General features: G+C 44.1%; 39 non-coding genes and 1 pseudogene across 39 annotated transcripts; all 40 read left to right on the forward strand.

Annotated features, from left to right (window-relative positions):
• The first annotated feature begins 25239 nt into the window (after positions 1 to 25239).
• Positions 25240 to 25403, forward strand: LOC135041041 (U1 spliceosomal RNA). Its single transcript, XR_010234770.1, has one exon. It is a non-coding gene; the product is annotated as a U1 spliceosomal RNA (small nuclear RNA).
• A 152-nt stretch (positions 25404 to 25555) lies between these two features.
• On the forward strand, positions 25556 to 25718 carry LOC135041007 (U1 spliceosomal RNA). The gene has a single exon (XR_010234741.1). It is a non-coding gene; the product is annotated as a U1 spliceosomal RNA (small nuclear RNA).
• Positions 25719 to 26364: 646 nt separating this feature from the next.
• On the forward strand, positions 26365 to 26528 carry LOC135041048 (U1 spliceosomal RNA). Its single transcript, XR_010234776.1, has one exon. It is a non-coding gene; the product is annotated as a U1 spliceosomal RNA (small nuclear RNA).
• A 152-nt stretch (positions 26529 to 26680) lies between these two features.
• On the forward strand, positions 26681 to 26843 carry LOC135041001 (U1 spliceosomal RNA). Its single transcript, XR_010234735.1, has one exon. It is a non-coding gene; the product is annotated as a U1 spliceosomal RNA (small nuclear RNA).
• A 671-nt stretch (positions 26844 to 27514) lies between these two features.
• Positions 27515 to 27678, forward strand: LOC135041049 (U1 spliceosomal RNA). The gene has a single exon (XR_010234777.1). It is a non-coding gene; the product is annotated as a U1 spliceosomal RNA (small nuclear RNA).
• Positions 27679 to 27830: 152 nt separating this feature from the next.
• LOC135041061 (U1 spliceosomal RNA) lies at positions 27831 to 27993 on the forward strand. The gene has a single exon (XR_010234789.1). It is a non-coding gene; the product is annotated as a U1 spliceosomal RNA (small nuclear RNA).
• A 671-nt stretch (positions 27994 to 28664) lies between these two features.
• On the forward strand, positions 28665 to 28828 carry LOC135041059 (U1 spliceosomal RNA). The gene has a single exon (XR_010234787.1). It is a non-coding gene; the product is annotated as a U1 spliceosomal RNA (small nuclear RNA).
• A 152-nt stretch (positions 28829 to 28980) lies between these two features.
• LOC135040995 (U1 spliceosomal RNA) lies at positions 28981 to 29143 on the forward strand. Its single transcript, XR_010234729.1, has one exon. It is a non-coding gene; the product is annotated as a U1 spliceosomal RNA (small nuclear RNA).
• A 671-nt stretch (positions 29144 to 29814) lies between these two features.
• LOC135041057 (U1 spliceosomal RNA) lies at positions 29815 to 29978 on the forward strand. Its single transcript, XR_010234785.1, has one exon. It is a non-coding gene; the product is annotated as a U1 spliceosomal RNA (small nuclear RNA).
• Positions 29979 to 30130: 152 nt separating this feature from the next.
• On the forward strand, positions 30131 to 30272 carry LOC135041018 (U1 spliceosomal RNA; annotated as a pseudogene).
• Positions 30273 to 30964: 692 nt separating this feature from the next.
• Positions 30965 to 31128, forward strand: LOC135041046 (U1 spliceosomal RNA). Its single transcript, XR_010234774.1, has one exon. It is a non-coding gene; the product is annotated as a U1 spliceosomal RNA (small nuclear RNA).
• Positions 31129 to 31280: 152 nt separating this feature from the next.
• LOC135041016 (U1 spliceosomal RNA) lies at positions 31281 to 31443 on the forward strand. Its single transcript, XR_010234748.1, has one exon. It is a non-coding gene; the product is annotated as a U1 spliceosomal RNA (small nuclear RNA).
• Positions 31444 to 32116: 673 nt separating this feature from the next.
• On the forward strand, positions 32117 to 32280 carry LOC135041054 (U1 spliceosomal RNA). The gene has a single exon (XR_010234782.1). It is a non-coding gene; the product is annotated as a U1 spliceosomal RNA (small nuclear RNA).
• A 152-nt stretch (positions 32281 to 32432) lies between these two features.
• Positions 32433 to 32595, forward strand: LOC135041020 (U1 spliceosomal RNA). Its single transcript, XR_010234750.1, has one exon. It is a non-coding gene; the product is annotated as a U1 spliceosomal RNA (small nuclear RNA).
• A 671-nt stretch (positions 32596 to 33266) lies between these two features.
• LOC135041037 (U1 spliceosomal RNA) lies at positions 33267 to 33430 on the forward strand. Its single transcript, XR_010234766.1, has one exon. It is a non-coding gene; the product is annotated as a U1 spliceosomal RNA (small nuclear RNA).
• A 152-nt stretch (positions 33431 to 33582) lies between these two features.
• Positions 33583 to 33745, forward strand: LOC135041008 (U1 spliceosomal RNA). The gene has a single exon (XR_010234742.1). It is a non-coding gene; the product is annotated as a U1 spliceosomal RNA (small nuclear RNA).
• Positions 33746 to 34416: 671 nt separating this feature from the next.
• LOC135041056 (U1 spliceosomal RNA) lies at positions 34417 to 34580 on the forward strand. Its single transcript, XR_010234784.1, has one exon. It is a non-coding gene; the product is annotated as a U1 spliceosomal RNA (small nuclear RNA).
• A 152-nt stretch (positions 34581 to 34732) lies between these two features.
• On the forward strand, positions 34733 to 34895 carry LOC135041062 (U1 spliceosomal RNA). Its single transcript, XR_010234790.1, has one exon. It is a non-coding gene; the product is annotated as a U1 spliceosomal RNA (small nuclear RNA).
• A 671-nt stretch (positions 34896 to 35566) lies between these two features.
• On the forward strand, positions 35567 to 35730 carry LOC135041047 (U1 spliceosomal RNA). Its single transcript, XR_010234775.1, has one exon. It is a non-coding gene; the product is annotated as a U1 spliceosomal RNA (small nuclear RNA).
• Positions 35731 to 35882: 152 nt separating this feature from the next.
• LOC135041017 (U1 spliceosomal RNA) lies at positions 35883 to 36045 on the forward strand. Its single transcript, XR_010234749.1, has one exon. It is a non-coding gene; the product is annotated as a U1 spliceosomal RNA (small nuclear RNA).
• Positions 36046 to 36718: 673 nt separating this feature from the next.
• On the forward strand, positions 36719 to 36882 carry LOC135041055 (U1 spliceosomal RNA). The gene has a single exon (XR_010234783.1). It is a non-coding gene; the product is annotated as a U1 spliceosomal RNA (small nuclear RNA).
• Positions 36883 to 37034: 152 nt separating this feature from the next.
• On the forward strand, positions 37035 to 37197 carry LOC135041021 (U1 spliceosomal RNA). The gene has a single exon (XR_010234751.1). It is a non-coding gene; the product is annotated as a U1 spliceosomal RNA (small nuclear RNA).
• A 671-nt stretch (positions 37198 to 37868) lies between these two features.
• On the forward strand, positions 37869 to 38032 carry LOC135041038 (U1 spliceosomal RNA). Its single transcript, XR_010234767.1, has one exon. It is a non-coding gene; the product is annotated as a U1 spliceosomal RNA (small nuclear RNA).
• A 152-nt stretch (positions 38033 to 38184) lies between these two features.
• LOC135041009 (U1 spliceosomal RNA) lies at positions 38185 to 38347 on the forward strand. Its single transcript, XR_010234743.1, has one exon. It is a non-coding gene; the product is annotated as a U1 spliceosomal RNA (small nuclear RNA).
• Positions 38348 to 39018: 671 nt separating this feature from the next.
• On the forward strand, positions 39019 to 39182 carry LOC135041031 (U1 spliceosomal RNA). The gene has a single exon (XR_010234760.1). It is a non-coding gene; the product is annotated as a U1 spliceosomal RNA (small nuclear RNA).
• Positions 39183 to 39334: 152 nt separating this feature from the next.
• Positions 39335 to 39497, forward strand: LOC135041063 (U1 spliceosomal RNA). The gene has a single exon (XR_010234792.1). It is a non-coding gene; the product is annotated as a U1 spliceosomal RNA (small nuclear RNA).
• Positions 39498 to 40168: 671 nt separating this feature from the next.
• Positions 40169 to 40332, forward strand: LOC135041050 (U1 spliceosomal RNA). The gene has a single exon (XR_010234778.1). It is a non-coding gene; the product is annotated as a U1 spliceosomal RNA (small nuclear RNA).
• Positions 40333 to 40484: 152 nt separating this feature from the next.
• Positions 40485 to 40647, forward strand: LOC135041003 (U1 spliceosomal RNA). Its single transcript, XR_010234737.1, has one exon. It is a non-coding gene; the product is annotated as a U1 spliceosomal RNA (small nuclear RNA).
• A 671-nt stretch (positions 40648 to 41318) lies between these two features.
• LOC135041032 (U1 spliceosomal RNA) lies at positions 41319 to 41482 on the forward strand. The gene has a single exon (XR_010234761.1). It is a non-coding gene; the product is annotated as a U1 spliceosomal RNA (small nuclear RNA).
• Positions 41483 to 41634: 152 nt separating this feature from the next.
• Positions 41635 to 41797, forward strand: LOC135040998 (U1 spliceosomal RNA). The gene has a single exon (XR_010234732.1). It is a non-coding gene; the product is annotated as a U1 spliceosomal RNA (small nuclear RNA).
• A 673-nt stretch (positions 41798 to 42470) lies between these two features.
• On the forward strand, positions 42471 to 42634 carry LOC135041025 (U1 spliceosomal RNA). The gene has a single exon (XR_010234755.1). It is a non-coding gene; the product is annotated as a U1 spliceosomal RNA (small nuclear RNA).
• Positions 42635 to 42786: 152 nt separating this feature from the next.
• LOC135041022 (U1 spliceosomal RNA) lies at positions 42787 to 42949 on the forward strand. The gene has a single exon (XR_010234752.1). It is a non-coding gene; the product is annotated as a U1 spliceosomal RNA (small nuclear RNA).
• A 671-nt stretch (positions 42950 to 43620) lies between these two features.
• On the forward strand, positions 43621 to 43784 carry LOC135041039 (U1 spliceosomal RNA). The gene has a single exon (XR_010234768.1). It is a non-coding gene; the product is annotated as a U1 spliceosomal RNA (small nuclear RNA).
• A 152-nt stretch (positions 43785 to 43936) lies between these two features.
• Positions 43937 to 44099, forward strand: LOC135041010 (U1 spliceosomal RNA). Its single transcript, XR_010234744.1, has one exon. It is a non-coding gene; the product is annotated as a U1 spliceosomal RNA (small nuclear RNA).
• Positions 44100 to 44770: 671 nt separating this feature from the next.
• LOC135041033 (U1 spliceosomal RNA) lies at positions 44771 to 44934 on the forward strand. The gene has a single exon (XR_010234762.1). It is a non-coding gene; the product is annotated as a U1 spliceosomal RNA (small nuclear RNA).
• Positions 44935 to 45086: 152 nt separating this feature from the next.
• LOC135040996 (U1 spliceosomal RNA) lies at positions 45087 to 45249 on the forward strand. Its single transcript, XR_010234730.1, has one exon. It is a non-coding gene; the product is annotated as a U1 spliceosomal RNA (small nuclear RNA).
• A 671-nt stretch (positions 45250 to 45920) lies between these two features.
• Positions 45921 to 46084, forward strand: LOC135041051 (U1 spliceosomal RNA). The gene has a single exon (XR_010234779.1). It is a non-coding gene; the product is annotated as a U1 spliceosomal RNA (small nuclear RNA).
• Positions 46085 to 46236: 152 nt separating this feature from the next.
• LOC135041004 (U1 spliceosomal RNA) lies at positions 46237 to 46399 on the forward strand. The gene has a single exon (XR_010234738.1). It is a non-coding gene; the product is annotated as a U1 spliceosomal RNA (small nuclear RNA).
• Positions 46400 to 47070: 671 nt separating this feature from the next.
• LOC135041034 (U1 spliceosomal RNA) lies at positions 47071 to 47234 on the forward strand. Its single transcript, XR_010234763.1, has one exon. It is a non-coding gene; the product is annotated as a U1 spliceosomal RNA (small nuclear RNA).
• A 152-nt stretch (positions 47235 to 47386) lies between these two features.
• On the forward strand, positions 47387 to 47549 carry LOC135041002 (U1 spliceosomal RNA). Its single transcript, XR_010234736.1, has one exon. It is a non-coding gene; the product is annotated as a U1 spliceosomal RNA (small nuclear RNA).
• Positions 47550 to 67037: the final 19488 nt, after the last annotated feature.

The raw sequence follows: 67037 nt of genomic DNA on the forward strand, positions 1-67037 counted from the left end.
AACAAGCTTTATTTAAAAGTCTAAAAACATTGCTTTTATGACTGCAATGGTTAAAAAGGGAGAGCTATAAATCAATTTATCAGTGAATGATCGCAGTTTGAGCTGTTACATTTTACTGAACCACCTATCCCTCCACACTCACTACCTGTCCTCAGGATACATTTACCATCCCGGCAGACGGTATACCGGCGGTCATTTGACCGATGTTGGAATTCTGACACCACTTGGGAGACTGGTGCCGGCACACAGACAGCCAACATCCCGAAGGCGAGTATTGGAGGGAGGGTTAGGACCGGGGGAGGGGGTGTTAGGGAAGGCACTAGGAGGGGGGGGGGGTTAGTCCTAGCTGCCACCCCCTGAGGGTTAGCCCTATCCGCCACCCCCCCAGAGGGTTAGGATTAGGTATCATGTGACTGCTGGAATCCCGAGCGCCGGATGCCATACCCAACCCCCTTTATTTTTCAGGCATTTCTATCTCTCCTCTCCCTATGGTGTTCCGATTGCCCACTTTCCCTTGTGCTTTTCTCTCTCTCTCTCTCTCCTTTGTTTAGAGCATCAGTTTCTGTAGTCCACTTTATCCTTATTTTTTCCAGTGTTTCACTATCTCTCTGATGTAATGAGGATGTATGGTCTAGAGGGATCAGTAATGCATTGTACTGTATAGAGGCGTCAGGGATGTAGCGTAGGGTATAGAGGCGTCAGGGATGTAGCGTAGGTTATAGAGGCATCAGGAATGTAGCGTAGGGAATAGAGGCATCAGGGATGTAGCGTAGGGTATAGAGGCGTCAGGGATGTAGCATAGGGAATAGAGGCGTCAGGGATGTAGCGTAGGGAATAGAGGCGTCAGGGATGTAGCGTAGGGAATAGAGGCGTCAGGGATGTAGCGTAGGGAATAGAGGCGTCAGGGATTTAGCTTAGGGAATATAGGCATCAGGGATGTACTAGCAGGTATATAGAGGTCAGTGTACTGTATAGAGGGGTCAGTAATGCAGTGATGGTTATAGAAAGGTCAGTGATGTAGTGTAGGGTATAGAGGGGTCAGTTATGTAGTGTGGGGTAAAGAGGGGTCAGTAAAGATACTAAGCTGAAGTACTTAGAACACTTCTTGAATTAAGACACAACCTGCAAGAAAAAGTATGCAATATGGGTGAAAAGGCAAATGTCAGAGGTCTGATACAAGTGACCAGCTCCACACCTTGCACCACATAGCGTTATGTTAAACTGGGATATGTACTTTTTTGGTGTGTGTGTGTGTGTGTGTGTGTGTGTATGTGTGTGTGTGTGTGGGGGGGGGGGGGTGCCAAAGGAAATTTTTGCCATTGGCTCCTTTGGTCTAGAACCAGCCCTGATCACAAAATATTTTTGTCTGAGCAGACTGGACACTGATCAGCGTTGGCTCATTCTCAGCCCCCCGCCCAGCCTCTGTTGCCAACAGACTGCTATTAGCTAGTTAACCTTCTGCCTTCCCTATCTATGACACAGACTGCTGCTAATGCTACCAGAATGTTCCCAGTGGCTTCACACCAACAGTGAATCCCAGCCGATGATGTAGGGCAGCGTGTGGGGGAGGGGGTCAGTTGCTGTGGCTCCAACATGGTAACCGCCAATGGACTGCAATGCTTTATCAAAAGGGGGGGCGCCAGTCCCTTACTTTGCCAGGGGCGCTTGGACCCCTAGCTACACCTCTGTTGACCCTAACCGATACCCCTAAACTAACCATAATTCCTGCAGTAAAAATCCATGTTTCTATGTATATAGGGGGTCATTCCGAGTTGATCGCTTGCTGCCGTTGTTCGCTGCGTAGCAATCAGTTGAAAAAAAATGGTTAATCTGTGCATGCGCATGCTCCGTAATGTGCATGCGCATCGTACGGGTACAAAGTCCATTGTGGTTTTGCCGCCATTTTCACACGTGCATTGAGATTGATAGGGAGAGGACGTGGCTGGCGTCCTCTCCTTTTAGACTAGAGTACTAGAGAGAGACACAAATTTTGGGGAGCATATTATTAGGAGGAGTACTACTTGCTGCTGATAGTGTGACCAGTGACCACCAGTTTAATTAATCCGTTCTCTGCCTGAAGAAAAACGATACACAGTGTGACACAGTCACATACCATATCTGTGCTCAGCCCAGTGTGCTGCATTATATGTAATACTGTATATCATTATCTGACTGTGCTGAGTACTCACTGCTCACACAGCTTAATTGTGGGGGAGACTGGGGAGCAGTTATAGCAGGAGTACATATTTTAAGTACAGTGCACACTTTTGCTGCCAGAGTGCCACTGCCAGTGTGACTGACCAGTGACCACTGACCACCAGTATTGTGATTGTCTGCTGACCACCAGTATATTGTGATTGTCTGCCTGAAAAAGTTAAACACTCGTCGTGTGGTGTTTTTATAAACGCATTCTGCAGACAGTGTCCAGCAGGTCCGTCATTACATAATATATACCTGTCCGGCTGCAGTACTAGTGTGATATATATATATATATATATATTTTAATTTTATCTCATTATCATCCAGTCTATATTAGTGGCAGACACAGTACGGTAGTCCACGGCTGTAGCTACTAGTGTGATATATAATATATATATATTTTAATTTTATCTCATTATCATCCAGTCTATATTAGCAGCAGACACAGTACGGTAGTCCACGGCTGTAGCTACCTCTGTGTCGGCAGTCGCTCGTCCATCCATAATTGTATACCACCTACCCGTGGGTTTTTTTTTTCTATCTTCTTGATACTAGTAGCTTACTTTAGGAGTCTGCAGTGCTGACAGACAGTGTCCAGCAGGTCCGTCATTACATAATATATACCTGTCCGGCTGCAGTACTAGTGTGATATATATATATATATTTTAATTTTATCTCATTATCATCCAGTCTATATTAGCAGCAGACACAGTACGGTAGTCCACGGCTGTAGTTACCTCTGTGTCGGCAGTCGCTCGTCCATCCATAATTGTATACCACCTACCCGTGGTTTTTTTTTTTTCTATCTTCTTGATACTAGTAGCTTACTTTAGGAGTCTGCAGTGCTGAGTCTGACAGACAGTGTCCAGCAGGTCCGTCATTACATAATATATACCTGTCCGGCTGCAGTACTAGTGTGATATATAATATATATATATTTTAATTTTATCTCATTATCATCCAGTCTATATTAGCAGCAGACACAGTACGGTAGTCCACGGGTGTAGCTACCTCTGTGTCGGCAGTCGCTCGTCCATCCATAATTGTATACCACCTACCCGTGGTTTTTTTTTTCTATCTTCTTGATACTAGTAGCTTACTTTAGGAGTCTGCAGTGCTGACAGACAGTGTCCAGCAGGTCCGTCATTACATAATATATACCTGTCCGGCTGCAGTACTAGTGTGATATATATATATATATATATTTTAATTTTATCTCATTATCATCCAGTCTATATTAGCAGCAGACACAGTACGGTAGTCCACGGCTGTAGCTACCTCTGTGTCGGCAGTCGCTCGTCCATCCATAATTGTATACCACCTACCCGTGGTTTTTTTTTTTCTATCTTCTTGATACTAGTAGCTTACTTTAGGAGTCTGCAGTGCTGACAGACAGTGTCCAGCAGGTCCGTCATTACATAATATATACCTGTCCGGCTGCAGTACTAGTGTGATATATATATATATATATATTTTAATTTTATCTCATTATCATCCAGTCTATATTAGCAGCAGACACAGTACGGTAGTCCACGGCTGTAGCTACCTCTGTGTCGGCAGTCGCTCGTCCATCCATAATTGTATACCACCTACCCGTGGTTTTTTTTTTCTATCTTCTTGATACTAGTAGCTTACTTTAGGAGTCTGCAGTGCTGACAGACAGTGTCCAGCAGGTCCGTCATTACATAATATATACCTGTCCGGCTGCAGTACTAGTGTGATATATATATATATTTTAATTTTATCTCATTATCATCCAGTCTATATTAGCAGCAGACACAGTACGGTAGTCCACGGCTGTAGTTACCTCTGTGTCGGCAGTCGCTCGTCCATCCATAATTGTATATCACCTACCCGTGTTTTTTTTTTTTTTCTATCTTCTTGATACTAGTAGCTTACTTTAGGAGTCTGCAGTGCTGACAGACAGTGTCCAGCAGGTCCGTCATTACATAATATATACCTGTCCGGCTGCAGTACTAGTGTGATATATATATATATATATATATTTTAATTTTATCTCATTATCATCCAGTCTATATTAGCAGCAGACACAGTACGGTAGTCCACGGCTGTAGCTACCTCTGTGTCGGCAGTCGCTCGTCATCCATAAGTATACTAGTATCCATCCATCTCCATTGTTTACCTGAGGTGCCTTTTAGTTGTGCCTATTAAAATATGGAGAACAAAAATGTTGAGGTTCCAAAAATAGGGAAAGATCAAGATCGACTTCCACCTCGTGCTGAAGCTGCTGCCACTAGTCATGGCTGAGACGATGAAATGCCAGCAACGTTGTCTGCCAAGGCCGATGCCCAATGTCATAGTACAGAGCATGTAAAATCCAAAACACCAAATATCAGTAAAAAAAGGACTCAAAAATCTAAAATAAAATTGTCGGAGGAGAAGCGTAAACTTGCCAATATGCCATTTACCACACGGAGTGGCAAGGAACGGCTGAGGCCCTGGCCTATGTTCATGGCTAGTGGTTCAGCTTCACATGAGGATGGAAGCACTCAGCCTCTCGCTAGAAAAATGAAAAGACTCAAGCTGGCAAAAGCACAGCAAAGAACTGTGCGTTCTTCGAAATCCCAAATCCACAAGGAGAGTCCAATTGTGTCGGTTGCGATACCTGACCTTCCCAACACTGGACGTGAAGAGCATGCGCCTTCCACCATTTGCACGCCCCCTGCAAGTGCTGGAAGGAGCACCCGCAGTCCATTTCCTGATAGTCAGATTGAAGATGTCAGTGTTGAAGTACACCAGGATGAGGAGGATATGGGTGTTGCTGGCGCTGGGGAGGAAATTGACCAGGAGGATTCTGATGGTGAGGTGGTTTGTTTAAGTCAGGCACCCGGGGAGACACCTGTTGTCCGTGGGAGGAATATGGCCATTGACATGCCTGGTGAAAATACCAAAAAAATGAGCTCTTCGGTGTGGAAGTATTTCAACAGAAATGCGGACAACAGGTGTCAAGCCGTGTGTTGCCTTTGTCAAGCTGTAATAAGTAGGGGTAAGGACGTTAACCACCTCGGAACATCCTCCCTTATACGTCACCTGCAGCACATTCATAATAAGTCAGTGACAAGTTCAAAAACTTTGGGCGACAGCGGAAGCAGTCCACTGACCAGTAAATCCCTTCCTCTTGTAACCAAGCTCACGCAAACCACCCCACCAACTCCGTCAGTGTCAATTTCCTCCTTCCCCAGGAATGCCAATAGTCCTGCAGGCCATGTCACTGGCAATTCTGACGAGTCCTCTCCTGCCTGGGATTCCTCCGATGCATCCTTGCGTGTAACGCCTACTGCTGCTGGCGCTGCTGTTGTTGCTGCTGGGAGTCGATGGTCATCCCAGAGGGGAAGTCGTAAGCCCACTTTTACTACTTCCACCAAGCAATTGACTGTCCAACAGTCCTTTGCGAGGAAGATGAAATATCACAGTAGTCATCCTGTTGCAAAGCGGATAACTGAGGCCTTGACAACTATGTTGGTGTTAGACGTGCGTCCGGTATCCGCCGTTAGTTCACAGGGAACTAGACAATTTCTTGAGGTAGTGTGCCCCCGTTACCAAATACCATCTAGGTTCCACTTCTCTAGGCAGGCGATACCGAGAATGTACACGGACGTCAGAAAAAGACTCACCAGTGTCCTAAAAAATGCAGTTGTACCCAATGTCCACTTAACCACGGACATGTGGACAAGTGGAGCAGGGCAGGGTCAGGACTATATGACTGTGACAGCCCACTGGGTAGATGTATGGACTCCCGCCGCAAGAACAGCAGCGGCGGCACCAGTAGCAGCATCTCGCAAACGCCAACTCCTAGGCAGGCTACGCTTTGTATCACCGGTTTCCAGAATACGCACACAGCTGAAAACCTCTTACGGCAACTGAGGAAGATCATCGCGGAATGGCTTACCCCAATTGGACTCTCCTGTGGATTTGTGGCATCGGACAACGCCAGCAATATTGTGTGTGCATTAAATATGGGCAAATTCCAGCACGTCCCATGTTTTGCACATACCTTGAATTTGGTGGTGCAGAATTATTTAAAAAAACGAGAGGGGCGTGCAAGAGATGCTGTCGGTGGCCAGAAGAATTGCGGGACACTTTCGGCGTACAGGCACCACGTACAGAAGACTGGAGCAACACCAAAAACGCCTGAACCTGCCCTGCCATCATCTGAAGCAAGAAGTGGTAACGAGGTGGAATTCAACCCTATATATGCTTCAGAGGTTGGAGGAGCAGCAAAAGGCCATTCAAGCCTATACAATTGAGCACGATATAGGAGGTGGAATGCACCTGTCTCAAGCGCAGTGGAGAATGATTTCAACGTTGTGCAAGGTTCTGCTGCCCTTTGAACTTGCCACACGTGAAGTCAGTTCAGACACTGCCAGCCTGAGTCAGGTCATTCCCCTCATCAGGCTTTTGCAGAAGAAGCTGGAGACATTGAAGGAGGAGCTAACACAGAGCGATTCCGCTAGGCATGTGGGACTTGTGGATGGAGCCCTTAATTCGCTTAACAAGGATTCACGGGTGGTCAATCCGTTGAAATCAGAGCACTACATTTTGGCCACCGTGCTCGATCCTAGATTTAAAACCTACCTTGGATCTCTCTTTCCGGCACACACAAGTCTGCTGGGGTTCAAAGACCTGCTGGTGAGAAAATTGTCAAGTCAAGCGGAACGCGACCTGTCAACATCTCCTCCTTCACATTCTCCCGCAACTGGGGGTGCGAGGAAAAGGCTCAGAATTCCGAGCCCACCCGCTGGCGGTGATGCAGGGCAGTCTGGAGCGACTGCTGATGCTGACATCTGGTCCGTACTGAAGGACCTGACAACGATTACGGAGTCGGACATGTCGTCTACTGGCACTGCATATGATTCTCTCCCCATTGAAAGAATGGTGGAGGATTATATGAGTGACCGCATCCAAGTAGGCACGTCAGACAGTCCGTACTTATACTGGCAGGAAAAAGAGGCAATTTGGAGGCCCTTGCACAAACTGGCTTTATTCTACCTAAGTTGCCCTCCCACAAGTGTGTACTCCGAAAGAGTGTTTAGTGCCGCCGCTCACCTTGTCAGCAATCGGCGTACGAGGTTACTTCCAGAAAATGTGGAGAAGATGATGTTCATTAAAATGAATTATAATCAATTCCTCCGTGGAGACATTGACCAGCAGCAATTGCCTCCACAAAGTACACAGGGAGCTGAGATGGTGGATTCCAGTGGGGACGAATTGATAATCTGTGAGGAGGGGGATGTACACGGTGATATATCGGAGGATGATGATGAGGTGGACATCTTGCCTCTGTAGAGCCAGTTTGTGCAAGGAGAGATTAATTGCTTCTTTTTTGGTGGGGGTCCAAACCAACCCGTCATTTCAGTCACAGTCGTGTGGCAGACCCTGTCACTGAAATGATTGGTTGGTTAAAGTGTGCATGTCCTGTTTATACAACATAAGGGTGGGTGGGAGGGCCCAAGGACAATTCCATCTTGCACCTCTTTTTTCTTTCATTTTTCTTTGCGTCATGTGCTGTTTGGGGAGTATTTTTTTGAAGGGCCATCCTGCGTGACACTGCAGTGCCACTCCTAGATGGGCCAGGTGTTTGTGTCGGCCACTAGGGTCGCTTATCTTACTCACACAGCTACCTCATTGCGCCTCTTTTTTTCTTTGCGTCATGTGCTGTTTGGGTAATGTTTTTTGGAAGGGCCATCCTGCGTGACACTGCAGTGCCACTCCTAGATGGGCCAGGTGTTTGTGTCGGCCACTAGGGTCGCTTATCTTACTCACACAGCTACCTCATTGCGCCTCTTTTTTTCTTTGCGTCATGTGCTGTTTGGGGAGTGTTTTTTGGAAGGGCCATCCTGCGTGACACTGCAGTGACACTCCTAGATGGGCCAGGTGTTTGTGTCGGCCGCTAGGGTCGCTTAGCTTACTCACACAGCTACCTCATTGCGCCTCTTTTTTTCTTTGCGTCATGTGCTGTTTGGGGAGTGTTTTTTGGAAGGGCCATCCTGCGTGACACTGCAGTGCCACTCCTAGATGGGCCAGGTGTTTGTGTCGGCCACTAGGGTCGCTTAGCTTAGTCATCCAGCGACCTCGGTGCAAATTTTAGGACTAAAAATAATATTGTGAGGTGTGAGGCGTTCAGAATAGACTGAAAATGAGTGGAAATTATGGTTTTTGAGGTTAATAATACTTTGGGATCAAAATGACCCCCAAATTCTATGATTTAAGCTGTTTTTTAGTGTTTTTTGAAAAAAACACCCGAATCCAAAACACACCCGAATCCGACAAAAAAAATTCGGTGAGGTTTTGCCAAAACGCGGTCGAACCCAAAACACGGCCGCGGAACCGAACCCAAAACCAAAACACAAAACCCGAAAAATTTCAAGTGCACATCTCTAATAGAGGGGTCAGTAATGCAGTGATGGTTATAGAAAGGTCAGTGATGTAGTGTAGGGTATAGAGGGGTCAGTTATGTAGTGTGGGGTAAAGAGGGGTCAGTAAAGATACTAAGCTGAAGTACTTAGAACACTTCTTGAATTAAGACACAACCTGCAAGACAAAAGTATGCAATATGGGTGAAAAGGCAAATGTCAGAGGTCTGATACAAGTGACCAGCTCCACACCTTGCACCACATAGCGTTATGTTAAACTGGGATATGTTCTTTTTTGGTGTGTGTGTGTGTGTGTGTGTGTGTGTGTGTGTGTATGTGTGTGTGTGTGTGTGTGTGTGGGGGGGGGGGGTGCCAAAGGAAATTTTTGCCATTGGCTCCTTTGGTCTAGAACCAGCCCTGATCACAAAATATTTTTGTCTGAGCAGACTGGACACTGATCAGCGTTGGCTCATTCTCAGCCCCCCGCCCAGCCTCTGCTGCCAACAGACTGCTATTAGCTAGTTAACCTTCTGCCTTCCCTATCTATGACACAGACTGCTGCTAATGCTACCAGAATGTTCCCAGTGGCTTCACACCAACAGTGAATCCCAGCCGATGATGTAGGGCAGCGTGTGGGGGAGGGGGTCAGTTGCTGTGGCTCCAACATGGTAACCGCCAATGGACTGCAATGCTTTATCGAAAGGGGGGGCGCCAGTCCCTTACTTTGCCAGGGGCGCTTGGACCCCTAGCTACACCTCTGTTGACCCTAACCGATACCCCTAAACTAACCATAATTCCTGCAGTAAAAATCCATGTTTCTATGTATATAGGGGGTCATTCCGAGTTGATCGCTTGCTGCCGTTGTTCGCTGCGTAGCAATCAGTTGAAAAAAAATGGCTAATCTGTGCATGCGCATGCTCCGTAATGTGCATGCGCATCGTACGGGTACAAAGTCCATTGTGGTTTTGCACTAGTTCTAGCGATTATTCCAATCACAGAACAGGCCACAAGGAGATTGACAGAAAGAGGGCGTTTCTGGGTGTCAACTGACCGTTTTCAGGGAGTGCTTGGAAAAATGCAGGCGTGGCAGAAGAAATGCAGACGTGGCTGGGCATTCGCTGGATGGGTGTGTGACATCAAAAGCCGTCCCTCGGTTGTTAGAATCAACGCACACGAAGTGTAACTACAGTGCTGGTCTTATTTTGAAACGATTTTGCAGGCGCTCTGCTACTCAAGTATTCGCACTTCTCCAAAGTGAATATACACTCTCCAGTGGGCAGCGACAATGCATTTGCATGGCTGCTAAAAACTGCTAGCGAGCAATCAACTCAGAATGACCCCCATAGTGTATTGCAAGAAAATATCTGTAAATCCAATGGTACCGTAAGTGCGGTATATACTCGCACTTCTTTGCGGGGTGAGAACATCTCCCCTAAGTGAAGTCAGCCCTATGAATAGAGTTTGTGTGATCCCTGTGCAGCAGTCACAGAAAGGGTTCATCTCTGCAGTTTGTCACTCAAATTACATTGCTGCATTTTTTCTAGAAGTGGATCTGAGAGCTGTTACCCGCAGACCAGCTACAATAATTATCCTGGGTACTCACTAGACCAGTGGTTCTCAAACTGCACCCTGGGGTGCCTCAGGACACTTGCAGGGGTGCCTTGGATTGGTGGTCCAGGACCAATTCAAAATATTTATAGTTAGTGTTATAGGCAAAACCAGTGCTGTTGGCTGGCAATCATAACATATGTGCACAAGCAGAAGCAAATCCTGTCCCCTACCAAAGGGCCAGTGCTAGGGTGTTTGGCGCCTCCCTGCAAACTATTAATTTGGGCCCTCTCTCCAATACTTAATAAAGGGACAGTGCGCTCCTTAAAAAAAGAAGGTGTGGTATCACAAGGAAGGGGCATGGCCACACAATAGCACCCCAAATCAAAATACGCCACACAGTAGCACTATCTTATTGTCATTACACCGCATGTAATAATAATAATAATAATACCCACAGTCGCAGTGCCCTTTATACACATAACCACCATATCAGTGCAGCTTACACACATAATGCCAACAGTAGCAGTGCCCCTTCTACACATGCCCACGGTGGCAATCCTTTACATGGCAAATATCAACCTGGTTTTGCCATGTAAAGGATTGCCACTTTAAAAACAAACAATCAAAAAAAAAAAAAAAAAAACCAACAGGAAAAAACACAAAATCTCTCACTTTCTGATTCTCACACCCTATTACATTCCTCCCTATATATTTAAATGTTTCTATTACTGTATGTTCCCTCTTCCCTTCTCCAAACTATACACATCAACATTTTTTAGTATTTCCAGGTAAGTTTTGTGATGTAGGCCATGCACAATTTTAGTTGCCCTAATGTATTTACAGCCTTCTGGAGATATGGCTTCTGGAACTGAACACAGGATTCTAAATGTGGCTGTACCAAGGACCTATACAGTGGCATTACAGGTTGAGTATCCCTTATCCAAAATGCTTGGGACCAGAGGAATTTTGGATATCAGATTTTTCTGTATTTTGGAATAATTGCATACCATAACGAGATATTATGGTGATGGGACCTAAATCTAAGCACAGAAGGCATTTATGTTTCATATACACCTTATACACACAGCCTGAAGGTCATTTTAGCCAATATTTTTTATAACTTTGTGCATTAAACAAAGTGTGTGTACATTCACAGAATTCATTTATGTTTCATATACACCTTATACACACAGTCTGAAGTTCATTTAATACAATATTTTTAATAACTTTGAGTATTAAACAAAGTTTGTGTACACTGAGCCATCAAAACACAAAGGTTTCACTATCTCAGTCTCACTCAAAAAAGTCCGTATTTCGGAATATTCCGTATTTCTGAATATTTGGATATGGGATACTCAACCTGTATTACTTTTTTCTGCTACTGGTTCTTTAACCTATGCAAACAAGCATCTGACTTGCCTTTCCTATTGCTTTGTTACATTGCTCACCTGAAATAGTAATACTTAGATAGCTTTCCTCTTGCCATTATAATGCCCTTAATATTATAGTTAGCCTTTGCATTTTTGAGACGTGTATGATTTTGCATTTTTTGGCATTAAATGTTGCCATGTTCTTGACCATTCCTCTAGTCCAGGGGCGGAACTGCCAGAGACAACGGAGTCAGTTGCCGCCGGGCTCCAGCCCTAAAGGGGCTTCCTCCATTGCCCCCCGGCTGTTACGTGCCCTTCCTACTAAATAGACAAAGGCGCTACCAGCAGGGTCTCGCAGTTTGTACATTCCATGCCGTAACACCCTTCTTTCCACCTTCACAATGAAGCTATTGGTACTTTGCAAAAAAAAAAATTATTAGCATTGCAACTCAGCATATCAATGCAGTGTGCAGCCACACACTCCATATATCTGCTCAGCCACAAAGCTGATTATTTCTTCACAAAGTACAAGGTGAGCTCCAAATAGAATTCTCTAGCTTAGATTATACCTTTCTATGCAAGGGTAAGTAGCTCAATTGTTTGACTGCAATGCCACAGGAAATGGTTTGGATCCAAGACAGTGTGACTGAATAATAAAGAAACCTTAAGATGAGTTCATGAATGTTGTATAAGTATTAGTGAGAGAATGGGTCAGGAGCATGCTAGGCTGCAAAAAATAAGGTAGGCTGCAAGTGAAAGTAATGATCTCCTATATATTTTCCCAGATCTGTCACTCTGTGTGGCTAACTCTGGGGGAAGTCACAGCAATGGGCGGAGACGGCATCTGCAGGACGATACACCAGTGCCAGCAGCAGACCGTAACAAAGTGACAGATCAGGGAGAATATATAGGAGGTAGGGAGGTGGCCATGGTACATGGCTGGCCAAGGGACACTAGCTCATGTACCCCTTTACCACTGAGGCTGGCCACCAAGGATGGACCTGTCACCAGTGCACATGCAATAACCTCTTCTGCTGCCCTCTTTGCAACTCAGATTGCCCAGTGCTCCCCTTCGCTAACAGTCCACAAAGTTTCCCCATCTCACGATCTGCCTCCTCACCCCCACTTTCATCTCTACAGCACACGCGCATATCATACAAGATCCCATCATGCGTACGTAGGTCTGAAATGCAAGAGGGAGGTTGGGGGGAGATTGGCATGCGCCAGAAACACCACACAGCTCACTGTGACCACAGTGGAGAGGCGCTGCAACAGAACAATACACCAACCTCGGAGCAAGGAACTGCGTCGGTCAGGAGGAGAACTATTTCAATAGCATAAAAAGGTTAATGCGTCCCACCCTATGGACACCAGACTCATCAAGTCACTGTTGCCAGAGTCTCATACAATGACTCTGAACCTCTAAGCACACTATTTGACTGTCCACACCCTGCTGTGCCTAATACCCATCTCCTCCACCACCCTCAACACTGACCCACACATCATTCACCCACAAAGATACAATAAAGGTAGTTTGGATAAATTAGCTAAATGAAATGGATTTAACCAATTTATCTAAATGACCATTTTTGGATGTTTTCCAGTGTTTGTGAGCAAATGGTCAATTGTCATTTGCTGCCACATATTAGCATAATTTTGTTTCAACTAGAAAAAAAAATTGGACAGATAATCTAAGTGTGGATCCAGTTTAAAGGTCCGTATTCACGGCCCGATTTTGGGGAGAGATGTGTGCTGAGCGAACTGCTCAGCACACATCTCTGCCCCCGCTCAGCACAGCGTGATGTGTGCTGAGCGTACGGGGGGTGGGGGGGGGGGCGCTCATTTCACCCCCTGTGTAGGGCATTCTGTGTGTATCCAGTTTTCCAGGTGTGAGCATGATACAACTACTGACTTGCGAGTAACTATACAGCAGCTCCATACCTTGTGACTTGAAGAAACACCAGTTAACCCCGGGAATGCTGCAGTCAAAGCAACAATTCCTCTTCTTACATTCCGCTGCACTTATTGTGGGGTAGCCGCAATCCCTTCTGCTGTACGGTTCCACATTACATTGTTTCTTGTCACTTCCTGTTGATGCAGTAAGGAAACATCCAGGAATTACAGCAGCTTAGTTTTTTTTTTTTTAACTGGGGCAATTTAGCTAGATCACAGGGCAATTTAGCTCCTTTGGTCCTTTTTTAGGACAAGTTAATCAGACAGTTGAGCAAACTGAAAAACAGCTAACAGGAAATTTCCACTTAAATGGTATTTTCTAATCTTATCTGACCATGACTAAAAATAAAGGATACACAAGATAAACTCTTAGAGCCATGGACCTTATCCATGTTTAAGCTCCATCAAATCTGTAATCAATAGCACTACATGCTCCCACTTTACCACTGTACTATATACTCTACCTGTGTTTTTAAGGTAAAAACACCATTTAACCCCAGTGACACTTGAATTAAAGCAGCAGCCTCTGGAATAGCATTCCTTAGCATTAATCCCAGGAAATCTGCAATCTTCACGCTCTTTGATAGCCATGCTACATTGCTGTTTACTTGGATGGAGCAGAGAGCACAACATCAGGACATAGGAAATATTACAATGCATGATAAGAAAGGTGTGAGCTCTACAGCAAGGCCTCTAACCCTTTGCCAGTGCCAAATACATAGGGCTTAACTCAGATCTGATCACAGCAGCAAATTTATTAGCTAAAACCATGTACACTGCAGGGGGGGGGGGGGTGTATAATATGTGCAGAGAGAGTTAGATTTTGGTGCGGTGTGTTCAAACTGAAATCTAAATTGCAGTGTAAAAACAAAACAGCCAGTATTTACCCTGCACACAAACAATATAACCCACCTAAATCTCTCTGCAAATGTTATATCTGCCCCCCCCCCAACCCTGCAGTGCACATGGTTTTGCCCACTAGCTAACAAATTTGCTGCATCTGGGAATTACAGCAGCTTAATATTTCTTTTTACAGAAGGTTCAGCAAATTAAATTATTTAGTGAAATACTGTAATCATAACAGTTACAGGGATATTGTAGGTAGATTTATTGTCAGTGGATAAATGTAAAAATTAAACCCTTAGGCATAGTTCCAAAATGCTGTCATTGCAATCCAGATTTTAAGGATATCATGCTTGAGCACAGGTGACTTAATTAGAACTTCGGTCAATGTGAATTAACCATTGGACTCAACCATGGTTATCCTTAAAACCCAGGGGTCTATTTAAGATCGATCTTAATCGATGTTGGGCTTCCAGGTTGAAAAAAAAACACACATTTACTAACATTTTAAAATTTATATAAAAAATCATCTGTTCGTAAATGCAGTGCACATGGTTTTGCCCAACTGCTAACAAAAATCCTGCTGCGATCAACTCAGAATTACCCCCCATGGCCCTCATTCCGAGTTGTTCGCTCGCAAGCTGCTTTTAGCAGCATTGCACACGCTAAGCTGCCGCCTACTGGGAGTGAATCTTAGCATCTTAAAATTGCGAACGAAAGATTTGCAATATTGCGATAAGACATCTCTGTGCAGTTTCTGAGTAGCTCGAGACTTACTCTGCCAGTGCGATCAGTTCAGTGCTTGTCGTTCCTGGTTTGACGTCACAAACACACCCAGCGTTCGCCCAGACACTCCTCCGTTTCTCCAGCCACTCCCGCGTTTTTCCCAGAAACGGTAGCATTTTTTCCCACACGCCCCTAAAACGGCCTGTTTCCGCCCAGAAACACCCACTTCCTGTCAATCACATTACGATCACCAGAACGATGAAAAAACCGTGAGTAATATTCCTAACTGCACAGCAAATTTACTTGGCGCAGTCGCAGTGTGAACATTGCGCATGCGCATTAAGCGGAAAATCGCTGCGATGCGAAGAAAATTACCGAGCGAACAACTCGGAATGACCACCTATGTGCACTGCAGGGAAGGCAGATTTAACATGTTCAGAGAGAGTTAGATTTGGGTGTGGTGTGTTCAATCTGCAATCTAATTTGCAGTGTAAAAATAAAGCAGTTAGTATTTACCCTGCACAGAAACAAAATAACTCACCCAAATCTAACTCTTTCTGCACATGTTATATCTGCCTCCCCTGCAGTACACATGGTTTTGCCCAACTGCTAACAAAATTCCTGCTGCGATCAACTTGGAATTACCCCCATCGATTGATGTTTTCACACTGCTCGTGTATATAAGACATAGGGCCTAATTCAGTTTGGATCGTAATACGCGTTCCAACCGCAAAAACTATGAAGAGGATGGGGGCATATACGCAGGGTCCATCCTGTGCGTGTGCCTACATTTTCTCCGGGTGCCCCGCAGAAAATGCGAATGCCTCTGCCTGTCAATCAGTAGAGGGCGTACCTTTGCAGGTATATCGCGATCATGAGCCATGTCTCCCATTTTTGTAATTATAGGTGCTCTGTGAGCTGCTGGCCATGCCCCAGCCCCTCTGTCTCCCGTGAATAGAGATTGAGGCTTATTCAGACCAGATCGCTTCAATTTATTTTCACCCAGCGGGCAATCTGGTTTGCACTGCACATGCGTATGCGCCACAATGCGTAAGTGCGACGGTCCGGAGATCACAAGAAGATTGACAAGAAGAGGGTGTTTGTGTGGGTGGCAACTGAATGTTTCTAGGGAGTGTCCGGAAAAACACTGGAGGGACCCGGCGTTTTGTGGGAGGATTTGTGACGTCACCTCAATGGCTGAGTAAGTGCTGAGCTGTGCAGCTCTTGTGCACATGTGATCACACACCTGCACAGCAAATTTTCCCTTCCGCTGTAGGCGACAACTACCTGATTACAGGGATGCAAAAAACACACCCTAGCGATCAGGTCTGAATTACCCACAATGTGCATATTTGCAGAGCAACAAGCTACAGGGAGCCTTCCACCCCCCCCCCCCTTTCCCATGGGAAGGGGGGGGGGGTTGTTTGGGTTAGCTGGACATTCCCCAAAAAAGTGACTGTCCTGCAAAAATTGGGATAGTTGGGAGGTATGTTCAAATACATTTATTGTTTTGCATGCAGGGTAAATACTGGCTTCTTTGACATTTAGCCACAAATGCTGCACAGCTGAATTACAGTATTACACTGCAATTAACAGTTATGCTAGGACATTCCCCCTCCCAAATCTACCTCTCTCTGCATGTTACATCTGTCCCACAGTGGCGTGCGGTGAGGTCAGTGGCTAGTGAGGCACTACAGCCATAATGTCCGCCGAATCCTGCCGATGACCCTTAGCCAATGCCCGCTACTGCCTCTGAGCCGATACCCGCTGCCACCGCCAATAGCTTACAAACTCGCCCACAATCAACTGACCCAGCCCTCCACCACTAATTTCTATCTCAGTCCGATGCCGCCAATGCCCGCTGCCTGCCTGCTCATTGTTCTCGTTATATATTATACATTTTTAAAGAAAAAAAAAATGAGTGTTTGGGACTGGGAAGGGTGAGGGAGGAGGACATGAATGCAATTTTGTTGTCCAGGGCTTCCATTAACTTAAAGGAGAAGGGTCTGAATGGGTTAAAAAAAATGCGTGAGGCCCCCCCTCCTTAGTATAACCAGCCTCGGGCTCTTTGAGCCGGTCCTGGTTATTTAAATACTGGGGGAAAAATTGGACAGGGGTTCCCCGTATTTAGACAACCAGCACCGGGCTCTTAGACCGGTCCAGGTTCCAAAAATACGTGGGACAATAGATGTAGGGGTCCCCCATATTTTTAAAACCAGCACCGGGCTCCACTAGCCAGAGAGATAATGCCACAGCCGGGGGACACTTTTATGTAGGTCCCTGCGGCCCTGGCATTACCCCTCCAACTAGTCACCCCTGGCCGGGGTTCCCTGGAGGAGTGGGGACCCCTTAAATCAAGAGGTTCCTCCCCTCGAGGCACCCAAGGGCCAGGGGTGAAGCCCGAGGCTGTCCCCAGCACCCCTGGGTGGTGGGTGCCGGGCTGATAGCCATGTGTGTAAAAAAAGAATATTGTTTTTTCGTTGTGGAACTACAAGGCCCAGCAAGCCTCCCCCGCTTGCTGGTACTTGGAGAACCTCAAGTACCAGCAGGCGGGGAAATAACGGGCTTGCTGGTACCTGTAGTTCTACAACAACAAAAAATACCCAAATAAAAACACAAACACACACAGCGTGACAGTAAAATTATTGAGACAGGCTGTAGCATGTGGGTGCATGTAACCCTATAAAAGTGATGGATTGGGTGACTATTACAATACCCACTGTTGCTGTCTGAAAAATGATGGATTTATAGATTGCTCTGCCGAGACATGTTTTTTTCTAAAATGCACCACAGGTATGGATGGATAGTATACTTGACGACACAGAGGTAGGTAGAGCAGTGGCCTACTGTACCGTACTGCTATGTATTATATTATTTATTATTATTATTATCCTTTATTTATATGGCGCCACAAGGGTTCCGCAGTGCCCAATTACAGAGTACATAAACAAATAATCAAACAGGAAAACAGCAACTTACAGTTGACGACAATATAGGACAAGTACAGGGTAAATAAACATAGCTACATCAGCAGATGACACTGGAATAAGTATCAGGTGGCAGAAGACTGCTGGATTTGGTGCAGCTGAAGATTATTAAAGTAAGAAAAGAGTAAGCACATGAGGGAAGAGGGCCCTGCTCGTGAGAGCTTACATTCTAAAAGGGAGGGGTAGACAGACAGGGTGAGACAGATGGGGTACATAGAGAGCATGGAACAGAGGTTTAGGATGAGATTTGGCTGGGTTTGGTGAAGAAGTGGGTCTTGAGAGCCCGTTTGAAGTTTTGTAGAGAGGTGGAGAGTCTGAGGGGGAGAGGTAGGGAATTCCAGAAAAGTGGTGCAGCACGTGAAAAATCTTGGAGGTAGGAGTGGGAGGAAGTAATCCGTAGGCAGGAGAGTCGGTGTGCATTAGCAGAGCGAAGAGGACGGGTGGGAGTGTAAAGCGAGATAAGATCAGAGATGTAGATGGGAGAGGAGTGGGTGAGGGCTTTGTAAGCAAGTGTGAGAAGCTTGAAATGGATTCTGAAAGGGAAGGGGAGCCAGTGAAGGACTAGTAAGAGAGGAGAGGTGGACGTAGTGCGTTTGGTGAGGAAAATGAGCCGGGCAGCAGCATTGAGGATAGATTGGAGTGGAGAGAGGTATTTGTCAGGAATGCCAGTCAGGAAGAGATTACAGCAGTCCAGTCTGGAGATGACCAGTGAGTGGATAAGAGTCTTAGTAGCATCCTGGGTCAGAAAGGGTCTGATCCTGGAAATATTTTTTAGATGAAAACGGCAGGTTTGTGAGAGGTGCTGAATGTGTGGTTTGAAGGAGAGGGAGGAGTCAAGGATTACTCCAAGACAGCGCGCTTGGGGGGTAGAGGAGATAGTAGTGCCATCAATAGATAATGAGATTGTAGGAGGTGAGATTATGCGGGAGGGAGGGAAGATGATCAGCTCGGTCTTAGACATGTTAAGTTTAAGAAAGCGCTGGGACATCCAGGAAGAGATAGCAGAGAGACAGTTGGAGATACGAGTGAGGAGAGTAGGGGAGAGGTCTGGAGAGGAAAGATAGATTTGAGTGTCATCAGCATAGAGATGATATTGGAAACCAAAAGAACTAATGAGCTTACCTAGTGAGGACGTATAGAGAGAGAAGAGAAGAGGACCAAGGACAGAACCTTGGGGTACCCCTACAGTTAGTGGAAGTGAGGGGGAGGTGGAGTCATGAGAGGAGACAGAGAATGAACGGTCAGAAAGGTAGGACGACAACCAAGAGAGGGCAGTGTTACGCAAACCAATGGAGTGAAGGATTTGCAGTAGGAGAGGATGGTCCACAGTGTCAAAAGCAGCAGAGAGATCAAGTAGAATAAGTAGAGAGTAGTGTCCCTTAGATTTAGCAGCATGGAGGTCATTGCATACTTTTGTAAGGGCAGTTTCAGTGGAGTGGAGAGGACGGAAGCCAGACTGGAATGGGTCAAGCAGTGAGTGTGAGGAAAGAAAGGAAGTAAGGCGGTTGTAGACAATACGCTCAAGGAGTTTGGAGGCAAAAGGGAGGAGAGAGATGGGTCGGTAGTTGGAGATAGTGTTTGGATCAAGGGTAGGTTTTTTAAGAATAGGAGAGATGAGAGCGTGCTTGAAGGCAGAGGGGACAGTGCCTGATGAGAGGGAGAGATTGAGAAGGTGGGAAAGATGGGAACAAGCAGAAGAAGAGAGGTGGCAAAGGAGGCGGGAGGGGATAGGGTCAAGTGGGGAGGTGGTGAGGGGACAGGAACGAATGAGGGCCATGACTTCCTCTCCAGATGCATGGGAGAAAGATGACAGAGTTGGTGCGAGGGATGGGGAGGGTTGGTAAGGGATGGGAGAAGGCTGGTTACTGATAGTCTGGTGTGATGTGATGTCCTGACGTATGGAGTCAATTTTGGATGTGAAGTAAGTGGCAAAGTCAAGAGCAGAGAGTGAGGAAGGGAGACGAGGTGGAGGTGGGCAGAGGAGTGAGTTGAGAGTGGCAAAGAGGCGCCGGGGGTTGGAAGACTGGGAGGAGATGAGGTTCTTGAAGTATGACTGTTTAGCAAGAGAAAGGGCAGCACTGAAGGATGAGAGCATAAGTTTGAAATGGAGGAAGTCTGCCTTAGAGCGTGATTTCCTCCAGTGTCGCTCAGCAGTACATGAGCATTTTTGCAGATATCTGGTGCATTTGGTGTGCCAGGGTTGAGGTGTTAATTTGCAAGGGTGAATAGTGGTTGGTGGAGCAACAGAGTCAAGAGCAGAAGTAAGGGAAGCATTGTATGTGGAAGTGGCTTGTTCAGGGCATGAGAGAGAGAGAATAGGAGAGAGAAGTGAGTCAAACAGGGAGGAAAGGAATGTGGTGTCAATAGCTTCAATGTTACGCTTAGTGATGGTAGCCTTAGGAGGTAGAGATGGGGAAGTCGAGAGAGATAGGTTGAAGGAGAGCAGGTGGTGGTCAGAGAGGGGAAATGGGGAGTTGGAAAAATCAGAAATATCACAGCGGTGAGTGAAGACCAGATCCAGTGAGCTCCCATTCACATGGGAGGGTGAGGAGGTCCACTGGGAGAGACCAAGTGAAGAGGTGAGGTTAAGGAGTTTAGAGGCAGGGGATTGTGTGGGGATGTCAATAGGGATGTTGAAATCGCCTAGGATAATGGTGGGAATGTCAGAAGAGAGGAAGTGAGGAAGCCAGGAAGCAAAGTTGTCGATGAATTTGGAAGCAGTGCCAGGGGGCCGGTAAATGACAGCTACTCTAAGATGGACTGGTTGGAAGAGGCATATGGTGTGGACCTCAAATGTAGAGAATATAAGGGATGGTTCTGGTGGTATGAGTTGGTAGGAGTAACTAGAAGGTAAAAGGACCCCAACACCACCCCCATGGCGACCCCCAGGTCGGGGTGTGTGTGTGAATGTAAGGCCCCCAGCAGAGAGAGCAGCAGCAGAAGTAGTGTCAGAGGGCATAATCCAAGTTTCAGTAATGGCTAGTAGGTGTAGGGAGTTGGAAATGAAAAGGTCATGAGTGGGGACCAGTTTGTTACAAACAGATCTGGCATTCCAGAGGGCACAGGATAGGGGGTATGAGTTTGTGGGAGAGATGTGAATTAGATTTTCAGGGTTGCTGTAGCGATGAGGTGGGATTAACTTTGAGGGCAGGGATGATGAGAGAGTAGTGATGGTACGGGTGCCTGAGCTAGGAGGGGAAACTGCAGGAGGTGGGCAGGGAGGGAGGTCAGTGTGATGTGGATGGGGGTGTGGGGAGGTGACAGGGAAGGGAGAGAGGGAGCAGGGCTGAGTTGTGGGGTAGCAGGACCATGGGGCAGAGGTGAATGAAAGTGGGGTAACAGGAAAGGTGGGGGAAGGAAACAGAGGGATGGAGGGGAGACAGAGGAGGGGAGAGAGGAGGAGGTGGAGGAGACTAGTGGGGAAGGATAAAGATACATTATTAGGTAGACACTGAGTGATGTGGGGAGTATAAGAAAACCTTGACATAGTGTTAAGTAGGTAAATAGGTTGAAGTAGTGGAAGTAGGAGAGGAGACTGTAAGGCAATCCGAGCAGAAGAATTGCAGAAATGCAGGTGAGAAAAGCAGTGTAGGCTCAAGGGGTGTAGATTTAGTATGAAATGAGTCAAAAGCGTAGATAAAGTGGGTGCAGAAATGTATTTGGAGTGTAAGAAATGAAAGGATTGTGAGAGGTTTAAGAAGCAATGGTAATTATGTTAGATGTTTTAAGTGTTTGCAGGTAAAATTGCATTGGTGCAGCTGTGCTTAAAAAACAAAATTACAATAATACAGATACAGGCATTTGTAGGTGAAATGGATGGTTTATGAAATGTCCAAGTAAGGTAGTTCTGTGCTATGTAATCAGATGCAACAATCAGGAGGTGAGTGATCTGAGGAGTAAGTGACTCACATTTGTTATTAGTTCTTCAGTTTTCTTTGTTTTGTTAGATTGGTGTGCTTCTGTTTTCCTTCTTTTTCACTTCGATTGAACGCTGATTGAACACTGCTGTTATGTGTCAATTTTATCACGCTTTGATAAAAATGCACGCTTAGATCAATAAATGCACAGCCAAATGGCTTTGCACAGCCTACACCATTGGACTTAAGTAGAAGACTATTACAAGTGAAACCAATAATTGAAATCTGTAACCACACCCCACCCCCTCAAATGCCAGGCAATAAATTACCTTAAAAACAACAACCAGGCATTCCACAAAGATTAAACTGGGTCTATATCATTCAAAACTTTAAAAAAGTACTTAAAAATCACATACTATGCGATAATGTTTCAATTTGCATTACCCAGCAGAATTAGCTTTGCATATATAGATATAGTGCAGCAGAATATATTGGTGGTTGTAGTCAATTGTAATTACCTGTAGGTGACAAGAAGAGAAGAAACGTCAATTCACAATCGATATCAGCTGAAGATAAATTAACGCTGATTGAACGCTGCTGTTATGTGTCAATTTTATCACGCTTTGATAAAAATGCACGCTTGGATCAATAAATGCACAGCCAAACGGCTTTGCACAGCCTACACCATTGGACTTAAGTAGAAGACTATTACAAGTGAAACCAATAATTGAAATCTGTAACCACACCCCACCCCCTCAAATGCCAGGCAATAAATTACCTTAAAAACAACAACCAGGCATTCCACAAAGATTAAACTGGGTCTATATCATTCAAAACTTTAAAAAAGTACTTAAAAATCACATACTATGCAATAATGTTTCAATTTGCATTACCCAGCAGAATTAGCTTTGCATATATAGATATAGTGCAGCAGAATATATTGGTGGTTGTAGTCAATTGTAATTACTCAGCAGAATTAGCTTTTCATATATAGATATAGTGCAGCAGAATATATTGGTGGTTGTAGTCAATTGTAATTACCCAGCAGAATTAGCTTTGCAAATATAGATATAGTGCAGCAGAATATATTGGTGGTTGTAGTCAATTGTAATTACCCAGCAGAATTAGCTTTGCATATATATAGTGCAGCAGAATATATTGGTGGTTGTAGTAAATTGTAATTACCCAGCAGCAGCTCTACTGCACTCAACATCACCAGTGCTCACAATATATATAATGCTATATACTATGCCATAGTGGTGCTTACTATATAACACCCCCTACTGCGTTCCCCCTGGCAATGAGCATGACACCCAGAGAGTGAAACCCCTGGCAATGAGCATGACACCCAGCACGTGAAACTCTTGGCATTGAGCAGTTTTTGTAAAAGTAATTAGAAGCTTTACTGTAGGGCATAGTGTATCACAGATATTGTGGTGAGTGACATAATATGTTCCAAAGGGCATTAATGTGTGGGGCTTACCCTGCACAGAAACAAAATAACTCACCCAAATCTAACTCTTTCTGCACATGTTATATCTGCCTCCCCTGCAGTACACATGGTTTTGCCCAACTGCTAACAAAATTCCTGCTGCGATCAACTTGGAATTACCCCCATCGATTGATGTTTTCACACTGCTCGTGTATATAAGACATAGGGCCTAATTCAGTTTGGATCGTAATACGCGTTCCAACCGCAAAAACTATGAAGAGGATGGGGGCATATACGCAGGGTCCATCCTGTGCATGTGCCTACATTTTCTCCGGGTGCCCCGCAGAAAATACGAATGCCTCTGCCTGTCAATCAGTAGAGGGCGTACCTTCGCAGGTATATCGCGATCATGAGCCATGTCTCCCATTTTTGTCATTATAGGTGCTCTGTGAGCTGCTGGCCATGCCCCAGCCCCTCTGTCTCCCGTGAATAGAGATTGAGGCTTATTCAGACCAGATCGCTTCAATTTATTTTCACCCAGCGGGCAATCTGGTTTGCATTGCACATGTGTATGCGCCACAATGCGTAAGTGCGACGGCCCGGAGATCACAAGAAGATTGACAAGAAGAGGGTGTTTGTGTGGGTGGCAACTGAATGTGTCTAGGGAGTGTCCGGAAAAACACTGGAGGGACCCGGCGTTTTGTGGGAGGATTTGTGACGTCACCTCAATGGCTGAGTAAGTGCTGAGCTGTGCAGCTCTTGTGCACATGTGATCACACACCTGCACAGCAAATTTTCCCTTCCGCTGTAGGCGACAACTACCTGATTACAGGGATGCAAAAAACACACCCTAGCGATCGGGTCTGAATTACCCACAATGTGCATATTTGCAGAGCAACAAGCTACAGGGAGCCTTCCACCCCCCATCCACCCCCTTCCCCATGGGAAGGGGGGGGGGGGGTGTTTGGGTTAGCTGGACATTCCCCAAAAAAGTGACTGTCCTGCAAAAATTGGGATAGTTGGGAGGTATGTTCAAATACATTTATTGTTTTGCATGCAGGGTAAATACTGGCTTCTTTGACATTTAGCCACAAATGCTGCACAGCTGAATTACAGTATTACACTGCAATTAACAGTTATGCTAGGACATTCCCCCTCCCAAATCTACCTCTCTCTGCATGTTACATCTGTCCCACAGTGGCGTGCGGTGAGGTCAGTGGCTAGTGAGGCACTACAGCCATAATGTCCGCCGAATCCTGCCCATGACCCTTAGCCAATGCCCGCTACTGCCTCTGAGCCGATACCCGCTGCCACCGCCAATGGCTTACAAACTCGCCCACAATCAACTGACCCAGCCCTCCGCACTATCCTGACTTCTCCCGTCTGCTTACTTTGTGCTTTCCAATGCACAATGCAAACTACAGGTAGTACTGCAGGGCCCACACCCTTTTACTTGCCTTACAGAGCAGCTCTGGGTCTGTTACAGTGCCCAGCTGCTGCAAGAAATCAGCTTGAATGCTTCAGGGGCTGGGGCATAGCCAACATGAGCCCCACACCGAAGGAGGGTGGAGGTGTTTAATGCGAACTAGGGGTCATCCAAGCGCCGCAAAAGGCCGCCATGCCCTGCACGCCCCTTTTCTCTTTTCATATGCAGACGAGAGTTGAAGCCAACTTTGACCCACTGCTTGGATGGCATTACCATATGCAAATCAATCTGCTGCAGGCCTTCCCCCAGGAATGCTTGCACTAGTTGTTGCATTTGGTTTGTTGTTTGGGGGTGCTTCAGTATTAGGCAGCCTTCTGCCCTCCCATGTTCATCTGAAAATATGTGTTCTCCCTGCAGTTGTTGTCCCCAGATGAGAGTTCCCTTGTGCTGCCTCAGTTGAATCTCCTTTACTTGACAGAGATGTGCCTGAGCAGCGGCCCTCCCCAGCCCTATCTCAAATCATACTTATTTTGCATAGGAGATACCATGGTCATGAAGATTGTTTTCCCAGGGTGAGGTTCATTCATTGCATTCTGGGTATGCTGACCCCTGTGATTTCCCCAAATGTGGGAAACTCGACTGCATTATTTGTGGTAGTGGGGGACTGTGTTTGTGCTTTCCTCTGGTCAGCTCTGGTAAAAGTCAGATTTCTTTGTCTCAGATCTTCCTCTAGCCTTGTTCTTCTTTCGAGAGTTCCCTTGTGCTGCCTCAGTTGGATCTCCTTCACTTGACAGGGGGGTGCACGAGCAGCGACCCTCCCCAGCTCTAGCCCAACTCCTATTTACCTGCCAGGTGAGATACTATGATCAGGAAGGTGCTTCTCCCAGGGCAAGGCTCACCCATTGCACTCTGGGTGTGCTGCTCCTGCGATTTCCCCAAATGTGGGACACTTGACTGCATAATTTGTGTTTCCTCTGGTCGGCTCTCATATAATTCAGATCTCTTTGTCTCAGGTCTTTCTCCAGCCTAGTTTGCTGTCTGTTTCCACTTCTCTTTTCTTGAGCCGCTCCCTTCTATGCAGTTGCGCACTATCCTGACCTCTCCCGTCTGCTTACTTTGTGCCTTCCAACGCACAATGCATACTACAGGTAGTGCTGCAGGGCCCACACCCTTTTACATGCTTTACAGAGCAACTCTGGAGCTGTTACAGTGCCCAGCTGCTGCAAGAAATCATCTTGAATGCTTCAGGGGCTGGGGCATAGCCAACATGAGCCCCACACCGAAGGAGGGGTCATCCAAGCGCCACAAAAGGACACCATGCCCTGCACATCCCTTTTTTCTTTTCATATGCAGACGAGGGTTGAAGCCAACTTTGACCCACTGCTTGGATGACATCACCATATGCAAATCCATCTGCTGCAGGCCTTCCCCCAGGAATGCTTGCACTAGTTGTTGCATTTGGTTTGTTGTTTGGGGGTGCTTCAGTATTAGGCAGCCTTCTGCCCTCCCATGTTCATCTGAAAATATGTGTTCTCCCTGCAGTTGTTGTCCCCAGATGAGAGTTCCCTTGTGCTGCCTCAGTTGAATCTCCTTTACTTGACAGAGATGTGCCTGAGCAGCGGCCCTCCCCAGCCCTATCCCAAATCATACTTATTTTGCATAGGAGATACCATGGTCATGAAGATTGTTCTCCCAGGGTGAGGTTCATTCATTGCATTCTGGGTATGCTGACCCCTGTGATTTCCCCAAATGTGGGAAACTCGACTGCATTATTTGTGGTAGTGGGGGACTGTGTTTGTGCTTTCTTCTGGTCAACTCTGGTAAAAATCAGATTTCTTTGTCTCAGATCTTCCTCTAGCCTTGTTCCTCTTTCGAGAGTTCCCTTGTGCTGCCTCAGTTGGATCTCCTTCACTTGACAGGGGGGTACCCGAGCAGCGACCCTCCCCAGCTCTAGCCCAACTCCTACTTACCTGCCAGGTGAGATACTATGATCAGGAAGGTGCTTCTCCCAGGGCAAGGCTCACCCATTGCACTCTGGGTGTGCTGCCCCTGTGATTTCCCCAAATGTGGGAAACTTGACTGCATAATTTGTGTTTCCCCTGGTCGTCTCTCGTATAATTCAGATCTCTTTGTCTCAGGTCTCTCTCCAGCCTAGTTTGCTGTCTGTTTCCACTTCTCTTTTCTTGAGCCGCTCCCTTCTATGCCCTTGCGCACTATCCTGACTTCTCCCGTCTGTTTACTTTGTGCCTTCCAACACACAATGCAAACTACAGGTAGTGCTGCAGGGCCCACACCCTTTTACTTGCCTCACAGAGCAGCTCTGGAGCTGTTACAGTACCCAGCTGCTGCAAGAAATCAGCTTGAATGCTTCAGGGGCTGGGGCATTGCCAACATGAGCCCCACACCGAAGGAGGGTGGGGGTGTTTAATGCGAACTAAGGGTGACCCAAGCGCCGCAAAAGGCCGCCATGCCCTGCACGCCCCTTTTCTCTTTTCATATGCAGACGAGGGTTGAAGCCAACTTTGACCCACTGCTTGGATGGCATTACCATATGCAAATCAATCTGCTGCAGGCCTTCCCCCAGGAATGCTTGCACTAGTTGTTGCATTTGGTTTGTTGTTTGGGGGTGCTTCAGTATTAGGCAGCCTTCTGCCCTCCCATGTTCATCTGAAAATATGTGTTCTCCCTGCAGTTGTTGTCCCCAGATGAGAGTTCCCTTGTGCTGCCTCAGTTGAATCTCCTTTACTTGACAGAGATGTGCCTGAGCAGCGGCCCTCCCCAGCCCTATCCCAAATCATACTTATTTTGCATAGGAGATACCATGGTCATGAAGATTGTTCTCCCAGGGTGAGGTTCATTCATTGCATTCTGGGTATGCTGACCCCTGTGATTTCCCCAAATGTGGGAAACTTGACTGCATTATTTGTGGTAGTGGGGGACTGTGTTTGTGCTTTCCTCTGCTCAGCTCTGGTAAAAGTCAGATTTCTTTGTCTCAGATCTTCCTCTAGCCTTGTTCTTCTTTCGAGAGTTCCCTTGTGCTGCCTCAGTTGGATCTCCTTCACTTGACAGGGGGGTGCCCGAGCAGCGACCCTCCCCAGCTCTAGCCCAACTCCTACTTACCTGCCAGGTGAGATACTATGATCAGGAAGGTGCTTCTCCCAAGGCAAGGCTCACCCATTGCACTCTGGGTGTGCTGCTCCTGCGATTTCCCCAAATGTGGGAAACTTGACTGCATAATTTGTGTTTCCTCTGGTCGGCTCTCGTATAATTCAGATCTCTTTGTCTCAGGTCTTTCTCCAGCCTAGTTTGCTGTCTGTTTCCACTTCTCTTTTCTTGAGCCGCTCCCTTCTATGCCCTTGCGCACTATCCTGACCTCTCCCGTCTGCTTACTTTGTGCCTTCCAACGCACAATGCATACTACAGGTAGTGCTGCAGGGCCCACACCCTTTTACATGCTTTACAGAACAGCTCTGGAGCTGTTACAGTGCCCAGCTGCTGCAAGAAATCATCTTGAATGCTTCACGGGCTGGGGCATAGCCAACATGAGCCCCACACCGAAGGAGGGTGGAGATGTTTAATGCGAATTAAGGGTCATCCAAGCGCCACAAAAGGACGCCATGCCCAGCACATCCCTTTTTTCTTTTCATATGCAGACGAGGGTTGAAGCCAACTTTGACCCACTGCTTGGATGACATCACCATATGCAAATCCATCTGCTGCAGGCCTTCCCCCAGGAATGCTTGTACTAGTTGTTGCATTTGGTTTGTTGTTTGGGGGTGCTTCAGTATTAGGCAGCCTTCTGCCCTCCCATGTTCATCTGAAAATATGTGTTCTCCCTGCAGTTGTTGTCCCCAGATGAGAGTTCCCTTGTGCTGCCTCAGTTGAATCGCCTTTACTTGACAGAGATGTGCCTGAGCAGCGGCCCTCCCCAGCCCTATCCGAAATCATACTTATTTTGCATAGGAGATATCATGGTCATGAAGATTGTTCTCCCAGGGTGAGGTTCATTCATTGCATTCTGGGTATGATGACCCCTGTGATTTCCCCAAATGTGGAAAACTCGACTGCATTATTTGTGGTAGAGGGGGACTGTGTTTGTGCTTTCCTCTGGTCAGCTCTGGTAAAAGTCAGATTTCTTTGTCTCAGATCTTCCTCTAGCCTTGTTCTTCTTTCGAGAGTTCCCTTGTGCTGCCTCAGTTGGATCTCCTTCACTTGACAGGGGGGTGCCCGAGCAGCGACCCTCCCCAGCTCTAGCCCAACTCCTACTTACCTGCCAGGTGAGATACTATGATCAGGAAGGTGCTTCTCCCAGGGCAAGGCTCACCCATTGCACTCTGGGTGTGCTGCTCCTGCGATTTCCCCAAATGTGGGACACTTGACTGCATAATTTGTGTTTCCTCTGGTCGGCTCTCGTATAATTCAGATCTCTTTGTCTCAGGTCTCTCTCCAGCCTAGTTTGCTGTCTGTTTCCACTTCTCTTTTCTTGAACCGCTCCCTTCTATGCCCTTGCGCACTATCCTGACTACTCCCGTCTGCTTACTTTGTGCCTTCCAACGCACAATGCGAACTACAGGTAGTGCTGCAGGGCCCACACCCTTTTAGTTGCCTTACAGAGCAGCTCTGGAGCTGTTACAGTGCCCAGCTGCTGCAAGAAATCAGCTTGAATGCTTCAGGTGCTGGGGCATAGCCAACATGAGCCCCACACCGAAGGAGGGTGGAGGTGTTTAATGCGAATTAGGGGTCATGCAAGCGCCGCAAAAGGCCGCCATGCCCTGCACATCCCTTTTTTCTTTTCATATGCAGACGAGGGTTGAAGCCAACTTTGACCCACTGCTTGGATGACATCACCATATGCAAATCCATCTGCTGCAGGCCTTCCCCCAGGAATGCTTGCACTAGTTGTTGCATTTGGTTTGTTGTTTGGGGGTGCTTCAGTATTAGGCAGCCTTCTGCCCTCCCATGTTCATCTGAAAATATGTGTTCTCCCTGCAGTTGTTGTCCCCAGATGAGAGTTCCCTTGTGCTGCCTCAGTTGAATCGCCTTTACTTGACAGAGATGTGCCTGAGCAGCGGCCCTCCCCAGCCCTATCCCAAATCATACTTATTTTGCATAGGAGATATCATGGTCATGAAGATTGTTCTCCCAGGGTGAGGTTCATTCATTGCATTCTGGGTATGATGACCCCTGTGATTTCCCCAAATGTGGGAAACTCGACTGCATTATTTGTGGTAGTGGGGGACTGTGTTTGTGCTTTCCTCTGGTCAGCTCTGGTAAAAGTCAGATTTCTTTGTCTCAGATCTTCCTCTAGCCTTGTTCTTCTTTCGAGAGTTCCCTTGTGCTGCTTCAGTTGGATCTCCTTCACTTGACAGGGGGGTGCCCGAGCAGCGACCCTCCCCAGCTCTAGCCCAACTCCTACTTACCTGCCAGGTGAGATACTATGATCATGTAGGTGCTTCTCCCAGGGCAAGGCTCACCCATTGCACTCTGGGTGTGCTGCCCCTTTGATTTCCCCAAATGTGGGAAACTTGACTGCATAATTTGTGTTTCCCCTGGTCGGCTCTCATATAATTCAGATCTCTTTGTCTCAGGTCTCTCTCCAGCCTAGTTTGCTGTCTGTTTCCACTTCTCTTTTCTTGAGCCGCTCCCTTCTATGCCCTTGCGCACTATCCTGACTTCTCCCGTCTGCTTACTTTGTGCCTTCCAACGCACAATGCGAACTACAGGTAGTGCTGCAGGGCCCACACCCTTTTACTTGACTTACAGAGCAACTCTGGAGCTGTTACAGTGCCCAGCTGCTGCAAGAAATCAGCTTGAATGCTTCAGGGGCTGGGGCATAGCCAACATGAGCCCCACACCGAATGAGGGTGGAGGTGTTTAATGCGAACTAGGGGTCATCCAAGCGCCGCAAAAGGCCGCCATGCCCTGCACGCCCCTTTTCTCTTTTCATATGCAGATGAGGGTTGAAGCCAACTTTGACCCACTGCTTGGATGACATCACCATATGCAAATCCATCTGCTGCAGGCCTTCCCCCAGGAATGCTTGTACTAGTTGTTGCATTTGGTTTGTTGTTTGGGGGTGCTTCAGTATTAGGCAGCCTTCTGCCCTCCCATGTTCATCTGAAAATATGTGTTCTCCCTGCAGTTGTTGTCCCCAGATGAGAGTTCCCTTGTGCTGCCTCAGTTGAATCTCCTTTACTTGACAGAGATGTGCCTGAGCAGCGGCCCTCACCAGCCCTATCCCAAATCATACTTATTTTGCATAGGAGATACCATGGTCATGAAGATTGTTCTCCCAGGGTGAGGTTCATTCATTGCATTCTGGGAATGCTGACCCCTGTGATTTCCCCAAATGTGGGAAACTCGACTGCATTATTTGTGGTAGTGGGGGACTGTGTTTGTGCTTTCCTCTGGTCAGCTCTGGTAAAAGTCAGATTTCTTTGTCTCAGATCTTCCTCTAGCCTTGTTCCTCTTTCAAGAGTTCCCTTGTGCTGCCTCAGTTGGATCTCCTTCACTTGACAGGGGGGTGCCCGAGCAGCGACCCTCCCCAGCTCTAGCCCAACTCCTACTTACCTGCCAGGTGAGATTCTATGATCATGAAGGTGCTACTCCCAGGGCAAGGCTCACCCATTGCACTCTGGGTGTGCTGCTCCTGCAATTTCCCCAAATGTGGGACACTTGACTGCATAATTTGTGTTTCCCCTGGTCGGCTCTCGTATAATTCAGATCTCTTTGTCTCAGGTCTCTCTCCAGTATAGTTTGCTGTCTGTTTCCACTTCTCTTTTCTTGAGCCGCTCCCTTCTATGCCCTTGCGCACTATCCTGACTTCTCCCGTCTGCTTACTTTGTGCCTTCCAATGCACAATGCAAACTACAGGTAGTGCTGCAGGGCCCACACCCTTTTACTTGCCTTACAGAGCAGCTCTGGAGCTGTTACAGTGCCCAGCTGCTGCAAGAAATCAGCTTGAATGCTTCAGGGGCTGGGGCATAGCCAACATGAGCCCCACACCGAAGGAGGGTGGAGGTGTTTAATGCGAACTAGAGGTCATCCAAGCGCCGCAAAAGGCCGCCATGCCCTGCACGCCCCTTTTCTCTTTTTTGATATGCAGACGAGGGTTGAAGCCAACTTTGACCCACTGCTTGGATGGCATTACCATATGCAAATCAATCTGCTGCAGGCCTTCCCCCAGGAATGCTTGCACTAGTTGTTGCATTTGGTTTGTTGTTTGGGGGTGCTTCAGTATTAGGCAGCCTTCTGCCCTCCCATGTTCATCTGAAAATATGTGTTCTCCCTGCAGTTGTTGTCCCCAGATGAGAGTTCCCTTGTGCTGCCTCAGTTGAATCTCCTTTACTTGACAGAGATGTGCCTGAGCAGCGGCCCTCCCCAGCCCTATCCCAAATCATACTTATTTTGCATAGGAGATACCATGGTCATGAAGATTGTTCTCCCAGGGTGAGGTTCATTCATTGCATTCTGGGTATGCTGACCCCTGTGATTTCCCCAAATGTGGGAAACTCAACTGCATTATTTGTGGTAGTGGGGGACTGTGTTTGTGCTTTCATCTGGTCAGCTCTGGTAAAAGTCAGATTTCTTTGTCTCAGATCTTCCTCTAGCCTTGTTCTTCTTTCGAGAGTTCCCTTGTGCTGCCTCAGTTGGATCTCCTTCACTTGACAGGGGGGTGCACGAGCAGCGACCCTCCCCAGCTCTAGCCCAACTCCTATTTACCTGCCAGGTGAGATACTATGATCAGGAAGGTGCTTCTCCCAGGGCAAGGCTCACCCATTGCACTCTGGGTGTGCTGCTCCTGCGATTTCCCCAAATGTGGGACACTTGACGGCATAATTTGTGTTTCCTCTGGTCGGCTCTCATATAATTCAGATCTCTTTGTCTCAGGTCTTTCTCCAGCCTAGTTTGCTGTCTGTTTCCACTTCTCTTTTCTTGAGCCGCTCCCTTCTATGCCCTTGCGCACTATCCTGACCTCTCCCGTCTGCTTACTCTGTGCCTTCCAACGCACAATGCATACTACAGGTAGTGCTGCAGGGCCCACACCCTTTTACATGCTTTACAGAGCAGCTCTGGAGCTGTTACAGTGCCCAGCTGCTGCAAGAAATCATCTTGAATGCTTCAGTGGCTGGGGCATAGCCAACATGAGCCCCACACCGAAGGAGGGTGGAGATGTTTAATGCGAATTAGGGGTCATCCAAGCGCCACAAAAGGACGCCATGCCCTGCACATCCCTTTTTTCTTTTCATATGCAGACGAGGGTTGAAGCCAACTTTGACCCACTGCTTGGATGACATCACCATATGCAAAACCATCTGCTGCAGGCCTTCCCCCAGGAATGCTTGCACTAGTTGTTGCATTTGGTTTGTTGTTTGGGGGTGCTTCAGTATTAGGCAGCCTTCTGCCCTCCCATGTTCATCTGAAAATATGTGTTCTCCCTGCAGTTGTTGTCCCCAGATGAGAGTTCCCTTGTGCTGCCTCAGTTGAATCTCCTTTACTTGACAGAGATGTGCCTGAGCAGCGGCCCTCCCCAGCCCTATCCCAAATCATACTTATTTTGCATAGGAGATACCATGGTCATGAAGATTGTTCTCCCAGGGTGAGGTTCATTCATTGCATTCTGGGTATGCTGACCCCTGTGATTTCCCCAAATGTGGGAAACTCAACTGCATTATTTGTGGTAGTGGGGGACTGTGTTTGTGCTTTCTTCTGGTCAACTCTGGTAAAAATCAGATTTCTTTGTCTCAGATCTTCCTCTAGCCTTGTTCCTCTTTCGAGAGTTCCCTTGTGCTGCCTCAGTTGGATCTCCTTCACTTGACAGGGGGGTACCCGAGCAGCGACCCTTCGCAGCTCTAGCCCAACTCCTACTTACCTGCCAGGTGAGATACTATGATCATGTAGGTGCTTCTCCCAGGGCAAGGCTCACCCATTGCACTCTGGGTGTGCTGCCCCTGTGATTTCCCCAAATGTGGGAAACTTGACTGCATAATTTGTGTTTCCCCTGGTCGGCTCTCGTATAATTCAGATCTCTTTGTCTCAGGTCTCTCTCCAGCCTAGTTTGCTGTCTGTTTCCACTTCTCTTTTCTTGAGCCGCTCCCTTCTATGCCCTTGCGCACTATCCTGACTTCTCCCGTCTGCTTACTTTGTGCCTTCCAACACACAATGCAAACTACAGGTAGTGCTGCAGGGCCCACACCCTTTTACTTGCCTCACAGAGCAGCTCTGGAGCTGTTACAGTGCCCAGCTGCTGCAAGAAATCAGCTTGAATGCTTCAGGGGCTGGGACATTGCCAACATGAGCCCCACACCGAAGGAGGGTGGGGGTGTTTAATGCGAACTAAGGGTCACCCAAGCGCCGCAAAAGGCCGCCATGCCCTGCACGCCCCTTTTCTCTTTTCATATGCAGACGAGGGTTGAAGCCAACTTTGACCCACTGCTTGGATGGCATTACCATATGCAAATCAATCTGCTGCAGGCCTTCCCCCAGGAATGCTTGCACTAGTTGTTGCATTTGGTTTGTTGTTTGGGGGTGCTTCAGTATTAGGCAGCCTTCTGCCCTCCCATGTTCATCTGAAAATATGTGTTCTCCCTGCAGTTGTTGTCCCCAGATGAGAGTTCCCTTGTGCTGCCTCAGTTGAATCTCCTTTACTTGACAGAGATGTGCCTGAGCAGCGGCCCTCCCCAGCCCTATCCCAAATCATACTTATTTTGCATAGGAGATACCATGGTCATGAAGATTGTTCTCCCAGGGTGAGGTTCATTCATTGCATTCTGGGTATGGTGACCCCTGTGATTTCCCCAAATGTGGGAAACTCGACTGCATTATTTGTGGTAGTGGGGGACTGTGTTTGTGCTTTCCTCTGCTCAGCTCTGGTAAAAGTCAGATTTCTTTGTCTCAGATCTTCCTCTAGCCTTGTTCTTCTTTCGAGAGTTCCCTTGTGCTGCCTCAGTTGGATCTCCTTCACTTGACAGGGGGTTGCCCGAGCAGCGACCCTCCCCAGCTCTAGCCCAACTCCTACTTACCTGCCAGGTGAGATACTATGATCAGGAAGGTGCTTCTCCCAGGGCAAGGCTCACCCATTGCACTCTGGGTGTGCCGCTCCTGCGATTTCCCCAAATGTGGGAAACTTGACTGCATAATTTGTGTTTCCTCTGGTCGGCTCTCGTATAATTCAGATCTCTTTGTCTCAGGTCTTTCTCCAGCCTAGTTTGCTGTCTGTTTCCACTTCTCTTTTCTTGAGCCGCTCCCTTCTATGCCCTTGCGCACTATCCTGACTTCTCCCGTCTGCTTACTTTGTGCCTTTCAACGCACAATGCGAACTACAGGTAGTGCTGCAGGGCCCACACCCTTTTACTTGACTTACAGAGCAACTCTGGAGCTGTTACAGTGCCCAGCTGCTGCAAGAAATCAGCTTGAATGCTTCAGGGGCTGGGGCATAGCCAACATGAGCCCCACACCGAATGAGGGTGGAGGTGTTTAATGCGAACTAGGGGTCATCCAAGCGCCGCAAAAGGCCGCCATGCCCTGCACGCCCCTTTTCTCTTTTCATATGCAGATGAGGGTTGAAGCCAACTTTGACCCACTGCTTGGATGACATCACCATATGCAAATCCATCTGCTGCAGGCCTTCCCCCAGGAATGCTTGTACTAGTTGTTGCATTTGGTTTGTTGTTTGGGGGTGCTTCAGTATTAGGCAGCCTTCTGCCCTCCCATGTTCATCTGAAAATATGTGTTCTCCCTGCAGTTGTTGTCCCCAGATGAGAGTTCCCTTGTGCTGCCTCAGTTGAATCTCCTTTACTTGACATAGATGTGCCTGAGCAGCGGCCCTCACCAGCCCTATCCCAAATCATACTTATTTTGCATAGGAGATACCATGGTCATGAAGATTGTTCTCCCAGGGTGAGGTTCATTCATTGCATTCTGGGAATGCTGACCCCTGTGATTTCCCCAAATGTGGGAAACTCGACTGCATTATTTGTGGTAGTGGGGGACTGTGTTTGTGCTTTCCTCTGGTCAGCTCTGGTAAAAGTCAGATTTCTTTGTCTCAGATCTTCCTCTAGCCTTGTTCCTCTTTCAAGAGTTCCCTTGTGCTGCCTCAGTTGGATCTCCTTCACTTGACAGGGGGGTGCCCGAGCAGCGACCCTCCCCAGCTCTAGCCCAACTCCTACTTACCTGCCAGGTGAGATTCTATGATCATGAAGGTGCTACTCCCAGGGCAAGGCTCACCCATTGCACTCTGGGTGTGCTGCTCCTGCAATTTCCCCAAATGTGGGACACTTGACTGCATAATTTGTGTTTCCCCTGGTCGGCTCTCGTATAATTCAGATCTCTTTGTCTCAGGTCTCTCTCCAGTATAGTTTGCTGTCTGTTTCCACTTCTCTTTTCTTGAGCCGCTCCCTTCTATGCCCTTGCGCACTATCCTGACTTCTCCCGTCTGCTTACTTTGTGCCTTCCAATGCACAATGCAAACTACAGGTAGTGCTGCAGGGCCCACACCCTTTTACTTGCCTTACAGAGCAGCTCTGGAGCTGTTACAGTGCCCAGCTGCTGCAAGAAATCAGCTTGAATGCTTCAGGGGCTGGGGCATAGCCAACATGAGCCCCACACCGAAGGAGGGTGGAGGTGTTTAATGCGAACTAGAGGTCATCCAAGCGCCGCAAAAGGCCGCCATGCCCTGCACGCCCCTTTTCTCTTTTTTGATATGCAGACGAGGGTTGAAGCCAACTTTGACCCACTGCTTGGATGGCATTACCATATGCAAATCAATCTGCTGCAGGCCTTCCCCCAGGAATGCTTGCACTAGTTGTTGCATTTGGTTTGTTGTTTGGGGGTGCTTCAGTATTAGGCAGCCTTCTGCCCTCCCATGTTCATCTGAAAATATGTGTTCTCCCTGCAGTTGTTGTCCCCAGATGAGAGTTCCCTTGTGCTGCCTCAGTTGAATCTCCTTTACTTGACAGAGATGTGCCTGAGCAGCGGCCCTCCCCAGCCCTATCCCAAATCATACTTATTTTGCATAGGAGATACCATGGTCATGAAGATTGTTCTCCCAGGGTGAGGTTCATTCATTGCATTCTGGGTATGCTGACCCCTGTGATTTCCCCAAATGTGGGAAACTCAACTGCATTATTTGTGGTAGTGGGGGACTGTGTTTGTGCTTTCATCTGGTCAGCTCTGGTAAAAGTCAGATTTCTTTGTCTCAGATCTTCCTCTAGCCTTGTTCTTCTTTCGAGAGTTCCCTTGTGCTGCCTCAGTTGGATCTCCTTCACTTGACAGGGGGGTGCACGAGCAGCGACCCTCCCCAGCTCTAGCCCAACTCCTATTTACCTGCCAGGTGAGATACTATGATCAGGAAGGTGCTTCTCCCAGGGCAAGGCTCACCCATTGCACTCTGGGTGTGCTGCTCCTGCGATTTCCCCAAATGTGGGACACTTGACGGCATAATTTGTGTTTCCTCTGGTCGGCTCTCATATAATTCAGATCTCTTTGTCTCAGGTCTTTCTCCAGCCTAGTTTGCTGTCTGTTTCCACTTCTCTTTTCTTGAGCCGCTCCCTTCTATGCCCTTGCGCACTATCCTGACCTCTCCCGTCTGCTTACTCTGTGCCTTCCAACGCACAATGCATACTACAGGTAGTGCTGCAGGGCCCACACCCTTTTACATGCTTTACAGAGCAGCTCTGGAGCTGTTACAGTGCCCAGCTGCTGCAAGAAATCATCTTGAATGCTTCAGTGGCTGGGGCATAGCCAACATGAGCCCCACACCGAAGGAGGGTGGAGATGTTTAATGCGAATTAGGGGTCATCCAAGCGCCACAAAAGGACGCCATGCCCTGCACATCCCTTTTTTCTTTTCATATGCAGACGAGGGTTGAAGCCAACTTTGACCCACTGCTTGGATGACATCACCATATGCAAAACCATCTGCTGCAGGCCTTCCCCCAGGAATGCTTGCACTAGTTGTTGCATTTGGTTTGTTGTTTGGGGGTGCTTCAGTATTAGGCAGCCTTCTGCCCTCCCATGTTCATCTGAAAATATGTGTTCTCCCTGCAGTTGTTGTCCCCAGATGAGAGTTCCCTTGTGCTGCCTCAGTTGAATCTCCTTTACTTGACAGAGATGTGCCTGAGCAGCGGCCCTCCCCAGCCCTATCCCAAATCATACTTATTTTGCATAGGAGATACCATGGTCATGAAGATTGTTCTCCCAGGGTGAGGTTCATTCATTGCATTCTGGGTATGCTGACCCCTGTGATTTCCCCAAATGTGGGAAACTCAACTGCATTATTTGTGGTAGTGGGGGACTGTGTTTGTGCTTTCTTCTGGTCAACTCTGGTAAAAATCAGATTTCTTTGTCTCAGATCTTCCTCTAGCCTTGTTCCTCTTTCGAGAGTTCCCTTGTGCTGCCTCAGTTGGATCTCCTTCACTTGACAGGGGGGTACCCGAGCAGCGACCCTTCGCAGCTCTAGCCCAACTCCTACTTACCTGCCAGGTGAGATACTATGATCATGTAGGTGCTTCTCCCAGGGCAAGGCTCACCCATTGCACTCTGGGTGTGCTGCCCCTGTGATTTCCCCAAATGTGGGAAACTTGACTGCATAATTTGTGTTTCCCCTGGTCGGCTCTCGTATAATTCAGATCTCTTTGTCTCAGGTCTCTCTCCAGCCTAGTTTGCTGTCTGTTTCCACTTCTCTTTTCTTGAGCCGCTCCCTTCTATGCCCTTGCGCACTATCCTGACTTCTCCCGTCTGCTTACTTTGTGCCTTCCAACACACAATGCAAACTACAGGTAGTGCTGCAGGGCCCACACCCTTTTACTTGCCTCACAGAGCAGCTCTGGAGCTGTTACAGTGCCCAGCTGCTGCAAGAAATCAGCTTGAATGCTTCAGGGGCTGGGACATTGCCAACATGAGCCCCACACCGAAGGAGGGTGGGGGTGTTTAATGCGAACTAAGGGTCACCCAAGCGCCGCAAAAGGCCGCCATGCCCTGCACGCCCCTTTTCTCTTTTCATATGCAGACGAGGGTTGAAGCCAACTTTGACCCACTGCTTGGATGGCATTACCATATGCAAATCAATCTGCTGCAGGCCTTCCCCCAGGAATGCTTGCACTAGTTATTGCATTTGGTTTGTTGTTTGGGGGTGCTTCAGTATTAGGCAGCCTTCTGCCCTCCCATGTTCATCTGAAAATATGTGTTCTCCCTGCAGTTGTTGTCCCCAGATGAGAGTTCCCTTGTGCTGCCTCAGTTGAATCTCCTTTACTTGACAGAGATGTGCCTGAGCAGCGGCCCTCCCCAGCCCTATCCCAAATCATACTTATTTTGCATAGGAGATACCATGGTCATGAAGATTGTTCTCCCAGGGTGAGGTTCATTCATTGCATTCTGGGTATGCTGACCCCTGTGATTTCCCCAAATGTGGGAAACTCGACTGCATTATTTGTGGTAGTGGGGGACTGTGTTTGTGCTTTCCTCTGCTCAGCTCTGGTAAAAGTCAGATTTCTTTGTCTCAGATCTTCCTCTAGCCTTGTTCTTCTTTCGAGAGTTCCCTTGTGCTGCCTCAGTTGGATCTCCTTCACTTGACAGGGGGGTGCCCGAGCAGCGACCCTCCCCAGCTCTAGCCCAACTCCTACTTACCTGCCAGGTGAGATACTATGATCAGGAAGGTGCTTCTCCCAGGGCAAGGCTCACCCATTGCACTCTGGGTGTGCCGCTCCTGCGATTTCCCCAAATGTGGGAAACTTGACTGCATAATTTGTGTTTCCTCTGGTCGGCTCTCGTATAATTCAGATCTCTTTGTCTCAGGTCTTTCTCCAGCCTAGTTTGCTGTCTGTTTCCACTTCTCTTTTCTTGAGCCGCTCCCTTCTATGCCCTTGCGCACTATCCTGACCTCTCCCGTCTGCTTACTTTGTGCCTTCCAACGCACAATGCATACTACAGGTAGTGCTGCAGGGCCCACACCCTTTTACATGCTTTACAGAACAGCTCTGGAGCTGTTACAGTGCCCAGCTGCTGCAAGAAATCATCTTGAATGCTTCAGGGGCTGGGGCATAGCCAACATGAGCCCCACACCGAAGGAGGGTGGAGATGTTTAATGTGAATTAGGGGTCATCCAAGCGCCACAAAAGGACGCCATGCCCTGCACATCCCTTTTTTCTTTTCATATGCAGACGAGGGTTGAAGCCAACTTTGACCCACTGCTTGGATGACATCACCATATGCAAATCCATCTGCTGTAGGCCTTCCCCCAGGAATGCTTGTACTAGTTGTTGCATTTGGTTTGTTGTTTGGGGGTGCTTCAGTATTAGGCAGCCTTCTGCCCTCCCATGTTCATCTGAAAATATGTGTTCTCCCAGCAGTTGTTGTCCCCAGATGAGAGTTCCCTTGTGCTGCCTCAGTTGAATCTCCTTTACTTGACAGAGATGTGCCTGAGCAGCGGCCCTCCCCAGCTCTATCCCAAATCATACTTATTTTGCATAGGAGATACCATGGTCATGAAGATTGTTCTCCCAGGGTGAGGTTCATTCATTGCATTCTGGGTATGCTGACTCCTATGATTTCCCCAAATGTGGGAAACTCGACTGCATTATTTGTGGTAGTGGGGGACTGTGTTTGTGCTTTCCTCTGGTCAGCTCTGGTAAAAGTCAGATTTATTTGTCTCAGATCTTCCTCTAGCCTTGTTCTTCTTTCGAGAGTTCCCTTGTGCTGCCTCAGTTGGATCTCCTTCACTTGACAGGGGGGTGCCCTAGCATCAACCCTCCCCAGCTCAAGCCCAACTCCTACTTACCTGCCAAGTGAGATACTATGATCATGAAGGTGCTTCTCCCAGGGCAAGGCTCACCCATTGCACTCTGGGTGTGCTGCTCCTGCGATTTCCCCAAATGTGGGAAACTTGACTGCATAATTTGTGTTTCCCCTGGTCAGCTCTCGTATAATTCAGATCTGTTTGTCTCAGGTCTCTCTCCAGCCTAGTTTGCTGTCTGTTTCAACTTCTCTTTTCTTGAGCCGCTCCCTTCTATGCCCTTGCGCATTATCTTGACTTCTCCCATCTGCTTACTTTGTGCCTTCCAATGCACAATGCGAACTACAGGTAGTGCTGCAGGGCCCACACCCTTTTACTTGCCTTACAGAGCAGCTCTGGAGCTATTACAGTGCCCAGCTGCTGCAAGTAATCAGCTTGAATGCTTCATGGGCTGGGGCATAGCCAACATGAGCCCCACACCGAAGTAGGGTGGAGGTGTTTAATGCGAACTAGGGGTCATCCAAGCGCCGCAAAAGGCCGCCATGCCCTGCACGTCCCTTTTCTCTTTTCATATGCAGACGAGGGTTGAAGCCAACTTTGACCCACTGCTTGGATGACATCACCATATGCAAATCCATCTGCTGCAGGCCTTCCCCCAGGAATGCTTGTACTAGTTGTTGCATTTGGTTTGTTGTTTGGGGGTGCTTCAGTATTAGGCAGCCTTCTGCCCTCCCATGTTCATCTGAAAATATGTGTTCTCCCTGCAGTTGTTGTCCCCAGATGAGAGTTCCCTTGTGCTGCCTCAGTTGAATCTCCTTTACTTGACAGAGATGTGCCTGAGCAGCGGCCCTCACCAGCCCTATCCCAAATCATACTTATTTTGCATAGGAGATACCATGGTCATGAAGATTGTTCTCCCAGGGTGAGGTTCATTCATTGCATTCTGGGTATGCTGACCCCTGTGATTTCCCCAAATGTGGGAAACTCGACTGCATTATTTGTGGTAGTGGGGGACTGTGTTTGTGCTTTCCTCTGGTCAGCTCTGGTAAAAGTCAGATTTCTTTGTCTCAGATCTTCCTCTAGCCTTGTTCCTCTTTCAAGAGTTCCCTTGTGCTGCCTCAGTTGGATCTCCTTCACTTGACAGGGGGGTGCCCGAGCAGCGACCCTCCCCAGCTCTAGTCCAACTCCTACTTACCTGCCAGGTGAGATACTATGATCATGAAGGTGCTACTCCCAGGGCAAGGCTCACCCATTGCACTCTGGGTGTGCTGCTCCTGCAATTTCCCCAAATGTGGGACACTTGACTGCATAATTTGTGTTTCCCCTGGTCGGCTCTCGTATAATTCAGATCTCTTTGTCTCAGGTCTCTCTCCAGTATAGTTTGCTGTCTGTTTCCACTTCTCTTTTCTTGAGCCGCTCCCTTCTATGCCCTTGCGCACTATCCTGACTTCTCCCGTCTGCTTACTTTGTGCCTTCCAATGCACAATGCAAACTACAGGTAGTGCTGCAGGGCCCACACCCTTTTACTTGCCTTACAGAGCAGCTCTGGAGCTGTTACAGTGCCCAGCTGCTGCAAGAAATCAGCTTGAATGCTTCAGGGGCTGGGGCATAGCCAACATGAGCCCCACACCGAAGGAGGGTGGAGGTGTTTAATGCGAACTAGAGGTCATCCAAGCGCCGCAAAAGGCCGCCATGCCCTGCACGCCACTTTTCTCTTTTTTGATATGCAGACGAGGGTTGAAGCCAACTTTGACCCACTGCTTGGATGGCATTACCATATGCAAATCAATCTGCTGCAGGCCTTCCCCCAGGAATGCTTGCACTAGTTGTTGCATTTGGTTTGTTGTTTGGGGGTGCTTCAGTATTAGGCAGCCTTCTGCCCTCCCATGTTCATCTGAAAATATGTGTTCTCCCTGCAGTTGTTGTCCCCAGATGAGAGTTCCCTTGTGCTGCCTCAGTTGAATCTCCTTTACTTGACAGAGATGTGCCTGAGCAGCGGCCCTCCCCAGCCCTATCCCAAATCATACTTATTTTGCATAGGAGATACCATGGTCATGAAGATTGTTCTCCCAGGGTGAGGTTCATTCATTGCATTCTGGGTATGCTGACCCCTGTGATTTCCCCAAATGTGGGAAACTCAACTGCATTATTTGTGGTAGTGGGGGACTGTGTTTGTGCTTTCCTCTGGTCAGCTCTGGTAAAAGTCAGATTTCTTTGTCTCAGATCTTCCTCTAGCCTTGTTCTTCTTTCGAGAGTTCCCTTGTGCTGCCTCAGTTGGATCTCCTTCACTTGACAGGGGGGTGCACGAGCAGCGACCCTCCCCAGCTCTAGCCCAACTCCTATTTACCTGCCAGGTGAGATACTATGATCAGGAAGGTGCTTCTCCCAGGGCAAGGCTCACCCATTGCACTCTGGGTGTGCTGCTCCTGCGATTTCCCCAAATGTGGGACACTTGACGGCATAATTTGTGTTTCCTCTGGTCGGCTCTCATATAATTCAGATCTCTTTGTCTCAGGTCTTTCTCCAGCCTAGTTTGCTGTCTGTTTCCACTTCTCTTTTCTTGAGCCGCTCCCTTCTATGCCCTTGCGCACTATCCTGACCTCTCCCGTCTGCTTACTTTGTGCCTTCCAACGCACAATGCATACTACAGGTAGTGCTGCAGGGCCCACACCCTTTTACATGTTTTACAGAGCAGCTCTGGAGCTGTTACAGTGCCCAGCTGCTGCAAGAAATCATCTTGAATGCTTCAGGGGCTGGGGCATAGCCAACATGAGCCCCACACCGAAGGAGGGTGGAGATGTTTAATGCGAATTAGGGGTCATCCAAGCGCCACAAAAGGACGCCATGCCCTGCACATCCCTTTTTTCTTTTCATATGCAGACGAGGGTTGAAGCCAACTTTGACCCACTGCTTGGATGACATCACCATATGCAAAACCATCTGCTGCAGGCCTTCCCCCAGGAATGCTTGCACTAGTTGTTGCATTTGGTTTGTTGTTTGGGGGTGCTTCAGTATTAGGCAGCCTTCTGCCCTCCCATGTTCATCTGAAAATATGTGTTCTCCCTGCAGTTGTTGTCCCCAGATGAGAGTTCCCTTGTGCTGCCTCAGTTGAATCTCCTTTACTTGACAGAGATGTGCCTGAGCAGCGGCCCTCCCCAGCCCTATCCCAAATCATACTTATTTTGCATAGGAGATACCATGGTCATGAAGATTGTTCTCCCAGGGTGAGGTTCATTCATTGCATTCTGGGTATGCTGACCCCTGTGATTTCCCCAAATGTGGGAAACTCAACTGCATTATTTGTGGTAGTGGGGGACTGTGTTTGTGCTTTCTTCTGGTCAACTCTGGTAAAAATCAGATTTCTTTGTCTCAGATCTTCCTCTAGCCTTGTTCCTCTTTCGAGAGTTCCCTTGTGCTGCCTCAGTTGGATCTCCTTCACTTGACAGGGGGGTACCCGAGCAGCGACCCTTCGCAGCTCTAGCCCAACTCCTACTTACCTGCCAGGTGAGATACTATGATCATGTAGGTGCTTCTCCCAGGGCAAGGCTCACCCATTGCACTCTGGGTGTGCTGCCCCTGTGATTTCCCCAAATGTGGGAAACTTGACTGCATAATTTGTGTTTCCCCTGGTCGGCTCTCGTATAATTCAGATCTCTTTGTCTCAGGTCTCTCTCCAGCCTAGTTTGCTGTCTGTTTCCACTTCTCTTTTCTTGAGCCGCTCCCTTCTATGCCCTTGCGCACTATCCTGACTTCTCCCGTCTGCTTACTTTGTGCCTTCCAACACACAATGCAAACTACAGGTAGTGCTGCAGGGCCCACACCCTTTTACTTGCCTCACAGAGCAGCTCTGGAGCTGTTACAGTGCCCAGCTGCTGCAAGAAATCAGCTTGAATGCTTCAGGGGCTGGGGCATTGCCAACATGAGCCCCACACCGAAGGAGGGTGGGGGTGTTTAATGCGAACTAAGGGTCACCCAAGCGCCGCAAAAGGCCGCCATGCCCTGCACGCCCCTTTTCTCTTTTCATATGCAGACGAGGGTTGAAGCCAACTTTGACCCACTGCTTGGATGGCATTACCATATGCAAATCAATCTGCTGCAGGCCTTCCCCCAGGAATGCTTGCACTAGTTGTTGCATTTGGTTTGTTGTTTGGGGGTGCTTCAGTATTAGGCAGCCTTCTGCCCTCCCATGTTCATCTGAAAATATGTGTTCTCCCTGCAGTTGTTGTCCCCAGATGAGAGTTCCCTTGTGCTGCCTCAGTTGAATCTCCTTTACTTGACAGAGATGTGCCTGAGCAGCGGCCCTCCCCAGCCCTATCCCAAATCATACTTATTTTGCATAGGAGATACCATGGTCATGAAGATTGTTCTCCCAGGGTGAGGTTCATTCATTGCATTCTGGGTATGCTGACCCCTGTGATTTCCCCAAATGTGGGAAACTCGACTGCATTATTTGTGGTAGTGGGGGACTGTGTTTGTGCTTTCCTCTGCTCAGCTCTGGTAAAAGTCAGATTTCTTTGTCTCAGATCTTCCTCTAGCCTTGTTCTTCTTTCGAGAGTTCCCTTGTGCTGCCTCAGTTGGATCTCCTTCACTTGACAGGGGGGTGCCCGAGCAGCGACCCTTCCCAGCTCTAGCCCAACTCCTATTTACCTGCCAGGTGAGATACTATGATCAGGAAGGTGCTTCTCCCAGGGCAAGGCTCACCCATTGCACTCTGGGTGTGCCGCTCCTGCGATTTCCCCAAATGTGGGAAACTTGACTGCATAATTTGTGTTTCCTCTGGTCGGCTCTCGTATAATTCAGATCTCTTTGTCTCAGGTCTTTCTCCAGCCTAGTTTGCTGTCTGTTTCCACTTCTCTTTTCTTGAGCCGCTCCCTTCTATGCCCTTGCGCACTATCCTGACCTCTCCCGTCTGCTTACTTTGTGCCTTCCAACGCACAATGCATACTACAGGTAGTGCTGCAGGGCCCACACCCTTTTACATGCTTTACAGAACAGCTCTGGAGCTGTTACAGTGCCCAGCTGCTGCAAGAAATCATCTTGAATGCTTCAGGGGCTGGGGCATAGCCAACATGAGCCCCACACCGAAGGAGGGTGGAGATGTTTAATGTGAATTAGGGGTCATCCAAGCGCCACAAAAGGACGCCATGCCCTGCACATCCCTTTTTTCTTTTCATATGCAGACGAGGGTTGAAGCCAACTTTGACCCACTGCTTGGATGACATCACCATATGCAAATCCATCTGCTGTAGGCCTTCCCCCAGGAATGCTTGTACTAGTTGTTGCATTTGGTTTGTTGTTTGGGGGTGCTTCAGTATTAGGCAGCCTTCTGCCCTCCCATGTTCATCTGAAAATATGTGTTCTCCCAGCAGTTGTTGTCCCCAGATGAGAGTTCCCTTGTGCTGCCTCAGTTGAATCTCCTTTACTTGACAGAGATGTGCCTGAGCAGCGGCCCTCCCCAGCTCTGTCCCAAATCATACTTATTTTGCATAGGAGATACCATGGTCATGAAGATTGTTCTCCCAGGGTGAGGTTCATTCATTGCATTCTGGGTATGCTGACTCCTATGATTTCCCCAAATGTGGGAAACTCGACTGCATTATTTGTGGTAGTGGGGGACTGTGTTTGTGCTTTCCTCTGGTCAGCTCTGGTAAAAGTCAGATTTATTTGTCTCAGATCTTCCTCTAGCCTTGTTCTTCTTTCGAGAGTTCCCTTGTGCTGCCTCAGTTGGATCTCCTTCACTTGACAGGGGGGTGCCCTAGCATCAACCCTCCCCAGCTCAAGCCCAACTCCTACTTACCTGCCAAGTGAGATACTATGATCATGAAGGTGCTTCTCCCAGGGCAAGGCTCACCCATTGCACTCTGGGTGTGCTGCTCCTGCGATTTCCCCAAATGTGGGAAACTTGACTGCATAATTTGTGTTTCCCCTGGTCAGCTCTCGTATAATTCAGATCTGTTTGTCTCAGGTCTCTCTCCAGCCTAGTTTGCTGTCTGTTTAAACTTCTCTTTTCTTGAGCCGCTCCCTTCTATGCCCTTGCGCATTATCTTGACTTCTCCCATCTGCTTACTTTGTGCCTTCCAATGCACAATGCGAACTACAGGTAGTGCTGCAGGGCCCACACCCTTTTACTTGCCTTACAGAGCAGCTCTGGAGCTATTACAGTGCCCAGCTGCTGCAAGTAATCAGCTTGAATGCTTCATGGGCTGGGGCATAGCCAACATGAGCCCCACACCGAAGTAGGGTGGAGGTGTTTAATGCGAACTAGGGGTCTTCCAAGCGCCGCAAAAGGCCGCCATGCCCTGCACGCCCCTTTTCTCTTTTCATATGCAGACGAGGGTTGAAGCCAACTTTGACCCACTGCTTGGATGACATCACCATATGCAAATCCATCTGCTGCAGGCCTTCCCCCAGGAATGCTTGTACTAGTTGTTGCATTTGGTTTGTTGTTTGGGGGTGCTTCAGTATTAGGCAGCCTTCTGCCCTCCCATGTTCATCTGAAAATATGTGTTCTCCCTGCAGTTGTTGTCCCCAGATGAGAGTTCCCTTGTGCTGCCTCAGTTGAATCTCCTTTACTTGACAGAGATGTGCCTGAGCAGCGGCCCTCCCCAGCCCTATCCCAAATCATACTTATTTTGCATAGGAGATACCATGGTCATGAAGATTGTTCTCCCAGGGTGAGGTTCATTCATTGCATTCTGGGTATGCTGACCCCTGTGATTTCCCCAAATGTGGGAAACTCGACTGCATTATTTGTGGTAGTGGGGGACTGTGTTTGTGCTTTCCTCTGGTCAGCTCTGGTAAAAGCCAGATTTCTGTGTCTCAGATCTTCCTCTAGCCTTGTTCTTCTTTCGAGAGTTCTCTTGTGCTGCCTCAGTTGGATCTCCTTCACTTGACAGGGGGGTGCCCGAGCAGCGACCCTCCTCAGCTCTTGCCCAACTCCTACTTACCTGCCAGGTGAGATACTATGATCATGAAGGTGCTTCTCCCAGGACAAGGCTCACCCATTGCACTCTGTGTGTGCTGCTCCAGCGATTTCCCCAAATGTGGGAAACTCGACTGCATAATTTGTGTTTCCCCTGGTCGGCTCTCGTATAATTCAGATCTCTTTGTCTCAGGTCTCTCTCCAGCCTAGTTTGCTGTCTGTTTCCACTTCTCTTTTCTTGAGCCGCTCCTTTCTATGCCCTTGCGCACTATCCTGACTTCTCCCGTCTGCTTACTTTGTGCCTTCCAACGCACAATGCGAACTACAGGTAGTGCTGCAAGGCCCACACCCTTTTAGTTGCCTTACAGAGCAGCTCTGGAGCTGTTACAGTGCCCAGCTGCTGCAAGAAATCAGCTTGAATGTTCTTCGTTGATTGATGGAAGAAACATCTTACAAAAACTCTCCAGATTATTGACTTTTTAAAGTTTTTCTAGGAAACGTTCTAGATGAATGCTTATTAGCCTTTGTCAGTATGAACTTTTTGCAAAGTGTCTCTGTGGCGCAATCGGTTAGTGTGTTTGTCTATTAACCAAAAGGTTGGTGGTTCAATCCCACCCAGGGATGTAATTGACCTTGTGATCAGATTTTGGTGATATTTAAGTAGACAAGTCAAAATTTCAAACCCCCGGTTATGGTGTGGGTACCTGGCCTTCCCTGATGTAATCAGAGTTAGATTTGATTCAGTGATTTTATAAAAACAGCTAGGAAGCACAATTTAGCAGTAGGTTGCAGAGAAAAAAAATATGCTGGCTGAAAAATCCAATTGAGTGATTTAACAGCTCTTCATTTTCTGGCTTTATTTTTATGCTAACAAATTTGTTCTCTGAAAAGTGTCCACAAAGCCAAGTCTCTGATTAACACCTTTGTAAGGATGGTTTTTCACCTATTACTAAATTAAACTTGCTTCATTGGAAAGGCAGCAAGATGCATCCTCATTTCAATGTCTACTGAAATTATACAGGTTGACACCAGGAAACATTAACGCCACTGCATCCTTGCTGCTTTCTCATGTGGAAGTCTGTTTAATGTGAAAACAAGGTGATATCTAATTAGCACACAGGTAAGGAATTAAGAAAATCTTTATTTAAGGGTGAAGATGTTTCTCACAAAATCGTTGCCCCAATGCATCATTGAAATTCAAGCTGGAAAGATGATTTTAATATATCACTTGTACATTTTGTATTGCTCTTCTGGTGACAATGTAGTTTGTTTTTGTCAATTACCATTTTAATAATAGGGTAAAGAAAATTAAGTGGATTTTTGAAAGAAAACAATACTGTCAATATACTATTAAAACAAATTAAAATGGTAAAAGTTATTGTACTTTAAGTAAAAATAAAAGAGCAAAAATATCAATCCCAGTTTTGGATTACTTTAATTAACAAAAAAAAATGCATATAGCAAAGGATAGTTTCAATCTGCCTACCTCTGGGTTATGGGCCCAGCATGCTTCCATTGCAGTACTCTGCTGCACATGTAAGTGCAAGAGATCCTGAAGCACTCACTCATCATGGGAAAGTACCAATGTGTTTCTTCGTTGGTTGATGGAAGAAACATCTTACAAAAACTCTCCAGATTATTGACTTTTTAAAGTTTTTCTAGGAAACGTTCTAGATTAATGCTTATTAGCCTTTGTCAGTATGTACTTTTGCAAAGTGTCTCTGTGGTGCAATTGGTTAGTGTGTAAGGCTGTTAACCAAAAGGTTGGTGGTTCAATCCCACCCAGGAATGTAATTGACCTTGTGATCAGATTTTGGTGATATTTAAGTAGACAAGTCAAAATTTCAAACCCCCTCTTATTGTGTAGGGTACCTTGCCTTCTCTGATGTAATCAGAGTTAGATTTGATTCAGTGATTTTATAAAAAACAGCTAGGAAGCACAATTTAGCAGTGGGTTGCAGATAAAAAAAATATGCTGGCAAAAAAATACAATTGAGTGATTAAACAGCTCTTCATTTTCTGGTTTATTTTTATGCTAACAAATTTGTTCTCTGAAAAGTGTCCACAAAGCCAAGTCTCTGATTAACACCTTTGTAGGGATGGTTTTTCACCTATTACTAAATTAAACTTGCTTCATTGGAAAGGCAGCAAGATGCATCCTCATTTCAATGTCTACTGAAATAATACAGGTTGACACCAGGAAACATTAACGCCACTGCATCCTTGCTGCTTTCTCATGTGGAAGTCTGTTTAATGTGAAAACAAGGTGATATCTAATTAGCACACAGGTAAGGAATTAAGAAAATCTTTATTTAAGGGTGAAGATGTTTCTCACAAAATCGTTGCCCCAATGCATCATTGAAATTCAAGCTGGAAAGATGATTTTAATATATCACTTGTACATTTTGTATTGCTCTTCTGGTGACAATGTAGTTTGTTTTTGTCAATTACCATTTTAATAATAGGGTAAAGAAAATAAAGTGGATTTTTGAAAGAAAACAATACTGTCAATATACTATTAAAACAAATTAAAATGGTAAAAGTTATTGTACTTTAAGTAAAAATAAAAAAGCAAAAATATCAATCCCAGTTTTGGATTAGTTTAATTAACAAAAAAAATGCATATAGCAAAGGATAGTTTCAATCTGCCTATCTCTGGGTTATGGGCCCAGCATGCTTCCATTGCAGTACTCTGCTGCACATGTAAGTGCAAGAGATCCTGAAGCACTTACTCATCATGGGAAAGTACCAATGTGTTTCTTCATTGGTTGATGGAAGAAACATCTTACAAAAACTCTCCAGATTATTGACTTTTTAAAGTTTTTCTAGGAAACGTTCTTGATGAATGCTTATTAGCCTTTGTCAGTATGTACTTTTTCTCTGTGGTGCAATTGGTTAGTGTGTAAGGCTATTAACCAAAAGGTTGGTGGTTCAATCCCACCCAGGAACGTAATTGACCTTGTGATCAGATTTTGGTGATATTTAAGTAGACAAGTCAAAATTTCAAACCCCCTCTTATTGTGTAGGGTACCTGGCCTTCTCTGATGTAATCAGAGTTAGATTTGATTCAGTGATTTTATAAAAAACAGCTAGGAAGCACAATTTAGCAGTAGGTTGCAGAGAAAAAAAATATGCTGGCAAAAAAAAATCCAATTGAGTGATTAAACAGCTCTTCATTTTCTGGCTTTATTTTTATGCTAACAAATTTGTTCTCTGAAAAGTGTCCACAAAGCCAAGTCTCTGATTAACACCTGTGTAGGGATGGTTTTTCACCTATTACTAAATTAAACTTGCTTCATTGGAAAGGCAGCAAGATGCATCCTCATTTCAATGTCTACTGAAATAATACAAGTTGACACCAGGAAACATTAACGCCACTGCATCCTTGCTGCTTTCTCATGTGGAAGTCTGTTTAATGCGAAAACAAGGTGATATCTAATTAGCACACAGGTAAGGAATTAAGAAAATCTTTATTTAAGGGTGAAGATGTTTCTCACAAAATCGTTGCCCCAATGCATCATTGAAATTCAAGCTGGAAAGATGATTTTAATATATCACTTGTACATTTTGTATTGCTCTTCTGGTGACAATGTAGTTTGTTTTTGTCAATTACCATTTTAATAATAGGGTAAAGAAAATTAAGTGGATTTTTGAAAGAAAACAATACTGTCAATATACTATTAAAACAAATTAAAATGGTAAAAGTTATTGTACTTTAAGTAAAAATAAAAGAGCCAAAATATCAATCCCAGTTTTGGATTACTTTAATAAAAAAAAAAAAGCATACAGCAGAGGATAGTTTCAATCTGCCTACCTCTGGGTTATGAGCCCAGCATGCTTCCATTGCTGTACTCTGCTGCACATGTAAGTGCAAGAGATCCTGAAGCACTCACTCATCATGGGAAAGTACCAATGTGTTTCTTCGTTGGTTGATGGTAGAAACATCTTACAAAAACTCTCCAGATTATTGACTTTTTAAAGTTTTTCTAGGAAACGTTTTAGATGAATGCTTATTAGCCTTTGTCAGTATGCTCTTTCGCAAAGTGTCTCTGTGGCGCAATCAGTTAGTGTGTACGGCTATTAACTAAAAGGTTGGTGGTTCAATCCCACCCAGGGATGTAATTGATCTTGTTATCAGATTTTGGTGATCTTTAAGTAGACAAGTCAAAATTTCAAACCCCCTCTTATGGTGTAGGGTACCTGGCCTTCTCTGATGTAATCAGAGTTAGATTTGATTCATTGATTTTATAAAAACAGCTAGGAAGCACAATTTAGCAGTGGTTTGGAGAAAAAAAATATGCTGGCAGAAAAATCCAATTGAGTGATTAAACAGCTCTTCATTTTCTGGCTTTATTTTTATGCTAACAAATTTGTTCTCTGAAAAGTGTCCACAAAGCAAAGTCTCTGATTAACACCTTTGTAAGGATGGTTTTTCACCTATTACTAAATTAAACTTGCTTCATTGGAAAGGCAGCAAGATGCATCCTCATTTCAATGTCTACTGAAATAATACAAGTTGACACCAGGAAACATTAACGCCACTGCATCCTTGCTGCTTTCTCATGTGGAAGTCTGTTTAATGCGAAAACAAGGTGATATCTAATTATCACACAGGTAAGGAATTAAGAAAATCTTTATTTAAGGGTGAAGATGTTTCTCACAAAATCGTTGCCCCAATGCATCATTGAAATTCAAGCTGGAAAGATGATTTTAATATATCACTTGTACATTTTGTATTGCTCTTCTGGTGACAATGTAGTTTGTTTTTGTCAATTACCATTTTAATAATAGGGTAAAGAAAATTAAGTGGATTTTTGAAAGAAAACAATACTGTCAATATACTATTAAAACAAATTAAAATGGTAAAAGTTATTGTACTTTAAGTAAAAATAAAAGAGCCAAAATATCAATCCCAGTTTTGGATTACTTTAATTAACAAAAAAAAAGCATATAGCAAAGGATAGTTTCAATCTGCCTACCTCTGGGTTATGGGCCCAGCATGCTTCCATTGCTGTACTCTGCTGCACATGTAAGTGCAAGAGATCCTGAAGCACTCACTCATCATGGGAAAGTACCAATGTGTTTCTTCGTTGGTTGATGGAAGAAACATCTTACAAAAACTCTCCAGATTATTGACTTTTTAAAGTTTTTCTAGGAAACGTTCTAGATGAATGCTTATTAGCCTTTGTCAGTATTTACTTCTGCAAAGTGTCTCTGTGGCGCAATCAGTTAGTGTGTACAGCTACTAACCAAAAGGTTGGTGGTTCAATCACACCCAGGGACGTAATTGACCTTGTGATCAGATTTTGGTGATCTTTAAGTAGACAAGTCAAAATTTCAAACCCCCTGTTATGGTGTAGGGTACCTGGCCTTCTCTGATGTAATCAGAGTTAGATTTGATTCAGTGATTTTATTAAAACAGCTAGGAAGCACAATTTAGCAGTGGGTTGCAGAGAAAAAGAAATATGCTGGCAAAAAAATCCAATTGAGTGATTAAACAGCTCTTCATTTTCTGGCTTTATTTTTATGCTAACAAATTTGTTCTCTGAAAAGTGTCCACAAAGCCAAGTCTCTGATTAACACCTTTGTAGGGATGGTTTTTCACCTATTACTAAATTAAACTTGCTTCATTGGAAAGGCAGCAAGATGCATCCTCATTTCAATGTCTACTGAAATAATACAGGTTGACACCAGGAAACATTAACGCCACTGCATCCTTGCTGCTTTCTCATGTGGAAGTCTGTTTAATGTGAAAACAAGGTGATATCTAATTAGCACACAGGTAAGAAATTAAGAAAATCTTTAAGGGTGAAGATGTTTCTCACAAAATCGTTGCCCCAATGCATCATTGAAATTCAAGCTGGAAAGATGATTTTAATATATCACTTGTACATTTTGTATTGCTCTTCTGGTGACAATGTAGTTTGTTTTTGTCAATTACCATTTTAATAATAGGGTAAAGAAAATTAAGTGGATTTTTGAAAGAAAACAATACTGTCAATATACTATTAAAACAAATTAAAATGGTAAAAGTTATTGTACTTTAAGTAAAAATAAAAGAGCAAAAATATCAATCCCAGTTTTGGATTACTTTAATTAACAAAAAAAAATGCATATAGCAAAGGATAGTTTCAATCTGCCTACCTCTGGGTTATGGGCCCAGCATGCTTCCATTGCAGTACTCTGCTGCACATGTAAGTGCAAGAGATCCTGAAGCACTCACTCATAATGGGAAAGTACCAATGTGTTTCTTCGTTGGTTGATGGAAGAAACATCTTACAAAAACTCTCCAGATTATTGACTTTTTAAAGTTTTTCTAGGAAACGTTCTAGATGAATGCTTATTAGCCTTTGTCAGTATGTACTTTTGCAAAGTGTCTCTGTGGTGCAATTGGTTAGTGTGTAAGACTATTAACCAAAAGGTTGGTGGTTCAATCCCACCCAGGAATGTAATTGACCTTGTGATCAGATTTTGGTGATATTTAAGTAGACAAGTCAAAATTTCAAACCCCCTCTTATTGTGTAGGGTACCTGGCCTTCTCTGATGTAATCAGAGTTAGATTTGATTCAGTGATTTTATAAAAAAAACAGCTAGGAAGCACAATTTAGCAGTGGGTTGCAGATAAAAAAAATATGCTGGCAAAAAAATACAATTGAGTGATTAAACAGCTCTTCATTTTCTGGCTTTATTTTTATGCTAACAAATTTGTTCTCTGAAATGTGTCCACAAAGCCAAGTCTCTGATTAACACCTTTGTAGGGATGGTTTTTCACCTATTACTAAATTAAACTTGCTTCATTGGAAAGGCAACAAGATGCATCCTCATTTCAATGTCTACTGAAATAATACAGGTTGACACCAGGAAACATTAACGCCACTGCATCCTTGCTGCTTTCTCATGTGGAAGTCTGTTTAATGTGAAAACAAGGTGATATCTAATTAGCACACAGGTAAGGAATTAAGAAAATCTTTATTTAAGGGTGAAGATGTTTCTCACAAAATCGTTGCCCCAATGCATCATTGAAATTCAAGCTGGAAAGATGATTTTAATATATCACTTGTACATTTTGTATTGCTCTTCTGGTGACAATGTAGTTTGTTTTTGTCAATTACCATTTTAATAATAGGGTAAAGAAAATTAAGTGGATTTTTGAAAGAAAACAATACTGTCAATATACTATCAAAACAAATTAAAATGGTAAAAGTTATTGTACTTTAAGTAAAAATAAAAGAGCCAAAATATCAATCCCAGTTTTGGATTACTTTAATTAACAAAAAAAAAATGCATATAGCAAAGGATAGTTTCAATCTGCCTACCTCTGGGTTATGGGCCCAGCATGCTTCCATTGCAGTACTCTGCTGCACATGTAAGTGCAAGAGATCCTGAAGCACTCACTCATCATGGGAAAGTACCAATGTGTTTCTTTGTTGGTTGATGGAAGAAACATCTTACAAAAACTCTCCAGATTATTGACTTTTTAAAGTTTTTCTAGGAAACGTTCTAGATGAATGCTTATTAGCCTTTGTCAGTATGTACTTTTGCAAAGTGTCTCTGTGGCGCAATTGGTTAGTGTGTAAGGCTATTAACCAAAAGGTTGGTGGTTCAATCCCACCCAGGGACGTAATTGACCTTGTGATCAGATTTTGGTGATATTTAAGTAGACAAGTCAAAATTTCAAACCCCCTCTTATTGTGTAGGGTACCTGGCCTTCTCTGATGTTATCAGAGTTAGATTTGATTCAGTGATTTTATTAAAAAACAGCTAGGAAGCACAATTTAGCAGTGGGTTGCAGAGAAAAAAAATATGCTGGCAAAAAAATCCAATTGAGTGATTAAACAGCTCTTCATTTTCTGGTTTATTTTTATGCTAACAAATTTGTTCTCTGAAAAGTGTCCACAAAGCCAAGTCTCTGATTAACACCTTTGTAGGGATGGTTTTTCACCTATTACTAAATTAAACTTGCTTCATTGGAAAGGCAGCAATATGCATCCTCATTTCAATGTCTACTGAAATAATACAGGTTGACACCAGGAAACATTAACGCCACTGCATCCTTGCTGCTTTCTCATGTGGAAGTCTGTTTAATGTGAAAACAAGGTGATATCTAATTAGCACACAGGTAAGGAATTAAGAAAATCTTTATTTAAGGGTGAAGATGTTTCTCACAAAATCGTTGCCCCAATGCATCATTGAAATTCAAGCTGGAAAGATGATTTTAATATATCACTTGTACATTTTGTATTGCTCTTCTGGTGACAATGTAGTTTGTTTTTGTCAATTACCATTTTAATAATAGGGTAAAGAAAATTAAGTGGATTTTTGAAAGAAAACAATACTGTCAATATACTATTAAAACAAATTAAAATGGTAAAAGTTATTGTACTTTAAGTAAAAATAAAAGAGCAAAAATATCAATCCCAGTTTTGGATTACTTTAATTAACAAAAAAAATGCATATAGCAAAGGATAGTTTCAATCTGCCTATCTCTGGGTTATGGGCCCAGCATGCTTCCATTGCAGTACTCTGCTGCACATGTAAGTGCAAGAGATCCTGAAGCACTCACTCATCATGGGAAAGTACCAATGTGTTTCTTCATTGGTTGATGGAAGAAACATCTTACAAAAACTCTCCAGATTATTGACTTTTTAAAGTTTTTCTAGGAAACGTTCTTGATGAATGCTTATTAGCCTTTGTCAGTATGTACTTTTTGCAAAGTGTCTCTGTGGTGCAATTGGTTAGTGTGTAAGGCTATTAACCAAAAGGTTGGTGGTTCAATCCCACCCAGGAACGTAATTGACCTTGTGATCAGATTTTGGTGATATTTAAGTAGACAAGTCAAAATTTCAAACCCCCTCTTATTGTGTAGGGTACCTGGCCTTCTCTGATGTAATCAGAGTTAGATTTGATTCAGTGATTTTATAAAAAAACAGCTAGGAAGCACAATTTAGCAGTGGGTTGCAGAGAAAAAAAATATGCTGGCAAAAAAAAATCCAATTGAGTGATTAAACAGCTCTTCATTTTCTGGCTTTATTTTTATGCTAACAAATTTGTTCTCTGAAAAGTGTCCACAAAGCCAAGTCTCTGATTAACACCTTTGTAGGGATGGTTTTTCACCTATTACTAAATTAAACTTGCTTCATTGGAAAGGCAGCAAGATGCATCCTCATTTCAATGTCTACTGAAATAATACAAGTTGACACCAGGAAACATTAACGCCACTGCATCCTTGCTGCTTTCTCATGTGGAAGTCTGTTTAATGCGAAAACAAGGTGATAACTAATTAGCACACAGGTAAGGAATTAAGAAAATCTTTATTTAAGGGTGAAGATGTTTCTCACAAAATCGTTGCCCCAATGCATCATTGAAATTCAAGCTGGAAAGATGATTTTAATATATCACTTGTACATTTTGTATTGCTCTTCTGGTGACAATGTAGTTTGTTTTTGTCAATTACCATTTTAATAATAGGGTAAAGAAAATTAAGTGGATTTTTGAAAGAAAACAATACTGTCAATATACTATTAAAACAAATTAAAATGGTAAAAGTTATTGTACTTTAAGTAAAAATAAAAGAGCCAAAATATCAATCCCAGTTTTGGATTACTTTAATTAAAAAAAAAAAGCATACAGCAGAGGATAGTTTCAATCTGCCTACCTCTGGGTTATGAGCCCAGCATGCTTCCATTGCTGTACTCTGCTGCACATGTAAGTGCAAGAGATCCTGAAGCACTCACTCATCATGGGAAAGTACCAATGTGTTTCTTCGTTGGTTGATGGAAGAAACATCTTACAAAAACTCTCCAGATTATTGACTTTTTAAAGTTTTTCTAGGAAACGTTTTAGATGAATGCTTATTAGCCTTTGTCAGTATGCCTTTTCGCAAAGTGTCTCTGTGGCGCAATCAGTTAGTGTGTATGGCTATTAACTAAAAGGTTGGTGGTTCAATCCCACCCAGGGATGTAATTGATCTTGTTATCAGATTTTGGTGATCTTTAAGTAGACAAGTCAAAATTTCAAACCCCTTCTTATGGTGTAGGGTACCTAGCCTTCTCTGATGTAATCAGAGTTAGATTTGATTCATTGATTTTATAAAAACAGCTAGGAAGCACAATTTAGCAGTGGTTTGCAGAGAAAAAAAATATGCTGGCAGAAAAATCCAATTGAGTGATTAAACAGCTCTTCATTTTCTGGCTTTATTTTTATGCTAACAAATTTGTTCTCTGAAAAGTGTCCACAAAGCCAAGTCTCTGATTAACACCTTTGTAAGGATGGTTTTTCACCTATTACTAAATTAAACTTGCTTCATTGGAAAGGCAGCAAGATGCATCCTCATTTCAATGTCTACTGAAATAATACAAGTTGACACCAGGAAACATTAACGCCACTGCATCCTTGCTGCTTTCTCATGTGGAAGTCTGTTTAATGCGAAAACAAGGTGATATCTAATTATCACACAGGTAAGGAATTAAGAAAATCTTTATTTAAGGGTGAAGATGTTTCTCACAAAATCGTTGCCCCAATGCATCATTGAAATTCAAGCTGGAAAGATGATTTTAATATATCACTTGTACATTTTGTATTGCTCTTCTGGTGACAATGTAGTTTGTTTTTGTCAATTACCATTTTAATAATAGGGTAAAGAAAATTAAGTGGATTTTTGAAAGAAAACAATACTGTCAATATACTATTAAAACAAATTAAAATGGTAAAAGTTATTGTACTTTAAGTAAAAATAAAAGAGCCAAAATATCAATCCCAGTTTTGGATTACTTTAATTAACAAAAAAAAAGCATATAGCAAAGGATAGTTTCAATCTGCCTACCTCTGGGTTATGGGCCCAGCATGCTTCCATTGCTGTACTCTGCTGCACATGTAAGTGCAAGAGATCCTGAAGCACTCACTCATCATGGGAAAGTACCAATGTGTTTCTTCGTTGGTTGATGGAAGAAACATCTTACAAAAACTCTCCAGATTATTGACTTTTTAAAGTTTTTCTAGGAAACGTTTTAGATGAATGCTTATTAGCCCTTGTCAGTGTATACTTTTGCAATGTGTCTCTGTGGCGCAATTAGTTAGTGTGTACGGCTATTAACCAAAAGGTTGGTGGTTCAATCCCACCCAGGTACGTAATTGACCTTGTTATCAGATTTTGGTGATCTTTAAGTAGACAAGTCAAAATTTCAAACCCCCTGTTATGGTGTAGGGTACCTGGCCTTCTCTGATGTAATCAGAGTTAGATTTGATTCAGTGATTTTATAAAAACAGCTAGGAAGCACAATTTAGCAGTGGGTTGCAGAGAAAAAGAAATATGCTGGCAAAAAAATCAAATTGCGTGATTAAACAGCTCTTCATTTTCTGGCTTTATTTTTATGCTAACAAATTTGTTCTCTGAAAAGTGTCCACAAAGCCAAGTCTCTGATTAACACCTTTGTAGGGATGGTTTTTCACCTATTACTAAATTAAACTTGCTTCATTGGAAAGGCAGCAAGATGCATCCTCATTTCAATGTCTACTGAAATAATACAGGTTGAAACCAGGAAACATTAACGCCACTGCATCCTTGCTGCTTTCTCATGTGGAAGTCTGTTTAATGTGAAAACAAGGTGATATCTAATTAGCACACAGGTAAGGAATTACGAAAATCTTTATTTAAGGGTGAAGATGTTTCTCACAAAATCGTTGCCCCAATGCATCATTGAAATTCAAGCTGGAAAGATGATTTTAATATATCACTTGTACATTTTGTATTGCTCTTCTGGTGACAATGTAGTTTATTTTTGTCAATTACCATTTTAATAATAGGGTAAAGAAAATGAAGTGGATTTTTGAAAGAAAACAATACTGTCAATATACTATTAAAACAAATTAAAATGGTAAAAGTTATTGTACTTTAAGTAAAAATAAAAGAGCCAAAATATCAATCCCAGTTTTGGATTACTTTAATTAACAAAAAAAAATGCATATAGCAGAGGATAGTTTCAATCTGCCTTCCTCTGGGTTATGGGCCCAGCATGCTTCCATTGCTGTACTCTGCTGCACATGTAAGTGCAAGAGATCCTGAAGCACTCACTCATCATGGGAAAGTACCAATGTGTTTATTCGTTGGTTGATGGAAGAAACATCTTACAAAAACTCTCCAGATTATTTATTTTTTAATGTTTTTCTAGGAAACGTTCTAGATGTATGCTTATTAGCCTTTGTCAGTATGTACTTTTTGCAAAGTGTCTCTGTGGCGCGATCGGTTAGTGTGTTCGACTATTAACCAAAAGGTTGGTGGTTCAATCCCACCCAGGGACGTAATTGACCTTGTGATCAGATTTTGGTGATATTTAAGTAGACACGTCAAAATTTCAAACCCCCTCTTATTGTGTAGGGTACCTGGCCTTCTCTGATGTAATCAGAGTTAGATTTGATTCAGTGTTTTTATAAAAAACAGCTAGGAAGCACAATTTAGCAGTGGGTTGCAGAGAAAAAAAATATGCTGGCAAAAAAAATCCAATTGAGTGATTAAACAGCTCTTCATTTTCTGGCTTTATTTTTATGCTAACAAATTTGTTCTCTGAAAAGTGTACACAAAGCCAAGTCTCTGATTAACACCTTTGTAGGGATGGTTTTTCACCTATTACTAAATTAAACTTGCTTCATTGGAAAGGCAGCAAGATGCATCCTCATTTCAATGTCTACTGAAATAATACAGGTTGAAACCAGGAAACATTAACGCCACTGCATCCTTGCTGCTTTCTCATGTGGAAGTCTGTTTAATGTGAAAACAAGGTGATATCTAATTAGCACACAGGTAAGGAATTACGAAAATCTTTATTTAAGGGTGAAGATGTTTCTCACAAAATTGTTGCCCCAATGCATCATTGAAATTCAAGCTGGAAAGATGATTTTAATATATCACTTGTACATTTTGTATTGCTCTTCTGGTGACAATGTAGTTTTTTTTGTCAATTACCATTTTAATAATAGGGTAAAGAAAATTAAGTGGATTTTTGAAAGAAAACTATACTGTCAATATACTATTAAAACAAATTAAAATGGTAAAAGTTATTGTACTTTAAGTAAAAATAAAAGAGCAAAAATATCAATCCCAGTTTTGATTACTTAAATTAACAAAAAAAATGCATATAGCAAAGGATAGTTTCAATCTGCCTACCTCTGGGTTATGGGTCCAGCATGCTTCCATTGCAGTACTCTGCTGCACATGTAAGTGCAAGAGATCCTGAAGCACTCACTCATCATGGGAAAGTACCAATGTGTTTATTCGTTGGTTGATGGAAGAAACATCTTACAAAAACTCTCCAGATTATTTATTTTTTAATGTTTTTCTAGGAAACGTTCTAGATGTATGCTTATTAGCCTTTGTCAGTATGTACTTTTTGCAAAGTGTCTCTGTGGCGCGATCGGTTAGTGTGTTCGACTATTAACCAAAAGGTTGGTGGTTCAATCCCACCCAGGGACGCAATTGACCTTGTGATCAGATTTTGGTGATATTTAAGTAGACAAGTCAAAATTTCAAACCCCCTCTTATTGTGTAGGGTACCTGGCCTTCTCTGATGTAATCAGAGTTAGATTTGATTCAGTGATTTTATAAAAACAGCTAGGAAGCACAATTTAGCAGTGGGTTGCAGAGAAAAAGAAATATGCTGGCAGAAAAATCCAATTGAGTGATTAAACAGCTCTTCATTTTCTGGCTTTATTTTTATGCTAACAAATTTGTTCTCTGAAAAGTGTCCACAAAGCAAAGTCTCTGATTAACACCTTTGTAGGGATGGTTTTTCACCTATTACTAAATTAAACTTGCTTCATTGGAAAGGCAGCAAGATGCATCCTCATTTCAATGTCTACTGAAATAATACAGGTTGACACCAGGAAACATTAACGCCACTGCATCCTTGCTGCTTTCTCATGTGGAAGTCTGTTTAATGTGAAAACAAGGTGATATCTAATTAGCACACAGGTAAGGAATTAAGAAAATCTTTATTTAAGGGTGAAGATGTTTCTCACAAAATCGTTGCCCCAATGCATCATTGAAATTCAAGCTGGAAAGATGATTTTAATATATCACTTGTACATTTTGTATTGCTCTTCTGGTGACAATGTAGTTTATTTTTGTAAATTACCATTTTAATAATAGGGTAAAGAAAATGAAGTGGATTTTTGAAAGAAAACAATACTGTCAATATACTATTAAAACAAATTAAAATGGTAAAAGTTATTGTACTTTAAGTAAAAATAAAAGAGCCAAAATATCAATCCCAGTTTTGGATTACTTTAATTAACAAAAAAAAATGCATATAGCAGAGGATAGTTTCAATCTGCCTACCTCTGGGTTATGGGCCCAGCATGCTTCCATTGCTGTACTCTGCTGCACATGTAAGTGCAAGAGATCCTGAAGCACTCACTCATCATGGGAAAGTACCAATGTGTTTATTCGTTGGTTGATGGAAGAAACATCTTACAAAAACTCTCCAGATTATTTATTTTTTAATGTTTTTCTAGGAAACGTTCTAGATGTATGCTTATTAGCCTTTGTCAGTATGTACTTTTTGCAAAGTGTCTCTGTGGCGCGATCGGTTAGTGTGTTCGACTATTAACCAAACGGTTGGTCGTTCAATCCCACCCAGGGACGTAATTGACCTTGTGATCAGATTTTGGTGATATTTAAGTAGACAAGTCAAAATGTCAAACCCCCTCTTATTGTGTAGGGTACCTGGCCTTCTCTGATGTAATCAGAGTTAGATTTGATTCAGTGATTTTATAAAAAACAGCTAGGAAGCACAATTTAGCAGTGGGTTGCAGAGAAAAAAAATATGCTGGCAAAAAAAATCCAATTGAGTGATTAAACAGCTCTTCATTTTCTGGCTTTATTTTTATGCTAACAAATTTGTTCTCTGAAAAGTGTCCACAAAGCCAAGTCTCTGATTAACACCTTTGTAGGGATGGTTTTTCACCTATTACTAAATTAAACTTGCTTCATTGGAAAGGCAGCAAGATGCATCCTCATTTCAATGTCTACTGAAATAATACAAGTTGACACCAGGAAACATTAACGCCACTGCATCCTTGCTGCTTTCTCATGTGGAAGTCTGTTTAATGCGAAAACAAGGTGATATCTAATTATCACACAGGTAAGGAATTAAGAAAATCTTTATTTAAGGGTGAAGATGTTTCTCACAAAATCGTTGCCCCAATGCATCATTGAAATTCAAGCTGGAAAGATGATTTTAATATATCACTTGTACATTTTGTATTGCTCTTCTGGTGACAATGTAGTTTGTTTTTGTCAATTACCATTTTAATAATAGGGTAAAGAAAATTAAGTGGATTTTTGAAAGAAAACAATACTGTCAATATACTATTAAAACAAATTAAAATGGTAAAAGTTATTGTACTTTAAGTAAAAATAAAAGAGCCAAAATATCAATCCCAGTTTTGGATTACTTTAATTAACAAAAAAAAAGCATATAGCAAAGGATAGTTTCAATCTGCCTACCTCTGGGTTATGGGCCCAGCATGCTTCCATTGCTGTACTCTGCTGCACATGTAAGTGCAAGAGATCCTGAAGCACTCACTCATCATGGGAAAGTACCAATGTGTTTCTTCGTTGGTTGATGGAAGAAACATCTTACAAAAACTCTCCAGATTATTGACTTTTTAAAGTTTTTCTAGGAAACGTTTTAGATGAATGCTTATTAGCCCTTGTCAGTATATACTTTTGCAATGTGTCTCTGTGGCGCAATTAGTTAGTGTGTACGGCTATTAACCAAAAGGTTGGTGGTTCAATCCCACCCAGGTACGTAATTGACCTTGTTATCAGATTTTGGTGATCTTTAAGTAGACAAGTCAAAATTTCAAACCCCCTGTTATGGTGTAGGGTACCTGGCCTTCTCTGATGTAATCAGAGTTAGATTTGATTCAGTGATTTTATAAAAATAGCTAGGAAGCACAATTTAGCAGTGGGTTGCAGAGAAAAAGAAATATGCTGGCAGAAAAATCCAATTGAGTGATTAAACAGCTCTTCATTTTCTGGCTTTATTTTTATGCTAACAAATTTGTTCTCTGAAAAGTGTCCACAAAGCAAAGTCTCTGATTAACACCTTTGTAGGGATGGTTTTTCACCTATTACTAAATTAAACTTGCTTCATTGGAAAGGCAGCAAGATGCATCCTCATTTCAATGTCTACTGAAATAATACAGGTTGACACCAGGAAACATTAACGCCACTGCATCCTTGCTGCTTTCTCATGTGGAAGTCTGTTTAATGTGAAAACAAGGTGATATCTAATTAGCACACAGGTAAGGAATTAAGAAAATCTTTATTTAAGGGTGAAGATGTTTCTCACAAAATCGTTGCCCCAATGCATCATTGAAATTCAAGCTGGAAAGATGATTTTAATATATCACTTGTACATTTTGTATTGCTCTTCTGGTGACAATGTAGTTTGTTTTTGTCAATTACCATTTTAATAATAGGGTAAAGAAAATGAAGTGGATTTTTGAACGAAAACAATACTGTCAATATACTATTAAAACAAATTAAAATGGTAAAAGTTATTGTACTTTAAGTAAAAATAAAAGAGCCAAAATATCAATCCCAGTTTTGGATTACTTTAATTAACAAAAAAAAATGCATATAGCAGAGGATAGTTTCAATCTGCCTACCTCTGGGTTATGGGCCCAGCATGCTTCCATTGCTGTACTCTGCTGCACATGTAAGTGCAAGAGATCCTGAAGCACTCACTCATCATGGGAAAGTACCAATGTGTTTCTTCGTTGGTTGATAGAAGAAACATCTTACAAAAACTCTCCAGATTATTGACTTTTTTAAGTTTTTCTAGGAAACGTTTTAGATGAATGCTTATTAGCATTTGTCAGTATGTACTTTTGCAAAGTGTCTCTGTGGCGCAATCAGTTAGTGTGTACGGCTATTAACCAAAAGGTTGGTGGTTCAATCCCACCCAGGGACGTAATTGACCTTGTTATCAGATTTTGGTGATCTTTAAGTAGACAAGTCAAATTTCATACCACCTGTTATTGTGTAGGGTACCTGGCCTTCTCTGATGTAATCAGAGTTAGATTTGATTCAATGATTTTATAAAAACATCTAGGAAGCACAATTTAGCAGTGGGTTGCAGAGAAAAAGAAATATGCTGGCAAAAAAATCAAATTGCGTGATTAAACAGCTCTTCATTTTCTGGCTTTATTTTTATGCTAACAAATTTGTTCTCTGAAAAGTGTCCACAAAGCCAAGTCTCTGATTAACACCTTTGTAGGGATGGTTTTTCACCTATTACTAAATTAAACTTGCTTCATTGGAAAGGCAGCAAGATGCATCCTCATTTCAATGTCTACTGAAATAATACAGGTTGAAACCAGGAAACATTAACGCCACTGCATCCTTGCTGCTTTCTCATGTGGAAGTCTGTTTAATGTGAAAACAAGGTGATATCTAATTAGCACACAGGTAAGGAATTACGAAAATCTTTATTTAAGGGTGAAGATGTTTCTCACAAAATTGTTGCCCCAATGCATCATTGAAATTCAAGCTGGAAAGATGATTTTAATATATCACTTGTACATTTTGTATTGCTCTTCTGGTGACAATGTAGTTTTTTTTGTCAATTACCATTTTAATAATAGGGTAAAGAAAATTAAGTGGATTTTTGAAAGAAAACTATACTGTCAATATACTATTAAAACAAATTAAAATGGTAAAAGTTATTGTACTTTAAGTAAAAATAAAAGAGCCAAAATATCAATCCCAGTTTTGGATTACTTTAATTAAAAAAAAAAAGCATACAGCAGAGGATAGTTTCAATCTGCCTACCTCTGGGTTATGAGCCCAGCATGCTTCCATTGCTGTACTCTGCTGCACATGTAAGTGCAAGAGATCCTGAAGCACTCACTCATCATGGGAAAGTACCAATGTGTTTATTCGTTGGTTGATGGAAGAAACATCTTACAAAAACTCTCCAGATTATTTATTTTTTAATGTTTTTCTAGGAAACGTTCTAGATGTATGCTTATTAGCCTTTGTCAGTATGTACTTTTTGCAAAGTGTCTCTGTGGCGCGATCGGTTAGTGTGTTCGACTATTAACCAAAAGGTTGGTGGTTCAATCCCACCCAGGGACGTAATTGACCTTGTGATCAGATTTTGGTGATATTTAAGTAGACAAGTCAAAATTTCAAACCCCCTCTTATTGTGTAGGCTACCTGGCCTTCTCTGATGTAATCAGAGTTAGATTTGATTCAGTGATTTTATAAAAAACAGCTAGGAAGCACAATTTAGCAGTGGGTTACAGAGAAAAAAAATATGCTGGCAGAAAAATCCAATTGAGTGATTAAACAGCTCTTCATTTTCTGTCTTTATTTTTATGCTAACAAATTTGTTCTCTGAAAAGTGTCCACAAAGCCAAGTCTCTGATTAACACCTTTGTAAGGATGGTTTTTCACCTATTACTAAATTAAACTTGCTTCATTGGAAAGGCAGCAAGATGCATCCTCATTTCAATGTCTACTGAAATAATACAGGTTGACACCAGGAAACATTAACGCCACTGCATCCTTGCTGCTTTCTCATGTGGAAGTCTGTTTAATGTGAAAACAAGGTGATATCTAATTAGCACACAGGTAAGGAATTAAGAAAATCTTTATTTAAGGGTGAAGATGTTTCTCACAAAATCGTTGCCCCAATGCATCATTGAAATTCAAGCTGGAAAGATGATTTTAATATATCACTTGTACATTTTGTATTGCTCTTCTGGTGACAATGTAGTTTGTTTTTGTCAATTACCATTTTAATAATAGGGTAAAGAAAATTAAGTGGATTTTTGAAAGAAAACAATACTGTCAATATACTATTAAAACAAATTAAAATGGTAAAAGTTATTGTACTTTAAGTAAAAATAAAAGAGCCAAAATATCAATCCCAGTTTTGGATTACTTTAATTAACAAAAAAAAAGCATATAGCAAAGGATAGTTTCAATCTGCCTACCTCTGGGTTATGGGCCCAGCATGCTTCCATTGCTGTACTCTGCTGCACATGTAAGTGCAAGAGATCCTGAAGCACTCACTCATCATGGGAAAGTACCAATGTGTTTCTTCGTTGGTTGATGGAAGAAACATCTTACAAAAACTCTCCAGATTATTGACTTTTTAAAGTTTTTCTAGGAAACGTTTTAGATGAATGCTTATTAGCCCTTGTCAGTATATACTTTTGCAATGTGTCTCTGTGGCGCAATTAGTTAGTGTGTACGGCTATTAACCAAAAGGTTGGTGGTTCAATCCCACCCAGGTACGTAATTGACCTTGTTATCAGATTTTGGTGATCTTTAAGTAGACAAGTCAAAATTTCAAACCCCCTGTTATGGTGTAGGGTACCTGGCCTTCTCTGATGTAATCAGAGTTAGATTTGATTCAGTGATTTTATAAAAACAGCTAGGAAGCACAATTTAGCAGTGGGTTGCAGAGAAAAAGAAATATGCTGGCAGAAAAATCCAATTGAGTGATTAAACAGCTCTTCATTTTCTGGCTTTATTTTTATGCTAACAAATTTGTTCTCTGAAAAGTGTCCACAAAGCCAAGTCTCTGATTAACACCTTTGTAGGGATGGTTTTTCACCTATTACTAAATTAAACTTGCTTCATTGGAAAGGCAGCAA

Source organism: Pseudophryne corroboree, unplaced genomic scaffold (assembly GCF_028390025.1).
Source record: "Pseudophryne corroboree isolate aPseCor3 unplaced genomic scaffold, aPseCor3.hap2 scaffold_789, whole genome shotgun sequence".
Taxonomy (NCBI): domain Eukaryota; kingdom Metazoa; phylum Chordata; class Amphibia; order Anura; family Myobatrachidae; genus Pseudophryne; species Pseudophryne corroboree.